Source organism: Cornus florida, unplaced genomic scaffold (genome assembly GCF_030987335.1).
Source record: "Cornus florida cultivar Cherokee Brave unplaced genomic scaffold, ASM3098733v1 CherokeeBrave_3.0.0_Hap2_Chr03, whole genome shotgun sequence".
NCBI lineage: Eukaryota > Viridiplantae > Streptophyta > Magnoliopsida > Cornales > Cornaceae > Cornus > Cornus florida.
This window is the reverse complement of record NW_026775573.1, coordinates 11,620,913-11,693,001: the sequence shown is the minus strand read 5'-3', so window position 1 is coordinate 11,693,001 and position 72,089 is coordinate 11,620,913. Positions and strand designations below refer to the sequence as shown.

At 37.7% G+C, this 72,089-nt stretch overlaps 1 protein-coding gene across 6 annotated transcripts; it reads left to right on the top strand.

Moving 5' to 3' along the window:
- Positions 1 to 14,799: 14,799 nt before the first annotated feature.
- Positions 14,800 to 63,403, top strand: LOC132299470 (disease resistance-like protein CSA1). Of its 6 annotated transcripts, XM_059796109.1 has the most exons (7): positions 14,800 to 14,976; positions 15,050 to 15,145; positions 16,059 to 16,468; positions 16,555 to 16,996; positions 17,072 to 17,615; positions 32,359 to 32,399; positions 63,139 to 63,403. In XM_059796109.1, the coding sequence occupies exons 1-6, from the start codon at positions 14,962 to 14,964 to the stop codon at positions 32,388 to 32,390; spliced, it is 1,539 nt and encodes a 512-aa protein (XP_059652092.1). In that variant the 5' UTR covers positions 14,800 to 14,961; the 3' UTR covers positions 32,391 to 32,399; positions 63,139 to 63,403. The 6 variants fall into 6 exon arrangements, with proteins under 6 accessions (XP_059652092.1, XP_059652093.1, XP_059652091.1 ...); XM_059796110.1 differs by lacking the exon at positions 32,359 to 32,399 and having other exon boundaries at positions 16,101 to 16,468; XM_059796108.1 differs by lacking the exon at positions 32,359 to 32,399.
- Positions 63,404 to 72,089: the final 8,686 nt, after the last annotated feature.

Below are 72,089 nucleotides of genomic sequence, written 5' to 3'. Positions count from 1 at the left end.
ACTTCGTTGGGTCCGCCATCGCTTTCACCTCGAACTCCCATTCTTTTCCCAGTGCCAACCATTCATGTAACTACAATATATAATTAACATCAGCACGTCCTAACAAACCAATAGAGTACAACGAATCCTATTACTTAGGCTCTAAATATTAAGAGATGCAACGCGAAAGTCATAAAATGAAAGACACCCTAGGGACACTTGAACCTAGAGTGCATTGATACCAACTGTGATACCCCTAAATTTCCACGTGTAGGTTTGTCAGACCCACACCCGAAAGTCTGGGGATTTCAAAATAATTTGGCAATAAACGAATACAAAGTATAAAATGAATAAAAGAATAAACAAATAATTAATTCGCCAAAAAGATTCTATTAAATAAATAAATCTTTTCCTTACAGATAAACTCTGTAATTCTCAAATCCTTAAAATACAACTCACGGATCGTGTAAGTCAAGGACTCCTAAACCATAAACTACTAATCCACCGGTTCATACATTAATAAACTAATATCTAACAATAAATGTCAATACTACTTAGAAGTAGATAAGATGAGTAAATGAAAACAAGTCTTAAAGTTGCGTATCCTCAACCTCGAGACTGGAACATCTAATAACCTGAAAAATAAAGCGTGGGTTATACCCACGAGCAAGCTCCTTCTACCAAGCCTCTGAAAATTGATAAATAAAACATCTCTAACCAAACCCATCCTAATTAAAGTTTAAACATTTAATATAAGGTGATACATAACATATATATATAGAAAGATCGAGTTCATTAGCCATATCATTTACGTCCCAAGGCTATGGATAATAATCTAAATTACATTTATATCCAAAACCAATCATCGAATACCATTCCTTGTTAAAAGAATCTCCCTTAAACCACAATTCCATTATAAATGGCTAATTAACCATTAAACAATATATTATTAAAAACAAAGAGTGTATTCCTTAAATCCCAATTAAAAACATCATCAATTGTATACTTGTTTCATACAATTTACATAGCAAATATTTATACTTTGACAACTCATCCATGTCTCCACGAGTATATTTTGTTCATACAAATCACATACAATTATTTTAAATACTTTGGAAACTCATCCATTCCTCCACGAGTATATTTTTAACCATACTACTTCAATGACAACTGTTTATATCTTGGCAACTAATCTATGCCTCCATAAGTATGTTTTTGTCCATACCATATGTTGGGATTTATATGCCCTGGCATAGCAAATTCCTGTTTGGATTAAGTGACATATGTTCCTGACGTTTTTGAAATATTTATGTTTTATACAATTGATGAATTCAATGTATTATATTTCGATTCATTATAGAATTGATAGTGTCCATTTGATTACAAGAGATATTTATATATATGTATGTGATGGCAATCAATGCATGATATATAAATAGTAATCATAAATTGTTCATAGTCAGTAATTATGGATGGACTCATAATTAATTAAGACTTGAACTGGATCCGCGTTAGGTTGAGATATATTGCGAGAGCCGTCGTATGCAATTGCTCCCTATCACCGTCATGGCATTTGACTCTTAAGCATGAGAAAAGTATAAACTCTTTTATTAATTAGTAATTACTTTGATTTGTTCGACGAATTCTTCGGGATCCTTAAACCGACACTTTGGATAGTTATGTAATTAATAGTTAGAAGGATATTTTCAATATTTGCATCATTGCTACTTGTATTTATTTTGTATTGATTATGGTTGATCACAAAGTAAATTCGAAGGCCTTCGTGTGTTTTTAGACAAAATGATTTATTATATATTTATTTATTTAAATTATTATTTTTGTCAAACAAATGTTTTATTGTGATTGAGCCAGAAATAATCAAAGGTACCAAAATAAATATATTAATTAAGTAGTCGGATTGATGGCTTTATTTATCCGATAATTAATTATGCATAAAGGGGTCAAAGTGTAATATTGACTTAGAGGTTATTTATTATTTAATTGGAGTTCAATTAATTTCTTTTAGTGGAGTAGAAATTAATTTATGAATTAATTGAATTGGGTCCATGGACCGGGCCAATTATTAATTCATTGTAGCCAATAAAATAATAGGCCCAATGGATTCTCAATCATAGCCCAACTTGATATTGGAATCATATTAGATTTGAGACATGTAAATTAGAGATTGAGAAGGATTCGTTGTTTCCTTTTCTTTACCTTTATGTTGCCTATAAATATACATGGTCTATGTATATTTTTGGGATGATTTTTAGAAGAAGGAAAAAGGAATTTATTTTCTCTCTCTAGAAAATTAGGGTTTATGTTCTCATCTAATGGAGGCTCCCACAAGTCTAGTTTTCCAAGGTCATTCATGGAGACTTATGAGTGATTCCTAAAGGCAAAACAATTACCAAGAAGATGGAGAACCAAGGAGAAGGCATCTTGCTAAGGGATCTACAATAAGTGAGAACATTCACTTTAGAGGAAAGATTTAAAGGTTTACTCAGACCTTTGATGTAAGTATTCAATCCATTAATTGAATGATACATCATATTTTTATTTTTGCATAAAACTTGTCTATATGTGATGAATCAAGATCTATGAATCAAAATCCCTCAAAAAGTTTTTAAAACTTGCACGTTTCCCAACAGTGGTATCAGAGCATGGTTTGATTCATTACTAGAGATCATGTTTTTATCAAAATTCATCACTCATGGATCCAATTTTGATGTGCATATATATTTATTTATTAATCTATGTTGATGTATGAATTAATATGTTGATATTTATTGATATATGAGGATGTCTGTATAATTGTGAATGAATGATGATGTATGGTTGGGCCATGGATGAAGCTTATAGGTTAAATAAATGTAATTTTATCTTTAAATGAATGTAATTAAGACTTTGATTTAGCCATTTGAAAGTTCAATGATGTAATTTAATTTTTTTGCATTGTATTTCAAATTGTAATTATTTTTAAAGCCATGTAATATTCATCAAAGGATGCTATGAACCTTCAAGAAGGTCTAAGAGGGTTAAATTAGGCTTAAGAAATTTTCTGGGAATTTTTAGAATTTTTCTGGAATTTTTCAAGGCCAAATTTAATTTTCTGGGAATTTTTATTATTTATCGGCGGTTTTCCGACGGCCGGAGTCTTGCCGCTGGCAAGGAATTCGCCGGATTGATGGGGTAACGATCGTGTGCATCGCAATTCATGGTAGGCTCAAGCAGCTCCCTATAGAGGAGCGAGTGGACCACACGCACAGCAACTGAGCACAAGAGTAATGTACCTGGCGCGTGAGGAGCACGCGCCAGGGTCAACACCTTGCTGGCGCGTGAGGAGCACGCGCCAGCCAAGCAAACATTCTTCCACGCGCGTGTGCAGGGCGCGTGGAAGCGCGTCCATGCGCGTGCCACGCGCTGCAGCGCCTTCCATGCGCGTGGCAGTGCGTGGAGGCGCGTGGGGGCGCATACCACGCGCTGCTATACCCCTCAGGTGCGTTTGAGTGCATGCGGGGTCATCCGGGAGCGTCTAATGCATTGAAAAACCTCTTCAGGCACGTACCAACCTCCTGCGGGTGTTTAAAAGCAGACGAAGGACCCTCACGCAATAGTTAGAGCAATTGAATGTTAAAAGCTGATTCCATTGGCCATTTTATTTGCTTTATCTGTTATTTATTTATTTATTTGATGCATGAAATAATTAATTGTTTATAATTATTGTTCATGCATTGGATTCATGATATTTAATTAAATGACTTGATTTATATTAATTAAATTAGGAAAATTAGTTGGATTTGATTACTAATTAATTTGAGGGCACTTATTGGGGAACGAAAAATTTATTTTTGTAAATTATTTTTAAAGTGTGCTTCAAATTAAATATTAGTGAATCATTTAAAGTCCAAATATTTTCTAAATTTAATTAGATTAAAATCAAGACGTTTAGCATGCATTTTATCATGTATTTGAATAAAATGAAAACCCTAATTATGAATGATTAAAAATTGAGTGGGAGCGGGGATTTTTATACATTACCCCATGGCCTTCGTTATTAAAACCATTGTAATTAGATCTTAAAAAATAAAGCCCCACGCATGATTTGAAGAGTCTTAATATTACAAGAATGGTTGTCTCATGAAAATAATAATATTAAATGTTCATTGTAATTAGATCTTTAAAAATAAGGCCCTACGCATGATTTAAAGAGTCTAGATTATAATGACAAGATATTTAATGTTTTATTTTTCATTAGAGCATTAATAACGTTATACACTCAATCTAAAATCAATAGTGTTAGCTCCCCAACGGAGTGGTCTACACTAGGTGATTTTAGAAAGGCTAAACATAATCGGGAATCATTTCATATAGATAGACAAGGCATTGTCTTAAGAGATATGAAGATGATGGGATTTGCCCGCCAATAGTAATAATGAACTTCGCCAACCGAATAAGTTATTGGCGTATTGGTTATCCGATTTTTCATGCAGTGGTTAAGAGACCCACATACTATTTTAATGGAAGTGCTCGCCTAATAGTAAATGAATCTCAATAATAGTAATAATGAACTCCTCCAACATGATAAGTTATTGGCATATTTATTGGTTGATTTATTATGCTACAGAGTTGAGGAACTCGCATTAATTAAAAGGGATTGTTCACCAATAATGATAATGATCTCTTGTTCGATTGAGATTTATTATATTATGTGGTTAACAAACTCATTTTAATTTTAAATATGCATAATAGTATTAATAATTCACCTTGCATATCGTATGAATGCATTTATATTTAGATTAATTATGTCTAATCCATTTTATCTGCTTGCTTACATATTCAATGTAATTGGACCTCATTTATATTGACTGAAAAATGGACTTAGATATTTTATTCACAACGTAAGGGTACAAAATGTATTGAATACTCCTATACCTAATTCATTTACTTTAAGATACTTAATGAGATGTTTTGGTGATATTAGATAGAGCATATGCCTAAGTACTGTGTCAAATTTAAATATCATCAAGATAGCCTGAGAAACTCCAGTTTTGATATCGGATTTTGAAAAATGATTATTTGTTATTTAAAAATTGAACTGGAGGTCAATAGGGCTGACTTGAATGGTAAGTTTCAAATTGACATGATTATTGCCTTGTTACCAAACTGGTTCGGTTTTTAGAGTGAACTAAATAAGGAATCAATTTGAGTTCACACTCGCTGATATTCTTATAGAATTGGTAACAGATGAAGGGATAATCAAAAGTATAGGCATTCCTATTAATCTAACCTAGTCTATACCATCTTCTTCTAGGCCCAAGTGGAAGGGCAAAGTAAAGAAGAAGGATGATAATAGGACTAGGCTAACACAAAACATGGGTATTCAAAAAGGTTAAAGGAAATAAGGCGGTGTATGTTGAGGGCGAAGAAAACTGTTTCTTTTGTCGCTAACTAAGACACTAAAGGATGAACTGTCTAAGCAATGACGTGGCATAGGAAAATGTATATTTAATCATTGAGCCATGTTATGTGGTTGTATCTATTAATTCCTGATGGATAGATTCTGGAGCCACTAAATATGTTTACAATTGTTGCAAGGATTTCAGGAATCCAGAAGCCTCGATAATATGGATATATATTTAAACTTGACCTGATGTCATGGTTGTAGCTAAGTCAGTGGGACTATTACATCTGAAATTAGAGAGTATGAGGATATTAGTATTAGAGAATTATCTTTATGTACAGAAGTTAGACGTAATCTAGTTCATGTTTCACTTGTGGTTTATAAAACTGTATTGTTATTTTGTAAAACTGGTTTTATAAAATTGAATAGATATGCGATTGCTTTTGGTGCATTGAAAGATGGTTAATATACTATAATCACAAGCTCTTAAGATTTGCATGATGTAGAAACTAATGTTGCATCTTCTAGATTGAAGGTTAAGAGAAAATTTGTTATTCCTGACTCATTGTATTTTTAATGTCTATTTTTGGGTTGTTATCAATCAAAATGAAATTCAAAGATTGGTCAAAGAAGGTTTATTACCTAGTGAGGCAGAGGAGTCTAAACCAAACTTGTGAATCCAGTTTTGAAGAATAGATAACTCTAAGGGCTTAATCAGCCAAATGAAATAGACATAAAGGACAATTAGAGTCGGTACACACAGACACGTGTGGTCTTATGAACATCCAAGCAAGATTACTCACGTTTTGGATAAATTTGTCTGATGCGACACGAGTCTTAAACTTTTGGTACATTCTGAAAGTGTCAAGACTGATGTGGAGCACAGATTAGGTAAGCTTATCAAAACAATCCGATCTGATCGTGGAGATGAGTATTTCTTGGGATAGTGCAAAGACTATATGGTCGATGAGGGTATGGTGTACCAGGTTTTCCGCAATTGACGCTAAATGGATTTAGGTGTCAAATAGGAATAACAGAATTCCGCTTAACATAGTTAGATCTATGATCTGTTATGCTATATTATCTCTTTCATTTAAGAGTTTAGCGTTAATGACATCGATGCGTATTATGAACTGCATTCCATCTTAGTCTGTGTCAAGGATACCGTTGAGCTGTATTTTTGACTAAATCTTAGTTTGAATCACATGCACATATGGGGTAGTCTTGCACATGTGCGCTTGATATGGACAAATAAGTTGGAAACAGATCATATGCATGATAGATTTGATAGCTACTCTAAAAGTCACTAGGACAGATTATTTTATGATCTCAAGATAAAAGTTGATTGTTTTCACTCACTGAGAATCATATTATGAATCACATACCTAGTAGCATAATGTTAGAGAATTTGGTATGAGTACCAGATGTACCATATGTGAACACACTTATTATAGAGATTGAGAATAATATATGAATTCCCTATTGATGCGTTAGCATCATCTAGTACATAGATTCTTGCATCGGTACATTGATGTAGTGGGAGGATTATCATCCAATCCGACAGAATCATGTTTTTAGGTGAGACCATTATGGACATCCCTGGTAAACATGAGTTGGACCCAGTAAGCTATACGGAAGCGTGAACCGATATGGATACAAATCGTTTTGGCGAGTTACTATGAAATCAGAGTTGGAATCTATGTATTCTAATAAATTCTGGGATCTTGTAGAATTTTCTAGTAGGGTGATTCCTATGGAAGGCAAGTTAATCTACAAAAAGATACCAGAAGATTTCTTAGTGAATAAATCATGAGTGTACAAGGGAATGTCATTATTTTTCTGATTCTATATATATTGATGACATCCTACTCATTTAGAATGATGTGGAAGTTTTATCATCAATAAAGAGGTAGTTGTTCAATTACTTTTAAATGAAGGATTTTCAAGATGTAAGCTATATTCCTAGGATCAAGCTTTTGCAAGATCAAGTTAAAAGGAAAATAGGCTTATCTTAATAATCCTACATTGATAAAGTTTTGACCAGGTTTGGTATGCATAACTCAAAGAATGAGTTCTTACTTTATTGATATGGATTGCTCTCTCTAGTAAGTAGTTTTCCAAGACTAGTAGAGGAGATTGAGCAAATGAGACTGGAACTATATGCTTTGGCATATGGGAGTCTCATATATGCCATGGTCTATACCGAACAGGACATCCGCTACATTGTAGGGATAGTCAGATGATATCAGTCCAATCCTGGACTTGATAACTGGTCTGTTGTGAAAAATATCATTAAGTACCTAAGGAAAACCAATGATATCATACTTATTTATAGATGTGATGATATGGTCCTAGTCAGGTATGCTAGTTCTGATTTTCAATCAGAAGTAGATACTATGAGGTTCATGACTTAGTGTATGTTCACTTAATGAAAGGGAAATCAGTTGGTAGATTGTTAAGCAAATTTCAACTGCTGACTCAAACCTGCAGGTGGAATATATTGCAGCCTTAAAGGCGGCAAAGGAAGCCTATTGGTTTGATCTCACTGATTTAGAGGTTGTGGAGTATACTAGCCTGCCTATTGAGCTATGTTGTGACAATAGTGCAAAAGTAGTCCAAACCAATGACCCAAGGTTCTATAGAGGAATAAGATACACTGAGAGGAAGTATCATGTTCTACATGATATTGTCCGGCAAGAAAATGTACTTGTAGTTAGAACATTGCATTGGAACCCAACTTTGTTGATCCATTATCAAAGGTGTCATTAATCAATAATTTTGATCATCATCTGGATAACTTTGGAATTAGGTGCAATTTGAATTGACTATGAGGGCAAGTGGGAGCTATTGGGATTTATATGCCCTGGCATAGCAAATTCCTATTTGGATTAAGTGACATATGTTCCTGACGTTTCTGAAATATTTATGTTTTATACAATTGGTGAATTCAATGTATTATATTTCGATTCATTATAGAATTGATAGTGTCCATTTGATTACAAGAGATATTTATATATATGTATGTGATGGCAATCAATGCATGATATATAAATAGTAATCATAAATTGTTCATAGTCAGTAATTATGGATGGACTCATAATTAATTAAGACTTGAACTGGATCTGCGTTAGGTTGAGATATATTGCGAGAGCCGTCGTATGCAATTGTTCCCTATCACCGTCATGGCATTTGACTCTTAAGCATGAGAAAAGTATAAACTCTTTTATTAATTAATAATTACTTTGATTTGTTCGACGGATTCTTCGGGATCCTTAAACCGACACTTTGGATAGTTATGTAATTAATAGTTAGAAGGTTATATTTTCAATATTTGCATCATTGCTACTTGTATTTATTTTGTATTGATTATGGTTGATCACAAAGTAAATTCGAAGGCCTTCGTGTGTTTTTAGACAAAATGATTTATTATATATTTATTTATTTAAATTATTATTTTTGTCAAACAAATGTTTTATTGTGATCGAGCCAGAAATAATCAAAGGTACCAAAATAAATATATTAATTAAGTAGTCGGATTGATGGCTTTATTTATCCGATAATTAATTATGCATAGAGGGGTCAAAGTGTAATATTGACTTAGAGGTTATTTATTATTTAATTGGAGTTCAATTAATTTCTTTTAGTGGAGTAGAAATTAATTTATGAATTAATTGAATTGGGTCCATGGACCGGGCCAATTATTAATTCATTGTAGCCAATAAAATAATAGGCCCAATGGATTCTCAATCATAACCCAACTTGATATTGGAATCATATTAGATTTGAGACATGTAAATTAGAGATTGAGAAGGATTCGTTGTTTTCTTTTCTTTACCTTTATATTGCCTATAAATATACATGGTCTATGTATATTTTTAGGATGATTTTTAGAAGAAGGAAAAAGGAATTTATTTTCTCTCTCTAGAAAATTAGGGTTTATGTTCTCATCTAATGGAGGCTCCCACAAGTCTAATTTTCCAAGGTCATTTGTGGAGGCTTATGAGTGATTCCTAAAGGCAAAATAATTACCAAGAAGATGGAGATCCAAGGAGAAGGCATCTTGCTAAGGGATCTACAATAAGTGAGAACATTCACTTTAGAGGAAAGATTTAAAGGTTTACTCAGACCTTTGATGTAAGTATTCAATCCATTAATTGAATGATACATCATATTTTTATTTTTGCATAAAACTTGTCTCTATGTGATGAATCAAGATCTATGAATCAAAATCTCTCAAAAATTTTTTTAAACTTGCACGTTTCCCAACACCATAGAATTTTCAAATCCTTCATGCATCCGATGTATAATTATATCCATACATTACATAAGGCAATTTGTTTCGGCATTTGGCAACTCATTCATGCCTCTAATTTAACCATATATTGACATCATAATTTAAAACACAACCAATCAAACAATAGGCATCCATGCAGATTATAAGCAGAAATAAATTAAATAAAACCACCTACTATGATTTCCACCCATAATACTACATGTAAGAGTGTGATACATCTCATAATACAACTTATTAGTTGATTAATACATACTTATTCAAATACCAAAATTTTAAACATGGTTACTTTTTTATTTTTAATCAAATCACGAATCCTGTGATTTTAATACAAATATCATGCAATTAAATCATATACACTATTTTCAAAACTTCATAATGTGTTCGGGGCACTTAAAAATCAATTTGAAGTCATTATGAGAAATTCAAACGCAATCAGCTGCCCCTGTGCTAGATCGCTAATCACAGGGCTTGAGCATACTCTTGAGCGCTGTTTAGTGCTCGAGCGTTGTTAACAGCGCTCGAGCACTACGGACAAGGCTTGAGCGTTGTTACCACAGTAATGATTCAGCCTTTGTAACTCGTTTGTTTCGCCTCCAATTCGTGTACTAACAGTCCTATTTTATCCTATGACATCCTAACCCATAATAACGCATCTAATCGTGCATTAATCAAGTAATAACATGTTTTAATTCAATCCAAACATTGACAACAAAACATGTAAATACATATATACATATACATATAACCCATTTCGTTCCATACGTTTAACCCTATGTTTAGGGGAATTAGCATGCCAAATTAATTTACAGATTTTGATACCCATTATGTTAAACTTATGGGTTCTAAGAGGAGAGTTAGAAAAGAACTCACTTAAAGGTTTCGAAAAGAAACCTTCGTCGCAAGCTTCTCCGATCTATTCTGTAACTCCGGCCGCATCCCTTGTCATCGTCGTCCTTCTTCAGCCCGGCTTTGCCCTTGGTTTGTCCTCCTCTTCTCATTCTCTTCTTTTCTTCTTCCCTTCATCCTCGGTTCCATTCTCTCTCTCTCAGCAATCTCTCCCTCGCGGCTGCCTCTCTCCCTTTCTCTCTTTTATTTTTTCTTCCTTCTAAAATAAAACCCTCTCTAATACATGTATACACACACACACACACACACACACACAGCTCTAACCCTAATCCTTATAGAAAACTGACTATTCCAATTATATGTGTAAATAAATCTCCATATGTATTTATAAAATCCCTTTAATTTATAAATAATTGATATTCTTGGTGTAATAATTTTTCACTAATCAGGTGTGATCCGTCTCATCAGTGTAAGAATTAGGAATTCCTCTTCCAACTCGTCCCGGAATGGGCATTATGGCAAAGAACAAAAAGAAAACAACATATATATATATATATATATATATATATATATATATATATATAAAATTCCATGGGCTTAAACAATCCCAAATCCTTTAAGGTTTCCCTATTAGCCCAAGACCAAATCTTTTGGTCCAAACCTTCCAATCCATTTAACTTAAATAATTAAATAAATAAACAATTAAATTAAAAGGCAGAACACATAACCACAATTAAATCACGCAAGCACAAACACATACATAGTCATAACAACAAAGTCATTTCATACAAACAAAATCAACATGCCAATTAATCAAGAAATAACTAAAATACACATTAAATGAAATCGAACCAAATAATCAATCAATAATTTAATCTTTAAAACAAATATATCAATTAAATCAATTTAAAATCATTTAACCTAATTAAATAATTCCTCCAAAATATAGGAGTATTACAGAGCAATTGAGAAAGATTGAGAGAAAATTCTCCATTGTAATTCATTATCTTTTTCATAATGGAATTTGTTCGGTGTGCTCCATAGATATAGCCCTAAGATTTGGGTGAATCATGTATATCTTGTGTTCTTATGTGTGATTGTTTTTATTGTTTATGATTGCTTGCGTTTATACTTCGAACATCGACGCTTTTGCTTTTGCACCACAACAAATGATATCAAAGCATCCGGTTAATTGTGCAGCAACTCAAACATGTTCTACCAAATGGAAGCAAAAACTGTTATTCTAAAGCTCAATATGTTTATGTACATTGCAAACCATGTTTAACACATATCAATTTATTCATTTATCAAATTAGAGAAAACTTGACCGATAAAATGATGCAACTAGAAATGATCAATAGATTTTCATGCGTTTAAATGATGCAATTTCTACTACAGCCACTATATTCAAGAGAAAATAATTAGGTTAATTTTACTGACACCCCCTCAGGTTTGGCCAAATATCACATTAAAATATTTTTCGAAAATTATAATCATTTAAGTCCAATTTTACTTTTCCGCCAAGTACACCGTTACAAAATATTAGCTATCTAAAATGAAAATTTTATCCTTAACTCCCCCGGAACAAAACAATTTTACAACTAATTTTTTAATATATTTTATTAGGGGTGTAACTTGGGCGGGCTAACCCGACCCAACCCGAACCCAGCCGAAACTCGAAAGTTACAAATTGGGCTCAAATCAGGTTGGTCTTAGGACTCGAACCTAACCCGAAACTCAAAAGTTAAAAATAAAAACAGGTTTCCAATTTTTTTTTTTTTTTTTCCAGATCATGTAAACACAAAATAAAAAAAAAATTCCAAATCTCTTTTTTTTTTTTTTTTGCACCTTCCAGATCATAGAAACCCGAAATTTAAAAAAATAAAAATAATAATAAAAATCAAAAATCAAATCAAATCTTTTTTTTTTTTTTTTTTTTTTTTTTGCACCTCACGGAAACACGAAATAAATAATAAAAAAATCCAAATCTCTTTTTTTTTTTTTTTTTTTGGCACCTTCAGATCATGGAAACCCGAAATTAAAAAAAATTCCAAATCTTTTATTTTTTTTTTTCACCTCCCAAGTCGAATGATATTATCAAATGGTTAGAGCATCTCCAACCATTGTGTATATATTTTTGTGTAAATCTGATGTGTCAGAGTAGATTTGCACAAAAAATTTGTACTACTTATTTTTAACGTTGTTGTATACCTTTTGTGTAAAAAAATATTCCCCAATAACAACCAACGACATGTCATACCCAAGGCCCTACATAACTTTTACAAACCTACTTGATTCACTTTACTTTTTCACGATTAAACCTCACTTCCCAATCCTCCTCAATTAGGAAAAAAAATACTAATTTCTCCCTATATTTCACTTTCCCATCCCTCCAAATAGCAAACCTTTCCCGCTGCCACCAGAATTCTATCTTAATAACAAATAATAAAATAAGATTTAAGTATGCAGAAATTACATAATCAAAGGTTTTATATCAACAATTATATAAAAACGTGATTAAAATATATATCTAATTTTTAGCTAGTTAGTATATATATCTCTCATTAGAATAGAATGTAAAAGGATAAAAAATCTAAAAAAACCCTAGAATCTAACAAACAAAAGTGATGATTGCAGAAGATAAGATTAAACAAAAGTGATGAATCAAACTCTGTTTATTAAAAAAAAAAAAAATTAATAAAAGATGGTTCAGCAATTCTACCTTGCTGCCAATTGCAGATTCTTCTCTATAGTGTTCTATAAAAGTGGGAAACAAAGAGACGCAAAGGAATGAGAGAGAAGAAAGAGAATTGTGAGTGGGAAAGGGAGAGGAGAGAAAAATATGCTTACGTGGCTGTGTAAAAGGGCAGTATAAAATACACAACCATTTTACACATTGGTGATGTGGCAGTGTATCTTAATAGATTGCTGGAGATGAAAAAAAATTACAAATCATATGTGGTAGTGTATATTTTACATAAAAGGGTTTTTTAACATACCGCTGGAGATACTCTTAGTATTATATGACAAGTGTGATCATTTTTTGAAAACCCTAGACTCCATATTTGCTCTTGCTATAATAAATTCAGGATTCTAAAGAAACAAAAGTTGGTCTTCGATATATGTGTGTGTGTGGTTGCACGTATTGATGGAAATAGAAAGAGAAAACCTAAATGGAAAGAGTAAAAGAGAGAAATAAGTATGAAGGAATCGCAACAACCTTATCACGTGGAGGTGAAAGAGGAGGAAACAACTTGCAAGTTAATGACCCTTAGTTCTTTTCTCTCTATTCTTACCTTTTGTTCAAAGATTTTTGGTTTGTTCTCCGGTGGCTTGTGTTAGGGTTTCCTCCCATATTTATGTATATAAGTTGTTTTAGGGTTTTTGTTTAGAATAATTTGAAAATAAAAGTTTATTTAATAACAAACAAAAAGAAAAAGTTATTTATTTATTTATATATATTTAAAATAAAATAAGATAAGTTTTATTTTTTTTTATTTTTAAATTAGAGTTGAAAGCGCACACAAAAATTAACAATTGAATATCAGATCCAGAAAAATTAAAAGAGTAGTAATGAATTGAAAATTTAAATTTTTTCAAAAAAAATTGATGTTTTCAAACCGAGATGTAATTTGTATTTTTTTTTTTTAAAAAAATAAGGAAAAATTTTAAATGGGTCAACCCGTTCGGCCCGAAATTATTCGGGTTCAGGTTAGTTGGAGCCCAGATCTGGGTTAACATTGGGCCGACCTAACCCAACACGACTTTGGGTTGAATTCGGGTTGGGACAGGCTCGGTTGGCCTGCCGAACTTGCACCTCTATCTTTTATTACAAAATATTAGCTATGTAAAATGATAATTTTACCCTTAGAACATCTCCAGCAGTCCGTTAAAATTGTTATTTATGTTATACAATCTTTTTACACAGCCACATCAGTATATTTCCTTTCTCCTACTTCTTTCTTATTTTATTAAAGAATCAATTCTATATTAAATAGATTTGTAAAAATTATATGGGGTCCTGGCATGACATGCTGTTAATTATTATTGGAGATTTATTCCTTGAGATTCATGTTGTATTATTTCCATTCTTAAATTTATATTTTTATCCAAAATTTTTAATTGATATTTTGGTCACTTAATATGGCCTCGTGAGATAGTTAGGTCATTTTATACATAAAATAATATTTTTATAAGTCAAGGTGAAAAGGGTTACAATGTTATTTTATATGCAAAAAGTGATTTGAAAGTAATTTTCAAAGTATTTCAAGTGATATTTGTTGATGCGGCAGCTTTCTCTCTTTCTTTCTTTCTTCTTCTTCTTCTTCTTCTTTTTTTTTTTTTTTTAATTCCTCAGAAAATTGAAAGAAAAAAAAATCCATTGCTTGAGACTTAGTTTAGTCTTAAATGGTGGTTGCAAGGAAGCTTCGTTCGAAGTATGGATGCCACCTATGTATGCTTCTCTCCTTTTTTCTCCCTTCTTTTTATACCATTTATGTGTTTACCCTCTTTTAATGCATACATAGGTGGCATCCATACTTCAATCAACAAAACAGTTTCAATATTTCTGTGAAGTGATCAATCATCTAATACTGAAAAGGATATTTCTTCGGCAATTACAGGTAAACCCTTTTTCACCTTTGAAAGACCCATTGCCGATTGTCACATGTTATTTAATTACATGAATCTTTAATTCCAATATGTCATTTACTGGTATGGTCTTTTACCTAGCTCTTTTATCTTTGTTTATATGCATGCTTTGAAAGAAGATCTAAGGTCATGAAAAACTATTAGGATTTATTTTTTATTTTACATAGGATTGATTGTTTAATTGGTGGGAAAATTGAAGATGATGATGCTGATTATGTGAAGGAGTACTGCTTTTGGTAATCAAATAATTGAGACAAAATTTTGTTGAGTTAGGCTAAAATCTTGTGAACCCAATTTAAAACATTTGTATTTGTCTGCACTTTTTGTTACAGGTGATTTCCATTAAAGCTTTGCCTCGTGTATAATTTATTGAACTGCCCCTTTTTTGGGGGTAGCATTTTCCTTATGTAGGAAATATATTGGATTTAATTAATTTTGCTTATTTCAGTACAGAATTAGCTTTGATTCTTTACAAGATGACCACGAATTTTTTTTATTACTTTACATTGCTTGTTTCTTTGTTGGAAAGGAAAAGGATTTCACAATTACAATACTGAATCATTGTGATCTCATCACTTAAGTTGGGCTTCAGAAGAATCTCATTGGCAGATGCCTTTTAACTATCAATGAAAAGAACAATCTGACAAATTCCTTCATTTTTTATGGCAGTTTTTCATATCACTGAATATCCTCAATCTCAATCATTGCCATGGGCTAACCAGTTCCCCTAATTTCTCAAACCTCCCTAATCTTGAGAGATTGATCTTTAAAAATTGCACGAATTTGATTGAAATTCATGAATACATTGGAGAATTAGAGAGACTGATTTTGTTGAATCTAGAAGGTTGCTAAAATCTTAGGAAGCTTACAACTAATTTTGGCCAGCTCAAATCTCTTGAAAAACTCATTATCTCTGGTTGCTCAAAGCTTATTGAGTTGCCTAAGGAGCTGGGCAAGATGGAGTCTTCGAAAATTCTCCTTGCAGACGGAACTGCCATAAGTTGCTCAAAGCTTATCGAGTTGCCTAAGGAGCTGGGCAAGATGGAGTCTTTGAAAATTTTCGTTGCAGACGGAACTGCCATAAGTTGCTCAAAGCTTATCGAGTTGCCTAAGGAGCTGGGCAAAAAGGAGTCTTGGAAAATTCTCCTTGCAGACGGAACTGCCATAAGTTGCTCAAAGCTTATCGAGTTGCCTAAGGAGCTGGGCAAGATGGAGTCTTTGCAAATTCGCCTTGCGGACGGAACTGCCATAAATCTGTCATTCTCTACGACTGAAGAAAGGTTTTCATACTTCTGGTAAGAAAAAAAAAATCAGAATCCACCAGTTTTCCATTGTCTTCTTTACCATGATTGTTATCAAGCTTAAGTCTTGCTTATTGCAGCCTCTCGGATGATGCTATTCTTAGGGATCTTGGCAGGCTATCCTTGTTGAAAGAATTGAATCTAAGTGGAAACCCAATCTCTAGCCTACCAGAGAGCATCAAGAAGGGTCTCAATATGCTCAAGTCACTTAAATTACGGCATTGCAGAAAACTCAGATCACTTCCAGAGCTTCCAATGACTATAAACTACTTGGACTTGCGCAATTGCAGGTCAATGGAAATGGTAGCAAATTTACCAAACATGTTGAGTTCTCTGCTGTTTATCATGCACGGTTGTAGCAAACTAGTTCAAGTTCAGGGAGTGTTCAAGTTAGAACCCATAGGAACCGTTGACGCAGAAATGGTCAACATTTTGGGCCTGTCAATCTTCGAATTGCTGGGAAATGTCAAGGTGAACTTGTACAATAACATGACTTTTACAGAAAGGAAAGTTCGCCTCCAGGTGCTCTCTCTCTCTCTCTTCTTTCTGTATGTGTGTGTGAGAGAGAATTTTGAGATTATGATTTACATGCTGTAGGGACTCTACGAATTTGGAATGTTTAGCACATTTGTTCCAGGGAATGAGGTTCCAGTCACATTTAGCAGTAAGAGCACTGGGTCTTCAATATGTTTTAACGTGCCTTCGATTCCTAATCTCAAGATTCGAGGCTTGAATGTATGTGTTGTCTATGCAAATGCTGGCCGACATTCCAGTTATATGAGAGAAATGTATTGGAATATGTTATATATTACAACGAGCAATGAGACCAAGGAGCTGAAGTGGAAATATAGCCCAACCTTTGTAGGGATTCCGGATGACAACAAATATATGATATGGTTATGCCACTGGAAGCTGGGGAATACGTTGGAAGTTGGCGATGCAGTGAAAGTTTCAGTAGATTCAGGGGATTATTTTAAGATAAAGGAATTTGGAATCGATGTTGTGTATGAGCAGAAAGAGAATGGTATCTCAAACAACGCCTGTGTTTGTTGTCAAGAAGAAGTCAATAATGGAGCACTGTTAGCATATCATTTGAGTGGCGACTTCCTTTGCAATTTTGTCCATCAAAAACGCTTCACAGGTATGGCACTGATTTTTACAACTTGGGAAAACTATCATGGGGTGTAATTAGGGAGACTAATTAAACTGCCACGGTAGTCTAAAGGCTTCATTTCACTAAAATCAACTTGGTCAAAGTAAATATGGATTGGTGCAAAATTACTGTACATGCCAAATGTTTCATTCTGTCCCTTTTGGGCTGTTGTAGAAATTGACCTAAATACCCAACAACAATCGGTCAACCATTGAGAAATGAGCAAACTCTAGATGCTGTAATTTTACTTCCTACCCAGAATTATCTTCAAACCCTATCAATACAAGACTTTATAAAGTTTTCCGTAATCAATATTAACCATAGTTGGCGTTGCTACCAATAAAAATTAAACTAAAATTAGAATGAATCTTGTACGTAATCAAATATTAACATTATAGGCATCTGATGCATGAATATGGTTGGGCAACTTAAGCTGGTAGGCAGTGTCATTAATCTTCTTGACCACTTGGCCTTCTAAAAAAACCACCTGGCAGGGACCAATTTTCTTTGTTCCTCAACTTCTTGTAGATCCGAGGTGGAATGCGATCTCTTGTGAGAACAGACCAAACATAATCTCCCAATTCAAAAATTACTTCTCTTTTCTAACTATCAGGAGCTGCCTTCCATTTAGCATTCATGACTTCAATTTGTTGCTTCACTTTTATATGGATTTCTTGCTTTCATTCAGCCATCTCTCAAGTTAACTTTCTTGGAATTAGGAAATCTAGTCAAACCAAGAACACTATTCGGCTCTGTCTCTAAAAGTTATAAGTAAATTCAATAACTGGTAAAATCAAATATTCAAATCCCAATTCGTGTGATTATCACCCGTTAAATGTCCCAACGAATTCCTCAAACTTCTTATTGGCAACTTCCATATGTTTGAGGATGAAAAGAAGTGCTGAAATAATGTTTCGTGCAAATTTTTTTGATACAGTTCTCCAGAAGTGCCCAACAAAATTAATATATCTACTTGAAATAATAAAACGAGGTACCCCATGCAACCTGTAAATTTTCCTAAGAAAAATTAGCAACACTTGTAGCGTCTATAACCTGTCAAGGTTGCTCGGATGGTAGTTTGTATTTTGGTTTAAGTGGTATTTGTGGTTTGCGAGTGATTGCGGATATCAAGAGTTTACATTGTAGCCACGAGTCCAAAGGGCGCTATTTGGAATGGTTCCTCATTACAAAAAATCTTTTTATTTTTATTTTTTTGAACGTCCATAGTTTTCTTAAAAGGTATAAAATGCACCGTCTTTGAAAATCTATGGACTACAACCATAATAAAATTGCATTGCCTTTGGGTAGGGGGCAACCTAAGAACAAAATTCATGCTAATGAGTAATAGCCACATAAAATCGAGTCGGATGGGCAAAGACATGTAAAACTTGTGGTTTTAGCTGCACGTTTCAATCTTTGGCACACGTGATAACGTTCCACCTACCAACTTACATCCGTCTTTTAAGTTAGGATAACATGACTTCTTTCTAATCATCTCCAAACTCTTGTATCTCTCAAAACGTCTATCTGCTCTATTATAATCTTTTTGCACAAAGAACAATCTCGAATGCAAAACCTCTTAACTTTTGAAGAGAAAACTGTTATGCAAGAAATAATCCGACACCTGTCCATATTTGACTTCCTCCAAATTAAAGCTATTGGAGAATAATTATAAGGAGTGATTTAAGCCTCTTGAGTTTGTTTACAATAACCACCTCTATTTATAGGTGAATTGGGGAAGCTTTGTAATCAAATCACTCCTTTACAGAATGTTAATGTTGTTATTCTTGGGCATTAAGTTGTTACCATATTTATATTTGACTTTCTGTGTAATTCCTTGATTACAAAGCTTCCCCAATTCACCTATAAATTGAGGTGGTTATTGTAAACAAACTCAAGAGAGAATGTAATGAAAGAGATGTAGCCCTTTGGGCTTTGTGTGTCGTGGACGTAAGCCCCAATGGCTGAACAACGTTATATTCTTGTGTTCTTCATGTTTTAATTTCTCTCTTCAACTTTTATTTTTCTTTCAACAAAAGCGAAGTAAGGGTTCTCTGCATATAGGTCCCGAAAAGAATTAAATGGCTTAATATGCATACATATGTCTATAAGTAAAAAAGATTAATTAATCAATGCATTAGCTACATGGTATCAGCTTTATGCTTCAAAGTAAAATTAAATTATTGCAAATAATATAGCCATTTAGCATGCCTTAGGCTTAAATTATGTTGGTTGCTAAGGCATTTAAATGCTTCATGATCTCAAGCAATATGAAGTCCTTATATGCAAGGTATTGCCACTAGGGATGGCAAAATGACCTGGCTCGGCAGGATTCCACCCCGCCCCTAATATTATGGGTATAGGGTGTAAATGGGAAAGTGGCAGCTATGGGTGTAACGATTACCACATATATATACATACATATATATATATATGTGTGTGTGTGTGTGCAAAGATCTAGGCTGAATTGTTAGGAAATTAATTAGGGAGGATTTTTTAGAAATTATCCATAATTAGATAGTTGACTTTTTTAAATTTTACATAAGTAGTTCTTATATTATAGGAATTATGATCTATATATATTTTTTCGTTAGATAGAATTTGTTGGAAATCATACCTATAAGTTGACGTGATGATTGTGGCAGATTTATTAAGTCTTCATTATAGGCTAAAGTTTAGGCTTTTGTTTAGGGATTTGATTTTTATTCTGATTTGATTTTTATTCTCTTTCCATATTTGTAATTTTCCTCTTTTATATAATAAAAGTCAAAATCAGCCTCTCAAATTGAGTACGCTAATCTTACCAAGTTACTTTTTGGTATCAGAGCCACCTCCGGAGATGACGGCATAAGCCTCATCTCCGGCGGTGGTCCAAGGTTCAACCACCACGCCATCTCAAGGCGTCATTTTTCAGATTTCTCTTTCGTCGTTTGATTTTGTTGGAGCTCTCTGTTTTGGCCAAGAGAATATTGCATGGCCTTTTTCATGGCGTTGTTCCGGTATTTCCAGCTTTGTTTAAGATCTTTTTCATCTCTCGGATGGATCGCTCCGGTGTAGGGAAGCTCTCCTCCTAGGTTAAGACCATCTCCAATGCAAAATGCCATTTTTGCATGCCAAATCTATATTTTGAGAGGAGCTATAGTGTCAAAATGCCATATTTTAGCAATTCTGCCCCAATTGTGCATTTCATCCAAAATGCTATTTTTTGACACAACAATCATTATTTTTCAACTACCATTCCCAACTACAATTTTCAGCAACCATTTTTTTTTTTTTTGTGAGTGTTTGTATTTTATTTAGCTTATTTGCCTTATTAAAAATAAATAAATAAATAAAAACACTGACATCTATATATATATATATATATATATATATATATATACATACAAGCACAACAGACATATATACACACACTTATATATACACATGTGATGACCTTGTGGGCGGGGGTGCCGTGGGCGGGTGCGAGAGACACTGTCAGGCTACCACACTGGCGAGCTACGGGTGCACAGTCCCACATCGCCTGAGTAGAGGAAAGGTGAAGTGCTTATATGTAAGTGTGTCACCTCCAATTGGTATGAAGCCTTTTGGGGTGAAGCCTAAGAACAAAACCGTGCGGGCTCAGGCCCAAAGCGGACAATATCATACCATATGGTGAAGTGGGTCGTTACAACACACAACAGACATATACATATATATACACAAGCACAACTGACATATATATATACACAAGCACAACTGACATAAATATATACACAAGCCCAACACCAAATTGGCAACCCATGCGAGAGAGAAGAGAGAAGGAAGAGAGCAATAGCATATTTGGCAATAGCTATATGTTGTGTTATATTTGGCACAATATTTAGCAAAGTTATATTTTGGCAACCCATTTGGCATGCCATTGAACCCATATGCTATAATTTGAAAATAGCAGCCCAAATAGCAGCCCATTGGAGTTGCTCTAAGACCCCCTTTTTTTTTTTGGGGTATCCCCTTAGCATTTAACATGTGCTAAGGGTCTCTCCGTGCTGTTTGTGCCTTGTTTAGGCTGCCGGTGTATTCGGTAGTATTGTTCTTTGCCTTGTTGGGCTGCCGGTCTTTTCGGTAGCATGGTGTTCGCCGTTTCCATATCTCTAACAATATTTATTGCCTTATTTGTGCTGTCGGTGTGTTTGGTAGCATTGCAATCTTATTATGGAAAGGATACGATTGTTTTACATCTTGATATAGTCAAGCTGAGCCCTACAGCTTGAGGGGGAGTGTTGTAAATCATATCTATAAGTTGACTCGATGATTGTGGCAAATTTATTGGGTTTTCATTATATGCTAATGTTTAGGCTTTTGTTTAGGGATTTGATTTTTATTCTGATTTGATTTTTATTCTCTTTCCATATTTGTAATTTTCCTCTTCTATATAATGATAGTCAGGCTCTCAAATTGAGTACGCCAATCTTACCAAGTTACTTTTTGGTATCAGAGCCATCTATGATATAATTCAATTGAATTTGTAATACACTTCTACATATATAGGCCTATAAAGTAACATATTTGATATGAAAAGAGAATATCAGAATTTATTCTTTTTCACCTTTGTGTTCATGGTATCAGAATCGCCCTCACTAGGACAGTAAATTATTCTATTGTTCTGCTGATTATCCAATAAAATCATCAAACTTTCATCGTTAATTCTGGTCGTTTATACCTGAATTATAGAAGATTTATTCTTCTATTTCTCTTAGTCGTTTCTGGATGATTTCTTTGGTTAAATCTGCAATGTCTGGAATCTTAACTGAGGAAGTTTCAGTCGAATGTTCAAATGCTCGGAAATCCCAGATCACTTCATCCGATTCAGGTGACAACCCAATCCTAAATTACCACTCATTAGCTGAATGGACAAAATTTTTTACGGTGGTCTCAATCCATAAAGTTGTTCGTCCAAGGGCGGGGGAAGATTGGTTATTTAACTGGTGCAAAGCAGGCCCAAAGGAAGATGATTCAGCATATGCCGTTTGGGATGCAGAAAATTCCATAATTATGTCATGGTTAGTGAACTCCATGGAATCGGAGATAGGCTAGACATTTATGTATCTCTCTATTGCCAAAGAATTATAGGACGCAGTGAGTGGGACATACTCAGACTTGGGCAATTCCGCACAAGTCTATGAAATTAAATAAGGATCCGAGAAATATGACAAGGAGATCAAACTGTTACAAAGTATTACAACATATTACAAGGTTTGTGGCAAAAACTTTACCTCTTTTATGATTTTGAATGGAAGTGTGCAGGTGATAGTGCCCAATTCAAGAAAATAGTTGAGAAGGACTGTGTATTTGAATTTTTAGCTGGACTCAATGTTGAGTTAGACGAAGTGAGAGGATGCGTTCTAGGCAAAGAGCCACTGCCTACCACTAGAGAAGTCTTCTCGGAAGGTAGGAGGGAAGAAAGCTGCAGGTTGGTGATGATGGGAAAGAAATCCTCTAGCACTAATAGTGAGAACTCTACACTCGATGTAACAACCACTGAAATGGCAGCATTTGCAGGTAATCCAAACCCAACAAATCACCCACAGCGGAAGATTGAAGAGAAAACCAAGGTCTGGTGTGATTTCTGTAACAAACCAAGGCACACGCGAGAAACATGCTGGAAACTACATGGAAACAAGCAAATTGGAAGGGAGGCAGATTTGGAGACAAGAGTGGGCGTGGAATGCAGGCTACTATCGAAAACGAGACATCTCCATTCAGTAAGGAGTAGCTTGAGCATCTCTCCAAACTGCTGAATCAAATCCAAAAAGGTTACTCTCTAAGTGCTCTCACTAGTTCTTTAAATCCGGCACACTGGATCATCGATTCTGGTGCGTCTGATCATAGGACTAGTTTATCAAATTTGTTTAGTACATATTTTTCAAGTTCTGGTCACTTAAAAATTCGTATTGCTTAGTTTGTCTCCAGTTTCAGGAAAAGGTTCTATAGTTGTCTAAGAAAACCTTGTTTTAAAATATGTCCTTTATGTGCCTAACCTTTCATGTAATCTTTTATTAGTTAGTAAACTCACCAAGGATTGTAATTCTGTTGTCAAATTTCTTGATTCTCATTGTGAATTTCAGTACCTATATTCGAGGAAGATGATTGGCAGTGCTAGGATGGTTGACGGACTCTATTATTTTGATAATGAAATCTTCAAGAGTGGACAAGCTCAAGCTACAAGTAGTAGTGAAATTTCTATTTCTGTTAAAAGTCAAATAATGTTATGGCACTTTAGGTTAGGCCATCTTAGTTTCTCTTACTTAAAACATTTGTTTCCATCCCTGTTCAAAAATTTAAATCCTTGGTTATTTCAATGTGAATCTTGTCAATTATCAAAGCATCATCGTGTTTCTTATCCTTCTCATTTATATTGAGCATCCAAACCATTTTATTTGATTCATAGTGATGTGTGGGGGCCTTCTCGTGTTACTAATGTGACTCGAACTAGGTGGTTCATCACTTTCATTGATGACCATACTAGAGTGTTTTTGGTATATCTTTTGAGAGACAAATCTGAGGTTACGAGTGTGTTTAAAGAGTTCTATGCCATGATTGAAAACCAGTTTCAAACCCGGATTCAAGTATTTAGAACCGACAATTGAAAAGAATTCTTTAACTCTATTCTTGATGATTTTTTGAAAGAAAAGGGTATTTTCTATCAGTCCACTTGCTTTGATACCCCATAGCAAAACGGGATAGCTAAGAGAAAAAACCGCCATTTACTTGAGGTTGCTAGGGCAATAATGTTCACTATGGGGGTTCCTAAATATCTATGGGGTGAGGTTGTTCTTACAGCTTCATACTTGATCAACAGAATGCCGACTAGGGTGTTGAAATTTGAGACGCCCCTAAACAACATGCTGGCAGTTTTTCCCCATATTAGGATCTTCTCCTCATTACCTCTTAAAAGTGTTTGGATGCAATGCTTTTGTACATGTTCATACATGGGACTATTTAAAACTTGATCCTAGGGCTGAAAGTGCGTGTTTGTTGGGTACTCTCCTAAACAGAAAGGGTATAAATGTTATAACCTCACCTCTAAAAAATTCTTTGTGAGTATGGATGTGACCTTTTTGAGGCTCAACCCTATTTCACCAAAAATACTCTTCAGGGGGTGAATAATGAGAGGGAAGACCATTTTTGGGAAGTGTTGGGCTTTTTACCATTGCCGAGTGTTTCACCAAACTCTACCTTACCTACTGAACCCACTATTTCAACCTCTTCGAAGCCTATTGAGTCAAACATTATAGACTACACTTCAGGGGGAGAACCACTTCAAATCCAACCTCAATCTGAGCTCTGTGTTTACTCTCGAAGAAGGAAGGATCAAAATAAAGAGCACCAGCCTACTACCTGCCAAGAAAATTCTCTGGATAAAGGCAACTTGAATGAAACAGGTATTTCTGTCTCTAATTCATCTTTAATTCCTGTACCATGCATTCTATTGATATTCCTATTGCACTTAGGAAGGGTACTCGCTCTTGTACCATGCATTATATTGCTAAATATGTGTCCTACCATAGATTGTCTCCAAATTATATAGCTTTTACCACTAATTTCTATAGTGTTTCAATTCCTAGAACTATACAGGAGGCCTTGAATCATACTGAGTGGAAGGCAGCAGTTATGGAAGAGATGAGGGCTCTTGATAAGAACAAAACTTGGGAGATTGTTGAGTTACCGGGAGAAGAAGACCGTAGGCTGCAAATGGGTGTTCACGGTCAAATATAAGGCTGATGGTAATATTGAGAGATACAAGGCGAGACTCGTAGCTTAAGGCTTCACCCAAACATATGGAATAGATTACCAAGAAACCTTTGCCCCGGTGGCAAAGGTAAATTCCATACGGGTGCTGTTGTCTCTTGCTGCAAGCTTGAGTTGGGCATTGCAGCATTTAGATGTTGTTTTAATTCATAAGAGAGAGACGGAGAGAGAGAGAGAGAGAGAGAGAGTATTCTGTATCAATATACTGTGTATTACCCTTAAGCCAAATGAGGCTTATATAAAGGAAAAGAGTTATAACCTAATTACACAATGTTACTTAATTACACAATAATCCTAATTACTATGGGTAATTACATAATGACCCAACATAAATATATATATACATAAACATTTTAACACTCCCCCTCAAGCTGGAGAATATATATCAAATAATCCCAGCTTAGAATAGATATTCCTTAACCGGTTATGACCCAGTGCTTTGGTTAACATATCAGCTAGTTAATCTTCAGACTTCACAAATGGAGTAGAGATGCTCCCACTTAATATTTTTTCTCGAATGAAGTGACAATCAACCTCAATATGTTTGGTCCTCTCACGAAACACAGGATTTGATGCAATGTGAACAACTGCTTGATTATCACAGAACAATGGAGTAGGAGCTTCAACTGTCAACCCAAGTTCTTTTAGAAAATGTTGTATCCATGTTAACTCACTAGTGGTATGAGCCATTGCCCTTTACTCAGCTTCAGCACTAGATCGAGCTACCACTGCTTACTTTTTACTTTTCCATGTATTGAGATTTCCTCCTACAAATGTACAATAGCCTATACTAGATCTCCTGTCTGAAGGAGAACCAGCCCAGTCAGCATCTGTAAAACCTTCCACCCTGAGATGACCATTTGATTTGTATAGTAACCCAAAACCTGGAGCTTGCTTGAGATATCGGATAATCCGAAGAACAACAATCAAATGTGGCATTCTAGGAACTCCCATGAACTGACTTACAATACTAATTGCGTATGAAATATCAGGTCGAGTGATAGTGAGATAAATTAATTTCCCAACAAGGCGACAAAATCTGCCCGGGTCATTAAATATACCACCCTCATCAGACATAAGTTTTGTATTTGAATCCATAGGAGCATCAACCAAACGACCACCAAACATACCCCGTTTCTTCTAGCAAGTTCAACACATATTTTCGTTGAGATAAACTTATACCCTCCTTGGATCTAGCAACTTCAATACCCAATAAGTACCTAAGTTTACCCAAGTCTTTAGTGTGGAATTGATTTTGTAGAAACAACTTCAACTTGGCAATGCCTTCAGAATCATCACCTGTGATCACAATATCATCTACATACACCACAAGAAAAATGAAGCCAGCTTTAGTGCACAGGTGAAATACCAAATGATCGGTCTGGCATCTGTTAAGACCAAATTCTAATGCCGCCTCAGAGAATTTTCCAAACCAAGCCTGTGGAGATTGTTTCAATCCATACAGGGCCTTTTTAAGGCGATAAACTGTGTGACGATACTCCCCCTGAGCAACAAACCCAGGTGGTTGCTCCATATAAACTTTTTCAACCAAGTCACCATGTAAGAAGGCATTTTTGACATCCAATTGAAACAACGGCCAGTTACAATTGGCAGCAATGGAAATAAGAACTCGAATAGAAGAAATCTTAGCAACAGGGGAAAAAGTCTCATCATAATCAACACCATAAGTCTGATTGTACCCCTTTGCCACTAGACAAGCCTTCAACCGTTCAATAGACCCATTGTGAAGGTATTTAACTGTGTAAACCCACTTATAACCAACCGTTTTGGAGCCCGGAGGTAAGGGAACAAGATCCCATGTTCGATTACGGTGAAGGGTATCCATTTCATCTACCATGGCTTGTCGCCAACCCAAATCAGAGAGAGCATCCTGCAAAGTCTTGGGAACAAAAGTAGCAGACACTTTGGATAAAAATCAAGATAAAGAGGATGAAATATGACGGTAGGAGACAAAGTTAGAAATTGGATGTGCAGTAACACACGACCGAATACCTTTACGGAGAGCAATAGGCAAATCATCATGTAAAGGCGTCGGATCCGAAGACTCTGAAGGAGATGGAGGGAGCGAAGTAGGCGGTCGAGGTCGTCGAGTATAAACCTGCAATGGGACAACGGAGCGAGGAGGTGCGGATTCAGGAAACAGGGAGGGAACCGTTGGCATAGGTGGCTCAGAAGTAATATTGAGAGGAGTAGTAGAATCTATGGGAGAGACTTAGAAAATGAGACATTAGCACTAGTAAAATAGCATTGAAAATGAGGACTGTAACAACGATAGCCCTTTTGAGTGCAAGAATACCCAAGAAAAACACACTTAGTGGCACGAGGGTTTAGTTTATCAAGACTGGGTCCAAGGTTATGGAGATAACACACACATCCAAAGACCTGCGGAGTAAGATTAAACGATAGATTAAACGATGCGGAGTCGGAAAATAGAACAGAATGAGGAGATTTACCTTTTAACACTGACGAGGGCATCTGATTAATAAAATGACATGCCGTAATAACAGCATCACTCCAAAACCGTTTGGGAACATGCATAAGAAATAAAAAGGTATGACAGACTTCTAGGAGATGACAATTTTTACGTTCAGCTACTCCGTTTTGTTGCGGAGTATAAGTACAAGATGATTGATGAATGATGCCTTTAGCATGAAAATAAGTCTCAAAAGGGTTCGAGAAATATTCTTTGGCATTGTTAGAACGTAAAACTTTAATGGAACACCCAAATTGAGTTTTTATTTCTTTGCGAAATATTTGGAAAATAGAGAACAACTTAGAACGATTTTTCATTAAAAACAACCAAGTCATCCGAGAATGATCATCCACAAAAGTCACAAAATAACAAAATCCATTAATAGAAATATGTTTTATTGGTCCTCATACATCTGAATGAACTAACTGAAAAGGACTAGCAACATGATTATTAGCTCTTGGTTTGAAAGATACATGACAATGCTTACTAAGCTGACATGTTTCACAAGACATGGACTCAATACGACTAAGATCGGGGACTTGACGCTGCAAAACTGATAATGATGGATGGTCGAGACGATAGTGCCACTGGAAAGAAGACAAAGATGATTGAAGAGCCGTGGGAGATGGTGCACGATTGAAGTAATGCAAGCCACCTACTTCATGTCCCGTACCAATCCTCTTCTTCGTCTTGAGATCCTGAAAAAGACAACATGTGGGATAAAATGTAATGGAGTAGTAAGTTTACTAGTGGACAACAAATTAAAAGGGAATTGAGGAACATATAACACAGAGGAAAGGGACATAGAAGAGGTAAGATGAATAGTTCCCAAACCCAAAACTTTAGTTGATGATCCATTAGCAAGAGTAACACTTTGAGAGGAAGGAACAGACTGAAAATCAGATAAGAGATGAGAACTACCAGTCATGTGATCGGATGCGCCAGAGTCAAGAATCCAGGGACTCTGACTAGAGGACAAAAGACATGCAGGGGCACTACCTGATTGGGCAAAGGAACCCATGGAAGATGAGGTGGAAGGCCGTTGTTGAGACAAAAACTGAGTATACTCATCGCAGGGAATCGTGACCATAGCAGTCTCAATAGCCACATGTGGAGCAGTGGGTGTGGTAGAGAAAGAAGAATCCCCGTCATTAGAAGTCACTTGATGTGCATAGGAAGAAGGTGGCGGTTTCCCATGAAGATCCCAATAGTAATTGACAGTGTGATTAGTAAGACCGCAGTGAGTGCAAAGTTTTGAGTCTCTGCCTCTGCCACGACCACGACCATAGCCATGACCACGAGTAAAATGACCACCACCACCACGAGAAGACGGAAAGCCACCCCGGTTCACAACTAGGCATAACATTCACTGCTAGGAGGAGTAGTGACACTACTTGAAGCACCCCCTGAAGCGCCACTAGATAAAGTAGCATGCTGGAGTCTGGATAACATATCAGGAAGAGAGGGAATTGCAGGGCTACCCAAAATCTGTGCTTGAACAGGTTCATACTCTTGTGACAATCCTGTGAGAACCCGAACAATATTAAAATCCTCACGTTGTTGTTGCATGCTTTTCACATCGGAGGTGATGGGTTGATACAAGTTCATTTCTTCACAAAGTCCCATTGCCCGTGAGAGGTATTCTTCTAAACTGTAAGTCCCTTGCTGGAGATAAAAAAATTGTCTACACCTCATAAATTCTGGTTATATTATCGGTACCTGAATATAACTGTTGGAGTCGGGTCTATATCTCCTTGGCAGTGTCCAGATATAACAAGTTGGAGCTAACATGGGGTTCAATACAATTCAGTTCAGCATTAAGGAGATGATCTAAGCATCCCTTTGTTCCCATGAACTGAAATCAGCATCACTGTCTTTAGGTTTATCCTTAACCAAATGAGTGCCAAAGCCTTTTCAGGAAAATGGCTACTAACTTGGCCCATAAAATGTAATTTTTGCCATTAAGCTTGACTGAAGTCATGGGAGGATTGTAGAAGATAATAGGTTTGAACTGGCATCAATGGAGAAGATAACAAAAAAAACGAAATTGAAAAAAAATTTGTAGAATCTGTATTCTTGCCAGATCTACAGTCGGGTTAGATCTGGGCGGTCGGGTCGGATCTGGGGAATCAGGTCGGACCTGGGCGAACTGGGCTGGATTAAAACTAGGTCTCTGCTATTCCGATTTTAGTAAACCAGGGTTGGAATAGCATAACCGCGTAGCCAAACACGGCTGTTCTTCTTCACAACCCCACCGACAGGCGCTGGCAAGCATGCAGCGGCGACGGCAACCCAATCACAAGCAGTGGCCGACTCAATAATCAGCGACACCACACCGAATCAGAACCTTTGCAACTTCCGACCAAGAGAAAAGACGAATCGATGAAGCCTCACCTCTGCAAATAACGACAGTGGATGTCAGCAAGCTTGTTGACAACCAAAGCGGCAACAACACGAGCAGCCAAAGGGACTTCAGATTTGATGACGACGAATGAGGCTCAAGATCTGAGGACGACGACGATGAATGAGGCTCTCAACCTGTTGGCGACCAAAACTTCCGGCAAAGACACCAACAACAGACTCGCGATTCCGATCGCGATTCCAATCTCATACAAGAACAACACAATTGTCGTTTCCCACACCCATGAATTCATATAGCTCTGGTACCATGTTCTAATTCATGAGAGAGAGAGACACAGAGAGAGTGAGTATTCTGTATCAATATATTGTGTATTACCCTTAAGCCAAATGAGGCTTATATAAAGGAAAAGAGTTATAACCTAATTGCACAATGTTACTTAATTACACAATAATCCTAACTACTATGGGTAATTACATGACCCAACATAAAAATATATATACATAAACATTATAACAGATGTAAAGAATGTGTTCTTAAATGGTGTGAGCTAGTGGAAAAAGTGTTTATGAATCTACCACCAGGATTTGAAAATGATTATGGAGCTGGAAAGGGGTGTAAATTGAAGAAATCGCTATATGGTTTGAAACAATCAATCACCCAGAGCATGGTTTGATCGATTCACTAAAGCTATCAAGGGTTATGGATATCATCAAAGTCAGGCTGATCACACTCTGTTATACAAACATTCAAGTGATGGTAAGATAGCCATACTTATTGTTTATGTGGATGACATAATCTTGACCGGAGATAATAAAAGAAAATCGGAGGATTTGAAGTATTTTCTTGCAAAGGAATTTGAGATAAAAGATCTTGGAGCGTTGAAATACTTCCTAGGAATGGAATTTGCCAGATCCAAGAGAGGGATATTTGTCTCTTAAAGGAAGTATGTGTTGGATTTACTTATGGAGACAGGTTTACTTGGCTGCAAACTGGTGGAAACACCTATGGACCCCAATTTAAAGTTGCAGACATTGAGTGCAGAAAAAGTGGTGAACCGAGAGCAATTCCAAAGGCTGGTTGGAAGACTCATTTATCTTTCACACACTAGGCCAGATATTGCCTTTGCAGTGAGTGTAGTGAGTCAATTTATGCACTCAACAGGAGAAAAACAGTTTGAGGCAGTCTACCGGATTCTCAAATACCTAAAGGGACCACCTGGAAGAGTTTTGTTGTTTGAAAACCATGGCCATCTAAGGATTGAAGCCTATATCGATGTTGATTGGCCAAGTAGTGTGACGGATAGAAGGTCTACTTCATTTTACTGTACTTGTGTTGGTGGCAACTTGGTTACTTGGAGGAGCAAGAAGCAACCCGTTGTAGCAAGAAGTAGTGCAGAAGCTGAGTTCAGAGTAGTTTTTGTGAACTTTTGTGGCTGAAAAGATTACTTGAAGATCTTAAAATCTCTACTTACCAAAAAAAAAAAATAAAGGATCTTAAAATCTCAAGTCCGATGCCTATGAAGCTTTAATGTGATAATAAAGCTGCAATCAACATAACTCACAATCTTGTCCAACATGATAGGACTAAGCATTTTGAAGTTGATTGACATTTTATTAAGGAGAAATTGGAAGAAGGTGTGATATGTATGCCCTATATTCCTACAGGAGAACAGGTAGCAGATATCCTCACTAAAGGATTACCGAAGGGGAAATTTGACAATCTTACATGCAAGTTGGGAATGCAAGATATTTTTCGAGCCAGCTTGAGGGGGAGTGTGGAAAGATCTAGGCTAAATTGTCAGGAAATTAGTTAGGGAGAATTTTTAGGAATTATCCATAGTTAGATGACTTTTTTACATTTTACATAAGTAGTTCTTATATTATAGGAATTATGATCTGTATATATCTTTTTCTTAGATAGAATTTGTAAGACACTTCTATATATATAGGCCTGTAAACTAACATATGTGATATGAAAAGAGAATATCACAATTTATTCTTTTTCACCTTTGTGTTCAATATATATATATATGGGCTTTGTTTATTAAGAACAATCAGTAATTGAGAAATTATTGTCTCTGGCAGAAGAGTTAAGAGAGAGAGAGGAAGGATTCTAGCGTAATCAGGCAAGTTAACGCTATCTCCTTCTGTATAAATCTGTTGATCTTGAAATTGTATTCAAACTGTTGGAGTTAGAGAGTGTTTACTGTTTTACTTGTTTACTTTGAGGCATTATTATAATTTTCTTATCTCAATATATATATATATATATATATAAGTGAGGTGGTGTAGAAACCCTACAACAATGATATTACGTTCTCTAATTTATGTTCTTCTCCTCCTCCTTCCACGTATTCAAACTGTTGGAGTTAAAGAGTGTTTACTGTTTTACTTGTTTACTTTGGGGCATTATTGTAATTTTCTTATCTCAATATATATATATAAGTGAGGTGGTGTAGAAACCCTACAACCATTATATTACGTTCTCTAATTTCTGTTCTTCTCCTCCTCCTTCCACTTCTCCTCTCTAACCCTCGAAACAAATTACACTCACATTCTCTAACTTGGTATCAAAGCAGCGTATCAAAGCAATAACTTATCTTTGTCAAGTTGCAGAACATCGGAAGGGGTTGATGTCAGCAACCAATGCTGACGTCATTGATGTGTGTTTTCTTCAATTATAAACCACTCGCAATAGAACGAATCCTTATAGGAATCCTTATAGGATAGGGCTATGTTGAGGGTATCGAACCTCAAGGATTGTGGTGGATTATTAAGTATAAAATTAATCATAATTTAATTCAAGAGGATGATTTTGTTGTTTTCTACTTCTAAATTGCAATAAAACTGAAAATAAACTAAATTATCAAGGGTTTAGATCGAAGTGAGAAAAACTTAGAGATTGACTTCACCACTAGCCTCATAACATGGTCAATTGCTTCAATTATGGGGAAGTACAAACTTATGTATATTCGTGAATTAAGTGGCGACAAACACACTTTAATTCAATTAAGAAGGCATATATGAATAAATACTAAACCATAACTCATCTTCGGTTGGCACGAATTGTCTACCTAACTACTCTAATCTAGGGTGCAGTACAACTCGTCTTCCCTAGGCATGAATTATCAAAACATTCATTCATACATATTCAATTAAGCACCATTGCATTGCATGATCACTGCTTAAACCGTTAAGAGAAGCCCTTAGCCGCCAATCTCTCACAATAAAAATAGTTTGAATTTATTAAAACAAAATTAATTCTAAGACAAGAGATCAATTTCATTTAATCAAAAACCAATTATTTTCATTAAAACCTAATTGCTTAGTACAACTAAATCAATTGCTCAAAACCATACAATCAATATACATATAAAAATCCCCAAAGTTAAGAACAATCAATTCATGCTAATCGGACTAGGGTTACATCAATTCCCTAAGGAATGCTTTAGCTACTCACAGAGAGGAAGGATGTCATCATTGTTGGTGTAGAAACCTTCTCCATGGACCGCCAATTGGAATCTTCAATCTTCAAAACCCTAAAAGCCGCCACAAGATAGGAGAACCAAGAGAGAGAAGAGAGAGCCCCTCAATGTGTCTTCTCATCTTCTTTTATAGTGGAGAACAAGTCCTAATCCCCTTTGGATGGGTTTTGGAGTCATCTGGGCCCGTTTGGAACAAAAAAGGAGTGTTTCCCGCTTGTTTTTTAAGTTCTAGGATGACAGAGCTTGAGCATTGTTGAACAGGGCTCAAGCACCGTCTCAATACTTACTTTTCATGCTTAGTTTTTTATGCTATTTTGACCTATTTGGAGTATGAATCTCAAAATTGCTATTAGACACAAAAACGACGGGCTTCAAGCCTTCTTTCCATAGCTACTGAGTTTGCCCAATTTCGAGTTTCTAGTAAAAAGTTATGCCCAAAATACTAAAGCACATCCAGAAATTTTCATCAGTGCTCGAGCACTAATTCCCAAATTTCCACAAATCTTGCTCGTTTGAGTCCCGAATTGATCCAGAAGGCTCCGAACATGTCTCTAGCATCGGGAACATTGTAACTAAATGGAATTGACCGTCTCTTTGGGTAAAAACCTATGAAAAGCAAGCAAACAAAAATAAACATAAGAACTAGATAAAAGTATCACTAAGGCATTAACATACGCACGTTTAAAGGCTCGAATATGCAATATTCATTGCCTATCACACCCCCAAACTTACATATTGTTGTCCCTTAACAATACAGAAATAAACAAAAATCAAAATAAAATAAAACAAAACATAAAGTCCGCTTTCATGGGAATCACGACTGCATTTAGCGTATGCAACAAGCCTTTAAACCCCTAGGTTTCCCCTAGTGGATAAGTTGTAGTCTCGTGAGGGTTTCCAGAGATGGTACCCACAAACATCCAAAATTCATACCTAAATTGCACTTAAGCTCATTCATCACCTGTTTAGCATAGCACAACATCCCAATAATGATTAAACAGAAAATTACAAGAAGTATGCAGTTATGACTATCCTGAGACAATTTCAAACTTTCAGCATCATGCACAACAATGATGGTACTCACATAAAGTTCAAATCCACATATCATCATAAATTATTTGTTCATCGGAGTAGGTCCTCTCTCTCTCTGATGAGTAGGTCCTTTGTTCATATCTTTTATCTCTCTCTCACTCTCTATGATGAGTAGGTCCTTTGTTCATTGAAGTCATCTACTCCGATGAACACCCTTTCTCCCCTTCTTTTCTTCCTTTGTTCTTCTTTGTTTCTTTTTTTCTTTTTATTATGCGTTCTTTCTTGGAGGTTGCTAGATTGCCTCGTCTGTTTCAGGGCGGTTCTGCGAGATCTGCTAATATGTACAGAGGGCCTTCAATTTTTTTGGATGATGACTCGGTTGGAAGGAGAAGAGAGGACATGCGGTCATGTCTGGTGGGGAAGCTCGATAAGGAAGTGGGAGATAGGGCTCAGATTGTTGCTTGGGCGTCTCGTGCTTGGAAGGTCTCTTAGGATGTGGTGGTTTCACCTCTGCCGGACTCTTTGCTCCTCTTTCGACTCCTCTCTTCGGCGAAGGTAGCTCGAGTGCTTAAGGAGGGACGTCGTGACTGGGGAAAGGCCACTCTTCGAGTGGACTCTTGGAGTTTCAGGGTCGGATACTCTGAGGTTTTGAAAGAGAAAGGGCTGAAGAAAGTGATGTTGTACAGTCTCCCTCACCTCTGGAGTCATGCTCTCTTTGTGACGACAGGGGATTTGTGTGGAGGTTTTATTTGGGTGGATGCAGATGAAGCCCTTGATGCTGAAAAGGTTCGTATCACTGTTTCTGACAGTCGTGCTTGTCCACTGTTCATTTTCATTCATGATGACCGCTTCTGCTATAAAGTGGCTGTTTGGGAGGAGACGCATCTAGAACTTGTTCCGACGACGGACAGTTTGGAAGGAGGAGATGGCTCACACTTGCTGAAGGAGGTGGAATGGTTGAGATGGGTTTCTATGGGTAATAAGGGGATGTCTGATTTTCAGAGATGGAAGAAGTGGAGGGATGAGCTTTGGGTCCGTAACACGGCGTACTTCAGACGGATCTTCACTCAGCGAAGGAGAGAAGGTTCTTCTTCACAGGATTTTGGCCGGCAAGCAGGTCACCTAGATTTCAGAGGGGTGGAGGTTTCAGCAACTATGGCCGTCATTCGTTTTTGTAGAGATGGGATCGGAAAAGTTAGCAGCGTGGTAACCACGTGCATCCAGCGCGTGGGTGGGGAAGGAAAGGTGACCAGACACGTGGTTGGCGTAGAGGTTATGACCGTTCATTGAGGGATACAGCTGTATCCAATTTGTTTTCAAATTCTTGGGTAAGAAAGGATAAGAAGGCCTCTTGTGATGTTGGGCTGTGAATGGGGCCATGGTTGTTTGTGATCTTGACCCATCTTCTTATGGGCCGAGTTTTGGGCCTATGTTTCTTGGCTTTCATGACCCATCATCTTGTGGACAGGATAGAGGTGTGGTGGCCCACTCAAAGGATGTTGGGTGCTCTGATGATGTTTCTGCTGGCATAGGCTGTGGGTTTTTGGCTTGGCCGGGTTCTAATCGTGCTTGCTCTGGGCTTGCTGTGGGTAATAGGTTTGGGCCTTTGGCTTCTTCAGATGATGGCCTTATTTCTCAGCTGCCTGTTTCGCCCATTCACAGAGTTGGACGGAGAGGAAGGATTCCTTCGAAGGGCACCGTCTGAGAGCCAAGAAGAAAATCCTCCTTCGTGCAATATGAAGAAGGACGCGTAAGGAGAAGCAGAAATGGGTGCCATGTTTGAAATCCGACTCTGTTCCGAGTAAGTCCATCTCTCTGTCGGGGCTTTCTCATCTTTTTCCTTCTTTTTCTCCTCCTCTTCCCTCTTGTGGGGTGTTGAGGAAGTGCTCGGGGATGACCTTTGTTTCCAAAAATCTGTCTCCGGTTTTTTTAGGATGATACGGAGCTTGGGTTGGAATAGTTGCATGGCGGATGTCAGGTTAATAGGTTGGTTTCCTCTCGGTCTTTTGATAGGAAGTGTGAGAGTGTCACTGTCTATGTGGGGCGTGATGTGCGGATTAATCTTGATGATGTTGCTGCTACTGTTTTGTTGAATGAGCTACAGGTTCACTTGGCTTTGAAAGGGTTTCAAGGTGAGCCAAGGGGTTCTCTGTCTGATGAGGATTTTGGGACTCCGCTGGCTGGTAGCTCACTTTCCTCTTCTGTCCTAGAGGATTGGGAGGGTGTTTCGTGTTCTTCTCTTAATGGGGATTTGGGTTTGGTTCAGTGGAATGGATTTGAGTCGGATAATGATTTGTTTGTTCCTTTGGCTGTAGTAAGACGGGAGGGGGAGTCTGTGGATGTTGTTGTTCCTGTTAAGGGAGTGGAAGGTTTGGACGAGAAATGGGTGTGGGAGAAGGGTGTAGAGGTGGGTTCTCTTCTGGGAGTGTCTTTCGAGGGTAGAATGGAGGAGGTGACAAGTATGTTCCTTGATGTTCTTTATTCTCAGCAGTTGGAAAGAATGGGAAGTAGGGGAAGTTTTTAGGTCGGGGTGAATGAGAGGGAGATGTAGAGCCCCACGGCTTTTGTCACTTATGAAAGGAGGAAAAGGGTCCACGGAGAAGGATAGTGGTGTAATGTTACCGATTTTCCCTATTTTCTATTTCTGGAATTTATTTGATTTTTTTGGATTATTTTAATCCTTACCTCGTTTTGCGTGCCACGCGGGCCCCAAGGGGCGTTTTGGTAATTTTCTTGAGTCGAGGGTTTTAGAAGTGTAATTTCAATCATTTTAAGTCAATTAGAAGTGACGGTATCATTTTTAGAATCTTTCAGGTGTTAGGATGATTTCCGGACTCGGGAATTTCTCCCGGTTTTGTCATTTTAAGAAAGGGGCATAATGGACTTTTCTCACATATAGGTATACATCTATATCTATATATTAGAGGTTGATATTTATGGGGAAAATGAGGCAATGTATGGTTTCAAGGAGGGCAAGATTGTAACTTTGCATAAAATTAGAGATCAACCACAAGTTGACACATGGCAATCCAATGACCATAATTTGAGATTTTTATCAAGCCATCACTTTCCTCCTCCCCCATTTTCGTGCATCACTCTCTCTCTCTCTAGCACTTCTCTATTTCTCTCTATATTCGTACACAAGCACACATTATTATCATCTAAATAAAAGGCTTTGAATTGGAGAGTTTAAGGTGGATTTTGAAGGAGAGGAAGAAAGGAGGTTGGAGAGCTTGGCATGAGCTTCAAATTGAGGCTAATATTGCTAGGGTTTGGAGAATTTCAAAATTTGGGGCTTATCTTCCATTTGAGGTAGAGCTTGTCTAATTGTCAAATTCCTTAGTTGTGGTAGCTAATTGGATGTTTTTCCCCCTCTCTAACTTGTCAATTTGAAGTTAAAATGCATGATTTAATTTTAGGGTTTTTGGTTTGTACATGAATTTGTGATTTGAGGTGTTTTAAGTGATTGGGTGTTTATCTTGTGTTTAAATTGCAAGTGACATGTTGTTGAGCTTCTATAAAATGATCTATTTATTTCACCTCATGTGGTTGTTGCGATGTTTTTGATATGTATATGCTACAGAATACTTGGATGTTGTAATATGCAAAAAGTGTCAAATTATCTTGTTGAGGCCCTAGAAATATCAATCGTATTATGAAGGCATGATAATAATTACGTAATTGAATTTGGACATTTCCATATGCATGGCATAATGTTGTTCTTGGGTATGAGGGTGGTGTGGATGTAGTGGAGGGGCATGTGAGGGCATGGATGTGGTGGATGGGTGCATTGAGCATTTTATACAATTCATTGCATATGGAACGATGGTTATGGAAATTGGAAGTGTTGCATGTGAACCCTTGTATGATCCCCGACTCGTTTTCCTCTTCATTGTTTGTAAGGCATGTAATTACTTACCTTGCTTGAGGAGATGCCACTTAGGCATTCTCTATTGAGCCTTGCGCTCACTCCTCTACTTATTACTAATTTTTAGGACATGGAAAATAAATAGCGGATGACAATCCACCCTTGCCTTAGCTCGGAGTAGAAAAATGTTTCTTTTTGCTATCTTTTGTATTTGGGCCTAATTTTGTAAAAGTGACGACTTAAAATGTATTATTTTGTAGCATGTGATGTATTTATGTCTATTTTGTGTATGGCCATTGGGAAAATGTAATTAAGTTTTAATCACACTAAATCCTTTAGTGTATTTTTGTGTAACGTGTTGTAAATTACGTTATCAATGTGGTTGTTATTATTCTATTAGGTGTTGGAATGTATTTTAATATGTACGTGAGTGTAGTGGTGTGGGTGGTTGGCTTCCAAAGTTGGTGTATCTCGGTTTTCTTCAGACAGTGGTATTTTGGGTGAGGATAACCTAACCGGTCGACGTGAAATCCCATACGTCGACCGGTATCTTGGCAGTGGACTTTTCTACTGTTCACGTCTCTAACCAGTCGACGTGAACTTCCCCACACGTCGACTGATATCTCGGCAGTGGGTTTTCCACTGTTCATAACCCAAACCAGTTGACGTATAATGTATATACGCTAACCGGTTCCTGTTCCATATATATTTTTCATTTAGTTTCCCTAATTACTCTTTAGCACCTAATTAACGTTGTGAGTATTTACTTTATGACCCAAATAAAATACAATAATTATATTTTAACCATAGAAAAGACTATATTGCCTCGGACCTTATCTAATTTATTATGAGATACGAGTAAATGACTATTATGCCCTTTGAGTCTCAAACCATTTGAATTGTGGCAAATTACCATCCTGTCCTTTTTGGACTTTAATATACAAATTGAGCGTGAAAGGACCGTATTACCCTTGGACGATTTTGGGTCAGGCAAGGACCCGTTTAATGATCCGGATCCAGTGGATTTGGGTCGTTACAAGTGGGAGGAGGAGAGAGACTGTAAACTCATTTGTTTCCCTATGAAGCTACGAATTTTATCATGGAATGTCCGGGGTCTCAATAACTCGGTTAGGAGAAAAGTGGTGAAGCCGGTTATTCGTAAAGGGGGAGGTTATGTAGCGTGTTTGCAAGAAACCAAGATTGAATTGATGACGGACATGATTGTGCGAAGCCTATCGGGTGGGAGATTTGTGGAGTGGTTTGCTTTGGATGTGAATGGCTCTTAGTGCGGCATTCTTTTGACGTGGGATAACAGATGGGTGTCTAAGGTGGACTCTCAGGTTGGGAGATTCTTTGTTTCGTGCATGCTCTCTTTGGTGGAGGATGGTTTTCGTTGGGTCTTTTCTGGTGTTTATTGGCCTATGGAGGACAGTGTGCGCCATTTGCTTTGGGAGGAGCTGGGAGATGTTCGAAGGCGATGGTCGCTGCCATGGTGAGTTAGAGGGGATTTCAATGTTGTTCGCTCTCCTTTTGAGAGGTTGACAGGGGGTAGGTGGACGCCAAACATGGAGTCCTTTTCGGCGTTAATTGATGTTTCTAGGCTGTTTGATTTGCCCTTGGTTGGAGGACCTTTTACTTGGTCTAGTGGTCACTCTCCTCCTATTCTCTCTCCACTTGACAGATTCCTTGTGTTAGGTGATTGGGAGGAGAAGTTTTTTGATGTTGTTCAGGCTACTTTGGCTCGCCCTTTATCTAACCATGTTTCGTTGATGTTGGATTGTGGTGGGTTACGCAATAGAAGATCCCCTTTCAAATTCAAAAATATGTGGCTTCGTGCTGAGGGATTTCTAGAGAGAGTCCAATCCTGGTGCGAGGGGTATGAAGTGGTTGGCACTCCAAGTCATTCTCTCGCAGGTAAGCTGCGTCTTTTGAAGGAAGATATTAAGATTTGGAACAAAGAGGTCTTCGGGAATCTTGTTTGGAGGAAGAATCGGGTCTTTTCTGAGATTGTCGATATTGACCGGATGGAGGGTCAGGGCAACCTGGTGGATTCCTTGAGGATTAGGAGGGTGGAGTGTCAGGCGGAGTATGCTGAGATTGCTATCATGGAGGAGATTTTGTGGAGGCAAAAGTCTAGAGCTTTGTGGCTTAAGGAGGGCGACAATAACACGAAGTTTTTCCATAGACTTGCCAATACTGATAGAAGGGGCAATCATATTGGGAGGATTCGGGTGGATGGGGAGGTGTTATGTTAGGAGGAGGAGGTTTGCAAGGGTATTGCTGAGTCTACTCGAGGTTGTTCACAGAATCTGCTGGATGGAGACCCTTGCTTGAAGCGCTTCATTTTGACTCTATTTCTAGTGAGGAATGCTCTGTTCTGGAGGAGCCTTTTTCTGAAGAGGAAGTTTTGGTTGCTTTGAAGAGTTGAAACGGGGATAAAACCCCAGGTCCAGAAGGATTTTCCATGAGATTCCTTTTGGAGTGCTGGGAGGTGGTTTGAGGGGAGGTGATGGGCACTTTTCATGCTTTCCATGCTCAGGGCTCTTTTGAGAAGAGCTTGAATGCCATTTTCATTGCTCTCATTCCGAAAAAGGGAGGGGCGCTGGACATTAGGGAGTTTCGCCCTATTAGTTTGGTGGGGTGCATTTACAAGTTGATTGCTAAGGTCTTGGCTTCTAGGTTGAGGAAGGTTTTGGATGGCGTCATTTCTGACTCTCAAAATGCTATTGTGGGAGGCCGTCAGATTTTGGATTCAGTTCTTATTGCTAGTGAGTGTGTGGACTCCAGATTGAGTAGTGGGGTTCCGGGTGTTTTGTACAAGTTGGACATTGAGAAGGCTTACGACCATGTGAGTTGGAGCTTCCTCCTTTACTTGATGGAGAGGATGGGGTTTGGAGTGCGATGGAAGAGATGGATTCATTTTTGTATATCCAGTGCTCGCTTCTCTATCCTTGTTAATGGAGCTCCGACAGGGTTTTTCACTAGTTCGAGGGGATTGAGACGGGGATCCGCTCTGTCCCTTCTTGTTCCTATTTGTGATGGAGGCCCTTAGTAGATTGATGAGGAGGGCTGTTGAGTTGGGTTTTCTGAGAGGTTTTCGGGTGGCAGTGGTGCTGCTAGTCAGTTGGAGATCTCCCACTTGATATTTGCGAATGATACTTTAGTGCTTTGTGATGCGAATGTGTCCCAGTTAAGATATTTGAGATGTGTTTTGGTCTGGTTCCAAGTTGTCTCTGGGCTTAAGGTGAATGTTGGAAAGAGTGTTTTGGTGCCGATTAGGGAGGTCCCTGAGATCGAGATGTTTGCTCAGATTCTTGGATGTCGGACCGGCTCTTTTCCCATTTCTTACTTAGGTTTGCCTCTGGGAGCTTCTTTGAGGTTGTGGATATATTTGAGAAGAGGGACGTGGGTTGGAAGAAGCAGTACCTTTCCAAGGGTGGTTGCGTTACTCTGATAAAGAGCACCCTTTTATTCCTTCCCACTTATTTTATCTCTCTATTTCAGATCCCTTCTTCTGTGGCTGAGAGGATTGAGAGATTGCAGCGAAATTTTCTGTGGGGGGGAAGAGGAGAAGAGTTCAAGTTTCATCTGGTTCGTTGGGAGCAAGTGTGCAGGCCAATTCGGAGTGGAGGGTTAGGGTTCAGGAGATTGATGCCTTTCAATAAGGTTCTCCTTGGGAAATGGCTGTGGAGGTTTAGGGTGGAGAGGCGTTGGCTTTGGAGGAGGGTTGTTACGAGTAGGTATGGGGAGAGCAGTCGAGGGTGGAGCTCTCTTGAGGTGCGTAGTCCAAGGGGGGTGGGGGTTTGGAAATTCATTCGGAAGGGGTTCAGGAGATTGGTGCCTTTCAATAAGGTTCTCCTTGGGAAATGGCTGTGGAGGTTTAGGGTGGAGAGGCATTGGCTTTTGAGGAGGGTTGTTACAGTGGAGGGTGGAGCTCTCTTGAGGTGCGTAGTCCAAGAAGGGTGGGGGTTTGGAAATTCATTCGGAAGTGGTAGGGTGAATTCTCTAAACGTATTCGTTTTCGAATCAAGGATAGTAGGAGGATCAGGGAGGATATTTGGTGTGGGGATCTTCCTCTTGCTCTCGCTTTCCCACGGCTCTTCAGGATTGCTTCGGATAGGCAGGCCACGGTGGTCAACTGTTATCATCTTGATAACGGGAGACTATCTTAGGATGTTCGGTTCAGGTGATTCTTTCAGGATTGGGAGATTGAGGATGTCACTCATTTTTTGGAGGAGTTATATCGCTAGGTGATTATGGCTGGGGATTCTGATAGTTGGATTTGGGCTTCTAACTCTCAGGGTTGTTTCGATGTTCGGTCCTTTTTCAGGTGTCTTACGATAGAGACTGGAGGCCCTTTCCCTTGGAAGTCTGTTTGGCGTTCCAAGGCTCCCCTCAAGGTGGCCTTTTTTGCTTGGATCTCTGTTTTGGGTAAGATTTTAACCAAGGATAATTTGAGGAGGAGGAATCAGGTGGTAGTCAATCGTTGTTACTTGTGCCTTCGTAATGAGGAGACAGTGGATCACCTTCTTTTACATTGCAGCATGGCCAAGGAATGTTTGGATTTGATGCTTGGTTTGTTTGGGATTCTTTAGGTTATGCCTAGATCCTCTAGAGGGTTGGTTGAGGCTTAGAGAGGTTGTTCAGTGGGGGCTCATATTCAAGATGCTTGGAGGGCTACGCCTTTGTGTGTTTGGTGGTGTATTTGGCTTGAGAGGAATCAGAGATATTTCGAAGGAAAGGAGATGCATATTTCTATGCTTAAGTTCTCTATTATTTTCACTCTTTTTTGATGAGTTTCAGAGAGAGGTTATAGATTTGTAAAGGAGATTGTTAATTTTTTTTGGCCTCTTTGAATGCTTAGAGGCCCTTTTTGGCCTTGTGTGTTTCTCTTAGGATTCGTTCTCCTTTTGAGTGCTTTTTATAAAATTTTACTTATCAAAAAAAAAAAAAAAATCCATATATCAAATAATTTTGAACTCTAGCATCCCTATAAAAGTGAACTTACATCCATCTGTGTTGGTTACCATCCATACTTATATACATTCCATAATATTCCTAAATTCATTGGTAATTCTTCAAATTTTGATTCCCAAGGCATAAATAACAATTCTAACATGTGTATGCATTTTTTTTCTTCTATTTTTTTTTTTTTTCAATTTTCATTTTTTTTTTTTCATTTTAAATTTTTAATTTCCCTTTTTCAACAAGAGTTTTGTGTAATGTTCGGATCCCTTAAGCTCTAGAAAACCCATGTAGCAAGCTTTCGGTAATGACTCCCAAACTGGCCAATTTTAGGGCATTAGGTGTGAAGACACTCCAAAGGACTTAATTACTTGAGTTAACTAGGCTATGAATCCAAACTAACTCTACAACTTTCTTTTTTCTAAGTTCTCCACCTTTTGAAGTGAATCCTTAATGCTTAAAGAGGCAAGAGTCCCAATTACTCAGTGGAAAATACTCTAATTTTTGCATACAAACCTATTAATATGCCATAGTTCTCAAATTTTCAAAATTTATCAACTCATCTCAGTCAGTTACAAAGCATAACAAGATACCAAGTTCATACCCTATAAAATAGATACAAGTGTGCTCATGTGAAAGTGAAGTACTCTAAAAATCGGAAATCAAGAGAATATGGAAACACCAATAATATAGACCACTATATGAAAACGTAATGTCAAAAATTTTCAAATTTTCCGAAATTAGCAACGATTCCACATACAAGAAGTATTAATCCATTAAAAATCGACTTGGGACACCAAATTAGCTTCATAAACATAAAATCATTGCTAAAACCACATGCTCTCAACTCTATCATTTTAGCTTAGAAATTGCAAAATTTTCAAATAGTGAAGAATTAATCAACAACTTGCAATCATATTGCCCTACCCCCAAACTTAAACTGCACATTGTCCTCAATGTGCAATGAGAACAAAAGTAGAAGAAGGGTTAGAACAATATTATCATAGAAGTGATGAATGCCAAAATCAAACCGTTCAAAGTATAGGCAATTGTCAAGCAAGGTGGTACCCTCAAACTTGAATGCAGAAACCTGTCAGTGAAAAAAACTAGAGACCACCACGTGAGAGTGAACAAGTCCCAAATTGGTATGAAATAATAAACACACTCTCACACTATCGCATACATATAGAGTAAAGAGTCGTGATAAATAAAATAGAAAATAACTAAAAACTAAAAATAAATAAATAAATAATAATTTTTTTTTAGACCTATGAAATCTACAATTACAAACAAGACACAATGTACCCCATGGGTGCTAAGTTTGACGTCTCTAGCAAGACATAATACCACTCTCGGCCCGTATATAACAACTTGACTACCTTCTTCATCTCTTGCACCTAAATTCCTGCACTTGAAAGAAATAAATTAAATCAAGAGAAAATTAGATACAAGTCTTAAACTAAAGAATCAAACTAGAACTAAACTCTAACTTAACAATAACCGTTACACAGTCCTCGGCAACATTGCCAAAATTTGATGTGTGTTTTCTTCAATGACAAACCACTCGCAATAGAACGAATCCTTGTAGGATAGGGCTACGTCGAGAGTGTCGAACCTTAAGGACTGTGGTGCATTGTTAAGTATAAAATTAATCATAATTTAATTCAAGAGAATATGATTTTGTTGTTTTCTACATCTAAATTGCAATAAAACTGAAAATAAACTAAATTATCAAAGGTTTAGATCAAAGTGAGAAGAACTTAGAATTGACTTCACCACTAGCCTCATAACATGGTTAATTGCTTCAACTATGGGAAAATTCAAACTTATGTCTATTTGTGAATCAAGTGGCTACAAACACACTTTAATTCATTTAAGAAGGCATATATGAATAAATACTAAACCATAACTCATCTTCGGTTGGCACGAATTGTCTACCAACTACTATAATCTAGGGTGCAGTACAACTCATCTTCCCTAGGCATGAATTATCAAAACATTCATTCATATATATTCAATTAAGCACCATTGCATTGTATGATCACTGCTTAAACCGTTAAGAGAAGCCCTTAGCCGCCAATCTCTCACAATAATAGTTTGAATTTGATTAAAACAAAATTAATTCTAAGACAAGAGATTAATTTAATCAAAAACCAATTATTTTCATTAAAACCCAATTGCTTAGTACAACTAAGTCAATTCCTCAAAATCATGCAATCACTATACATATAAAAATCCCTAAAGTTAAAAACAATCAAACCATACTACTTGGACTAGGGTTACATCAATTCCCTAAGGAATGCTTTAGCTATTCACGGAGAGGAAGGATGTCATCATTGTTGGTGTAGAAGTCATCTCCATGGACCGGCAATTGGAATCTTCAATCTTTAAAACCCTAAAAGCCGCCACAAGGTAGGAGAACCAAGAGAGAGCCCCTCAATGTGTCTTCTCATCTTCTTTTATACTGGAGAACAAGTCCTAATCCCCTTTGGATGGGTTTTACAGCTTCTGGAGTCATCTGGCCCGCCTGGAACCAAAAAGGAGTGTTTCCCGCATGTTTTTTAAGTTCTAGGATGACAGGGCTCAAGCACTGTCTCAACACTTACTTTTCATGCTTAGTTTGTAATGCTATTTTGACCTATTTAGAGTACGAATCTCGAAATCACTATTAGACACAAAAACGACGGGCTTCGAGTCTTCTTTCCTTAGCCACTGAGTATACCCAATTTCGAGTTTTGAGTTAAAAGTTATGCCCAAAATACTAAAATAGGTCCAGAATTTTTCATCAGTGCTCAAGCACTAATTCCCAAATTTTCACAAATCTAGCTCATTTGAATCCCAAATTGATCCGGAAGGCCACGAACATGTCTCTAAGCATCGGGAACATCGTAACTACATGGAATTGACCGTCTCTTTGGGTAAAAACTTACGAAAAGCAAACAAACAAAAATAAACATAAGAACCGGATAAAAGTATCACTAAAGCATTAACATACGCAATTTTAAGGGCTCGAATATGTAATATTCATCGTTTATCAGTCATCTAACACATGTTGACGTCGGAATATTTTTGGGTCAAAATTTGTACAGCTTGGATCGCCTGATTTTTCTGGGATTTATGGTGGTATTTGTGATTCGAGTTGAGGCTGTTTGAGTTCATTTTTCATTTTTCGTTTAACTTCTTCCAAGTTTCAGCCCTTTTGCTTTCGATCTGGATTTTGGAGCCTGGTTAGTTGTTTTTGTTGGTTGAGATTCATCACATATGTTGCGTTTGGACTGGGAAAGAACTTGATTGCTGGTTGTTTATTGATTTGCTGCATCTGGGACAACTTTTTTGGATCTAAGGAGTTCGTTTGACGTGTTTTCTATAATTTGGGACTGTTTTTTTTGGAACTCTCTGCCTTCTAAATTGTTTATCGATGCTTGGGCTGCCAGAATTTGTACTTAAACTTTCCTCGAGATGCATCTTAACATTGCCAACCAGGTTTTGCACTCTATTTGGAATTTCTGACCCATTTTGAATCTGTTCCAGCACTTAGATCACCTATTGCTTCTGTTTCTTTTTTGCCTCCTATTCTTATATTCTGGTCTTAAATTTCCTTTTGAATATGTTCTTTCTTTTATTTTGATCCAAACTTTGCCATGATTGAGAATAAACCACAACCACCACTCAAGGATGATGATATGCCTAAGTCGATTACTTCGACAATCTGGAAATCTCTCACAGAATCGTTCTCGCAACAAAGCAATGTTTCTCGGGTTTATGAGTTGTATGAGCAGATTTTCATTACCAAGCAATCTGGAAAACCATTATCTGAGTACTACAGCACCCTTAAAAATTTGTGGGATCAATTATTGCAACATCGACCGTTTACTACTGACTTACAGCAACAGAAGCGTCACTGGGAGGAGTTTATGATTGCTTCATTGCTCTCCGGTTTAGACTCTAATCTTCGTGGCTTTAAAGATCATATTCTTGCTAGTGAACGTGGACTTTTTGGGTTATTCTCTTTTTTCGGTTTTTGTACAGCTCTTGGGACGCGTTCCCCTTTTGAACGCTTTCTAATACATTTTTACTTATAAAAAAATATATATATTCTTGCTAGTGAAAAGTTACCTACGGCTGCCAATGCGTTCTCGATTATTGAGGTCCTCTTTGGGACAAAGCTCCGCTGTAACTTCCATAGAGTCTTCTGCCTTAGTTTCTAGCAGTGGGGGTCGTGGTACTGTGTTTGGTGGTTCTTGTGGTGGTCGTGGCAATTGTGTTTTTCGTGGTGGTTCTCATGGTGGTGGTCGTTTTAGTGAACGCAGAGATAAGAAATGTGATCATTGTGGTGGTACGAATCATACTGAACCTTATTGCTGGGTAAACTATGGTAAGCCAGATTATGTTCATCAGGCTTTTGATGGTACTTCACAGTCACAGCCTTGCAGTAATTCTGGACATGTAGCTTCTGATTCTGGTTCTCGCGATGCACTCACCACTCAATTTAGCGAGCTTATTCAAATGTTGCAAACTACTCGTCCACCCACTTCCGCTGCTACCTTTGCCAATTCAGGTAATATTGCATGTGTTAATGACCCAAGTCATCTCCGTCTTGGGTCATTGACTCTTGTGCGAGTTCACATATGTCTGGTATATCATCTCCCTTTTCTGATTTGAAATCTATTAACCACCACATTGTTTTAGCTGATGGCTCCTCATCCCATCCTTGGGAAAGATGTTCTTCACCCTACCAATTCATTATCCCTATCTTCCAGTTTCTATGTTCCTAATTTCCCTTTTACTTTGCTTTTTTGTAAGTTAATTGACTAAAGCATTACATTGTTCCATAACCTTTTCTCCCACATCATGTGTTTTTAAGGACCTCAGGATGAAGAAGATGATTGGTTCGGGACATGAGAAGGACGGGCTTTATTATCTGGATCCTGGTGAACCTCCATCTGTAATGTCATCAACCTTGAGTGCTACGGTCTCACTTCTTCAGTGGCATTTTCATTTGGGTCATCCGTCCTTGGCCAAGTTGAGATTAGCTATTCCTACCTTGAGTCGTGTGTCTGTTTTAGAATGTGAGGCTTGTCAGTTGGGCAAGCGTCACCTTAGTTCTTTTCCGCGTCGTAGTCATAGTTGTCAAACTGAGTCATTTGATGTAGTCCACATGGACATATGGGGTCCTTCTAGAAGGCTTGAATGATATGAATTACTCATTCACAGCTCTAGTATTTATAGATAAAAAGAGCACATGCTCATATTACAAGAAATGAAACTAAATCAAATCACAACATATTCTATAGCATGGTTAAATCTCTGCTATTATGGTTAGTAATTCTATAAATCGTGGTATCATATATGCTAACACTCCCCCTCAAGTTGGTGCGTGGATATCTGAAACGCCTAACTTGGACAATGCATTCTCAAACACAATCTTGCTGACGCCCTTTGTAAGAATGTTTGCAAGCTGCTGAGAGCTTATGACAAATGGAGTGCAAATTTGACCAGAGATGATCTTCTCTCGAATAAAGTGACGGTCCACCTCTATATGCTTACTCATGTCATGCTAAACGGGATTTGTTGCTATGTTAATGGCAGACTTGTTGTCGCAGTAGAGTGAGAATGGAAGCGACATTGGAAGACACAAGTCTGTCATCAAGGTTTTCAGCCATAGCAACTCACATACCTTAAGAGCCATAGCCCTATTCTCTGCCTCTGCACTAGATTGACGGACAACATCCTGTTTCTCACTGCGTCAATTAACCAAGTTACCACCTATAGTGGTACAATAACCTGAAGTTGACCTCCTATCTGAAATTCGTCTTGCATAATCAGCATCTGTCCAAGCCTCAACACGTAAGTGGCCATGATTGGCAAACAAAATACCACGGCCTGGACACCCTTTTAAGTAGCGAAGGATCCGAATAGCTGCATCAAGGTGAGAGGCACGAGGAGAGTGCATGAATTGACTCACGACATTCACGACATAAGCAATGTCAGGTCTAGTCATGGATAAATAGATGAGATTCCCCACAAGTCGTTAATACTGACGAACATCTGACAATAACTCCCCCTCAGAATCAGCTAACCTCAATTGGAGTATCAGCAGGACGAGCGCCAAGCTGACCAGAAGCAGAAAGCAAGTCAAGAACATATTTGCGTTGAGAGATGAAAATGCCAGCCTTGGAGCGAGCCACCTCAATGCCCAAGAAGTACCGTAAGGGACCGAGATCCTTAATCTCAAAACTGACGGCCAAGATAACTCTTAACCTCAGCAATTCCGATAGTATCATGGCCGGTAAGAGCAATATCATCGACATACATAATGAGAGCAATTGTCTTACCGCCTGAATGACGTAAAAAAGGTATCATCGGCTGCACTTTGATGGAAACCAAACTTGAGCATAGCAGTGCCAAAGTGACCAAGCTTGAGGAGACTGCTTGAGGCCATACAGAGAACGACGAAGACGGCATACCATATCAGAATGAACAGGAGAACGAAAGCCCGAAAGAGGAACCATGTACACCTCCTCCTGCAAATCACCATTGAAAAAGGCATTCTTGACATGTAACTAAAATAGAGGCCAAGATTGAATCGCAGCAACGGAAAATAATACACGGGTGGTATTCATTTTGGCAATAGGGGCAAAAGTCTCTTGATAATCTATGCCATAAGTCTGAGCATAACCCTTGGCAACCAATCGGGCCTTGTAACGAGCAATTGACCCATCTGGATTATGCTTAACTGTAAACACCCAACGATAACCCACAGCCTTTCGTCCAATAGGAAGCGGAACCATTTCCCAAGTCTGATTTTTCTCAAGTGCTTGTAGTTCTTCTGTCATAGCATCATGCCATTAAGGTGGTGCTAATGCATCTGCAACACTAGAAGGAAGAGCAACCGAGGCAACAGAAACAAGAAAACTCCGATAGGAGGGTGAGAGAGCATAATTAGAAACAAAATTAGAAATAGGGTATGTACAGAAATGTTTACCCTTTCGAAGAGCAATGGGGCGATCATTAGGCGAAACAATAGCTTGAGAAGGCAGAGCTGGTGCCAAAGGAACAGGGCAGTCGATTGTGGGAGTAGAAGCTTGTACCTGTTGTCTCAAACTATAAACCTGTGAAAAAGGAACAATTCCCCTTGCTGGAGTGGTATCATGAGGAGGAATCATAGAAGACGAAACAAGTAACGGTAGAGGAGTTAAAGACGGAAGAAGGTGATCATTCATTATATTCAATGGGAACCATTCACTTTGAGAACCAACTGAACCACTATAGTATGGTGGTGTATGCTCAAAGAAAGAAACATCCATGGATATAAACTGCCGACGACTAGGAGGATGGTAACACCTATAACCTTTTTTAGAGTGAGAATAGCCCAAAAAACACACTTTTCAAAGCCTTGGGGTCAAGCTTTGTACGAGTCTGCCCCAACTGCTGAACAAAGCACACACACCCGAAGACTCGCGGAGAAATAAAAAAAAGAGATGAATTGGGATGTAAGATTGAGAGTGGGGCTGCAAAGTTAAGAACCCTAGGGGGAGTCCTATTAATGATGTAAACAGTTGTAAGAATTGCATCTCCCCAAAATGACTGGGGAACTTTCATGCCAATGCAAATTGCTCTGGCTAAGTTAAGGATGTGGCGATTCTTTCTCTCAGAATGACCATTCTGTTGAGGAGTTTTAACATTAGCCATCTGATGCTTAATCCCAAATTCTGTACATAACTGTTGTACCTCCCCATAAGTGTACTCCGTACCCTGGTCAGATCTGAATTTTTTAATGGTACAGCAATATTGAGTCTGAACTATTGTTATAAATTTTTGAAAAATGGTGTATACCTCATTTTTGGTTTTCATAAGATAAACCCATGTAACACGACTATGATCATCAATGAACAACACGAAATATCGAAATTCAAGACTAGAAGTAACTGAGCAAGGACCCCACACATCTGAATGAACAAGATCAAAAGGTGTTAAAGCAGATTTATTACTACTAGCAGGATAATTGGAACGAACATGTTTAGCCATATGACATGTCTTACAGGATAAATCTGACATTGCCACGTTACAAAATAAGGAAAGAAATAATTGTTTTAAATAACTGAAAGAAATATGTCCTAAACGCATGTGCCAACGCATAAGCTCAGCTTTATTAGATGAAACTGTTCATTATCAAGAGAGACAGAGAGAAGGAGAGAGAGAACTTGAACTCTATATTTCAAACATACGCACTTACAAACCTAATAAGCCTATATAGGCTTATATATGTTGGGCCATTATGTAATTACATTATCTTAGTAGGGCCCTTGTGTTATTAAGGTGATTTGTATATATATATATATAACATTCTAACACTCCCCTTCAAGCTGGAGAATATATATCAAATAATCCCAGCTTGGAACAGATAGTTCTTAACCGGTTATGACCTAATGCTTTGGTAAACATATCAGTTAATTGATCTTCAGACTTCACGAATGGAGTAGAGATGCTCCCACGCAATATCTTTTCTCGAATGAAGTGACAATCAACTTCAATATGTTTGGTCCTCTCATGAAACACAGGATTTGAGGCAATGTGAACTACTGCTTGATTATCACAGAACAATGGAGTAGGAGCTTCAACTGTCACCCCAAGTTCTTTTAGAAAATGTTGTATCCAGGTCAACTCACTAGTAGTATGGGCCATTACCCTATACTCAGCTTTAGCACTAGATCGAGCTACCACCGTTTGCTTTTTACTTCGCCATGTAACAAGATTTCCTCCTACAAATGTGCAGTAGCCTATAGTAGATCTCCTATCTGAAGGAGAACTAGCCCAGTCAACATCTGTAAAACCTTCCACCCTGAGATGACCATTTGATTTATATAGTAACCCAACACTTGGAGGTTGCTTGAGATATCGGATAATCCGAAGAACAGCAATCCAATGTGGCATTCTAGGAGCTCCCATGAATTGACTTACAACACTAACTGCATATGAAATATCAGGTCGAGTAATAGTGAGATAAATTAATTTCCCAACAAGACTACGAAATCTGCCCGGATCATTAAATAGATCACCCTCATCAGACACAAGTTTTGTATTCGAATCCATAGGAGCATTAACCTGGCGACCACCCAACATACCTGTTTCTTCTAATAAATCCAACACATATTTTCGTTAGGATAAACTTATACCCTTTTTGGATCTAGCAACTTCAATACCCAAGAAATACCTAAGTTTACCCAAGTCTTTAGTGTGGAATCGATATTGCAGAAACAACTTCAACTTAGCAATGCCTTCAGAATCATCACCTGTGATCACAATATCATCTACATATACCACAAGAAAGATGAAGCCAGCTTTAGTGCGTTAGTGAAATACCGAATGGTCGGTCTGACATCTGTTAAGACCAAATTTTAATGTCGTCTCAGAGAATTTTCCAAACCAAGCCCGTGGAGATTGTTTCAATCCATAGAGGGCCTTTTTAAGACGACAAACAGTGTGAAGATACTCCCCCTGAGCAACAAACCCAGGTGGTTGCTCCATATAAACCTCTTCTGCTAAGTCACCATGCAAAAAAGCATTTTTAACATCTAACTGAAACAGAGGCCAATATCTATTAGCAGCAAGAGAAATCAAAACACGAATAGAAGAAATCTTAGCAACAGGGGCAAGCGTCTCATCATAGTCAAAACCATAAGTCTAGGTATAACCTTTGGCAACAAGACGAGCTTTTACACGTTCAACGGACCCATCTGGAAGATACTTCACAGTGTATACCCAGCGACAACCAACCGGTTTGACACCTGGAGGTAATGGAACAAGATTCCACGTGCCATTCTGATGCAAAGCATCCATTTCATCTTACATTGCTTTCCTCTAGCCCGAATCAGACAAAGCATCCTGCACAGTCTTAGGAACAAATGTAGTAGACAATTGAGAGGAAAAACATAAGAAGGATGGCGATAAGGAATTATAAGAGACATAATGAGCAATGGGATGATTAGTGACACACGAGCGAGTACCTTTACAAAGTGCAATAGGCAAGGAATCAGATACAGTGGACGGTGTTGGATCCAAAGACTCTGAAGACGATGGGGGAGGCACGACAGCAGATGGCTTTGGTCTTCGAGTGTACACCTGTAACGGGGCAGACAAAGGAGATCTAGGTTGAAGAGAAAGTGAGGGAAGTGGAACCGCAGGAAGAGGCGACTCAGGAGTAATATCAAGAATTGAATCACTATCTGAAAAATATGGGACAGACTAACAAAAAGTCACATCCGCGCTAATAAAGTACCGTTGAGAAACAGGACTATAGCAGCGATAACCTTTATGAGAACGAGAGTATCCAAGAAATACACACTTTGTGGCACGTGGGTCAAGTTTATCAAAACCAGGACCAAGATTGTGGACATAACATACACATCCAAAAACTCTAGGAGTAAGAGAAAACAACGGAGAATCAGGAAATAAAATAGAAAGTGGAGATTTGCCATCTAATACAGATGACGGCATACGGTTAATAAGATGACAGGCAGTAAGAACAACATCACCCCAAAACTGTTTAGGCATGTGCATATGAAACAAAAGAGCACAGGTTATTTCTAACATGTGTCGATTCTTACGTTCTACAACTCCATTTTGTTAAGGAGTATAAACATATGAATTTTGATGAATAATTCCTTTATCACTAAGATCTGTATCAAAGGGGGTTGAAGAATATTCCTTAGCATTATCAGAACGTAAAATACGAATTGGACAGCCAAACTGAGTTTTGATTTCTTTTCGAAATTTTTGAAAAATTAAAAATAACTTAGAACAATCTTTCATCAGAAACAACCAAGTCAGGCGAGAATAATCATCCACAAATGTCACAAAATAATGAAATTTATTGATTGAAGAATGCTTTATTGGACCCCATACATCTGAATGAACCAAATGAAAAGGACTAGAGACATGATTATTAACCCTAGACTTGAAAGACACGCGATTATGCTTACTAAGTTGACAAATTTCACATGACAAGAATTTCAAATTACTAAGACTAGGAACTTGACGCTGCAAAACTTGAAGTGACAGGTGACCAAGACGACAGTGCCACTGGAATGGAGACAGGGAAGACTGAAGAGCCACAGGATAAGGTGCCACATCAAAGTAATATAAGCCACCAGCTTCATACCCTGTACCAATCGTCTTCTTCGTCTTGAGATCCTGAAACACACAAAAAGTAGGATAAAATGTAATAGAGCACTGAAGAGATGTAGTAAGCTTACTGGCAGACATTAAATTAAAGGGAAACTGAGGAACATATAAAACAGATGAGAGAGACAAGGAATCACTGAGTTGAGTTGTCCCCAAACCTGAAACCTTAGCGGAGGAACCGCTAGCAAGGGTAACTCTTTGAGAAGGAGGTACAGAATTAAAATCAGATAGAAGAGAAGAACATTCAGTCATATGATCGGATGCTCCAGTGTCTATGATCCAAGGACTGCGAATGGAAGACAATAGACGTGTGTGCAGTACCTGACTCGGCAAAGGTAGCCGTGGAAGATGAATTAGATGCTTGTTTATAAGACAAAAACTGAGTCTACTCGTTACGTGGGACAGGGACCGTATCTGATTCAGCTACATTATGAGATCCAGAAGCAACATCAGTCGGAGAGGAGGAAACTTGATTTGCATAACTAGATGGTTTGCCATGAAGGTCCCAACAAAAATTCACAGTATGATTAGAAAGGCCACAATGACTACATTTTCGTGATTCCCTACCATGGCCACGTCCTCCCCGTGAATCACGACTGCCACGTGTGGAGCGTCCCCCACGACCTCCACGGAAAGCAGTATTTTCACCCTTGGAAACGATTAATGCTGAACGCTCACTACTCTGCCCAGTATTCAAAGTTGAGGTATCACTGACAAGTGTAGCGCGCTGAAGTCTAGAAAACACATCAGCAAGAGATGGAAGTGTGCGATTGCCCATAATTTGTGAACGAAAAGACTCATAAGCTGATGACATACTAGTAAGAAAACGGACAACATTAAAGTCCGCACGTTGTTGCATACTTCGAAAATCAGCAGTAATGGGTTGATACATATTCAGCTCCTCACAAACTCCTATAACTTTGGAATAATACTCTTCTATACTGTGATTACCTTGTTCAAGAGTGAAATACTGCTTACAGAGCTCATAAAACACGAGTAATATTACCTGTCCCAGAATACAGTTGCTGCAATCTGTCCCATATCTCCTTGGCAGTATCCAAATAAAGTAAAGTGGTACTGATTTGGGGTTCAATACTGTTTATCATCACAGAGATGATCTGAGCATCTTCCTTTTCCCGTGCATCAAAAGAAGCATCAGTTTCCTTGAGTTTCTCTTTAGTCAGATGAGTACCAAGGCCTCTACCTTTGAGAAAAGTTTTAACAGATTTACCCCACAATATGTAATTCTTCCCATTGAGTTTAATAGAAATCATGGGAGAATGAAGACCATATATGGGAGAAAACAAATCTGAACTGGATGCCATGTTGTACCCAGCAAAATAGAGAAGAAAAAGAAGCAGAATTGGTATTCTGGCCGAACCTGGTAAACGGGCCGGATCTGGCAAATGGGCCGAATCTGGGCAAACGGACCGGATCTGGTCAAACGGGTTGGATCTGGTCAAGCGGGTCAGATCTGGGCTATCTAGAGTTGGAATAGCTACTCCAGGTTTAGTAAACCAGGATTGGAATAGCATAACCGTGTAGCCAAACAAGGGTCTTCTTCTTCACACCTTCACAAACGCCGGTGAACAAAGTAGCAGAGACAATGGCGACCCAGTCACAAGCAACGGCCGAATCAAGAGGCAGCTACCTCTGTAACTTCCGGCCAAAAAAAACCTATTCGACGAACCTCTCCTCTGTAAATCAAGACGGCAGATCTGATGACGAGCTCGCTAACAACCAAAAAAGAAGCTGCCGGCAACGACGACGACGAACGAAGCAGATCTAACGACGACGAATGACGATGCAGATCTGATGACGTTGAACGAGGAGCTGCTGGCGACGAACGAAGAAAGTAGGAACACCAACATCACAATCGCGATTCCGATCGCGATTCCAATCTTAAATCACACAATTACAGACCCTCACACCCATGAATTCATAACGCTCTGATACCATGTTCGTTATCATGAGAGACAGAGAGAAGGAGAGAGAGAACTTGAACTCTATATTTCATACATACACACTTACAAACCTAATAAGCCTATATAGGCTTATATAAGGGACACAAATCACCTTAATAACACAAGGGCCCTACTAACATAATGTAATTACATAATGGCCCAATATATATATTTATAACATTCTAACAACAATATTAGAAAATGAAGCTGATTGTGCTTAAGGTGACAAATGAGCATTTAAAAGGTATAGACCGTCCACTTCACGCCCACTGCCAATCGTCCGTTTCGACACCAAATACTGAAAAAAACAATGAGAGGGAAAGAACGTTACACTACAATTTAATTGTTTGGTAATTCTACTAACAAAAATAAGATTTGTACTCAACTGTGGAACATGAAGTGTATCTGAGAAAGTTAATGAAGGAGTAACTGATATGTGACCCTTCCCAGCTATGGAAGATGGAGAGCCATCGGCAAGGCGTACCTTGCGATGGCCAGAGTAGATACTATACGATTGGAAGAGTGAGGACATACCAGTCATATTGTCTAAAGCACCAGAATCAATGATCCATGGTGTCGAAGATGTAGATACGCTATGTGCAGACACAATAGTACCTGAGTGGACGCTATGTGCAGACACAATAGTACCTGAGTGGGCATAAGTGAAGGTTGGCTGAGATGATGCCTCCATTTGGTTGAAGATTGCTTGAACTTGTCCAAATCAGCTTGAGTCAAGGTAACTGTGGCAGAAGATGTAGAGGCAGAGTTGTCAGGAGTTGACAACGAGACTGGTTGTGTAACAGAATGTGCAGAGGATCGAGGCTATTGTTTCTGTTGCGGTGGGCATCCATGTAGAGCATAACAACGAGATTTGATATGACCAATTTTTCTGCAATGGTCACACCGTCTGCGTTGTCGTCCTATAGGAGGACCGGTGGTAGAGCTCTGAACTGACTGGAAAGGTGCAGTTCTTTAAAGGTTGGGAACCCGAACTGCCATAACAGAACGTAAACAACACCTAATGGATGAGTCCGAAGGCTCTCATTTGACAACACATAGGAGTATGCATTCTCAAGAGTAGAGAATGAAGATAAGCCCAATAAATGAACACGAGCATACTCAAGCTCGTCGTTTAACCCGACAAGAAACTGAAACACTTGATTCTTCTCCACAATCCCTGCATCATCTGGATCCTTTCAAGAGTAGAAGGAATCATAATATGACATTTCCTCCCAAATAGCACGAAGCTTGGCGATGTAACCTGAAACTGTAAAGTCACCTGAGAAATCCTGGTGATATCTCGCCCTGCTGGAAAGTTCGTGCATTATTCTGCCTTTGAGAATAAGTGCGTTGAACTGAATCCCAAATCTGTTTAGCAGTTTTCATAAACATATAGCCAACAACTATGTTTGGTTGTATCTAATTGACTAGCCAAGACATAACCATAGCGTTATCTACAAACCACTGTGGATATGCCTTCTCTGGCTCGGCTGGCTCTTTTTCAGAACTAGTAATATAGCCAATCTTGCCTTTGCCACCAATGAACATCTTGGCAGACTGTACCCAAATCAAATAGTTGGAACCATCCAACTTCACTCTGGTGATTTGAAGTCCTGGATTTTCTGATGAGTTGGTGGGAAAAATGGCACCACCACCCACATAACTTGAGCCAAGAGAATTAACAATGTCTCCACAGACCATTCCCCTTCATACATATGTTTAAACAATGTAGATGAAAGAATCAACAATGTCTTCTCAGACCATAAAAAAGAAACAATTGTCTTTTTAAACCATTTTTGAATAGGTTGTGCCAAACTCGCAACGCCTTCACATACCTGACACCTCCCGAATAGACGATGTCACCTTAGACCATTCCCGAATGGGTGGTGCCGAACTCGCAATGCCCTCATTGCTGATGATGATTCTTCTCGCATGACATGGTTATTTTTAATGAAATAGAGGTCGGAGTTACCTCATTTTGTTGCCAAGTTTTATAATGAAATTCTTACTCAGTTTGGTAAACGCATTAACGTTATTCGTTCTGATAATGCCTTGGAGTATATACAATCTTCCATGAATTCATTTTGTGTTGATCGAGGTATCATTCATTAGACTAGTTGTGTCCACACCTCTCAACAGAATGGTGTTGCTGAACGTAAGCATCACCATCTATTGGATGTGGCTCGTACCTTGTTATTCAATATGTAGGTACCCAAGCATTTTTGGACTGATGCCGTTCTAACTGCTTGTCACCTTATTAATCGTATGCCATCCGTTGTTGTGAACAATCAAAGTCTTTTCTCTCTGTTATATCCTGATGCCTCTCCTCTTTCGCTCACAACTCGTGTATTTGGTTGTGTGGCATTTGTTCATATATTGGACCCTGGGCATGACAAACTGTCCCCTCGTGCTCGTAAGTATGTGTTTCTTGGATACTTACACACTCAGAAAGGATACCGTTGTTATAGTCTTGAATCTCGGCGATACCTTGTTAGTGTTGATGTTACATTCTTTGAGTCTACTACATTCATTTCATCGTCTGGCCAGAATTTCTCTTTGGATCTCATATCTCCTTGTGAGGGGGAGCCTTCCTTCTTTCTCCTATGCTGCTGATGCCATTACCTCCACCTTCTAATTCTCCATTGTAGGTTTATCAACGATCTAGATCTCGGCCGATTGTTTCTTATAGTCCACATACGACATCTTCTCCACTAGAGGTTCCTGTTCCTCCACCCTCCACTTCTGATGATATACCAATTGCATTACGTCGAGGTACACGTACTTGTACTCAACATCCCATTGCTAATTTTGTGTCCTATCATCGTCTTTCCTTTACCTTGCAATCTTTTGCTTTTACGTTGTCCTCTATTTCTATTCCCTCATCTTATCAGCAGGCTTTGTCTATGTCTAGATGGAAACATGTTATGGATGAGGAAATGAGTGTTCTTCACAAGAATTAAACGTGGGAGCTTACTGCTCATCCTTCTGGGAAACGAACTGTTGGGTGTCATTGGGTTTACACTATAAAGTATCATCCTGATGGTTCTGTTAAGCGTCTTAAGGCGCGTTTGGTTGCCAAAGGATACAGCCAAACCTATGGGGTTGATTACTCAGAGACCTTTTCTCCTGTAGCCCGTCTTAATTCTGTTTGTGCTCTTCTCTCTGTGGCAGTCTGTTGTTTTTGGCATTGATATAAAGAATGTATTCTTCATGGCGATCTACAGGAGGAATTTTATATGGATCAGCCACCTGGTTATGTTGTTGCTACAACTGAGCACCTAGTTTGTCGCTTGTGTAAGGCTTTATATGGTCTGAAGCAGTCTCCTCATGCCTGGTTCGATTTAGCACTGTAGTGATTGATTATGGTTTTAAGCTCTCCACTTCTGATCATGCTGTGTTTATTCGTCATTCTTCTAAGGGCACCATTGTCTATGTTGATGATATTATCATCTGTGGGAGTGATTACACGGGAATTGCAGAGTTGAAATGTCATTTGGGTCAACAATTCCATACTAAAGACCTAGGTGCACTTCACTATTTCCTTGGGATTGAGGTTGCTCGTTCCCATCAAGGCATCTCACTATCTCAATGGAAATATATTCTTGATCTTCTTTCCGAGACTGGCCTCTTAGGTACTCAGCATGCTGATACTCCTATGGACTCTACAGTTAGACTTGATGGTGAGCAGGGGAAGGTGTTTACTGATGTTGGACGATATCGTCGTCTTGTTGGGAAATTAATTTATCTCACTGTTACTCGCCCCGATATTACTTATGTTGTTGGAGTGGTTAGTCAATATATGCATGCTCCTCGTCAACCTCACTTCGAGGTGGTTTGTCGTATTTTGCGTTATTTAAAGGGTGCGCCTGGTAATGGGCTGTTGTATAAGCCTTCTTCCTCCTTATCTGTGATGGGTTTTAGTGATACAGACTGGGCTGGAAATATCTCTGACAGGCGCTCTACATCTGCTTATTGCATGTTTGTTGGCAGTAATCTTGTTACTTGGCGGAGTAAAAAGCAAACCGTTGTTGCTCGTTCTAGTGTTGAGACTGAGTATCGTGCTATGGCTCACACCGCTTTTGAGATATTGTGGGTTCGCTCTCTTCTTCAAGAGATGGGTATTAGTGTTCCTTCTCCTATGTCGATGCATTGTGATAATCAAGCCGCTATCTTCATTGCTAGCAATCCTGTTTTTCACAAGCGTACCAAGCATATAGAGGTTGATTGTCATTTTATTCGCAATATGCTGATGCGGAAACAGATTGTTACTCCTTATATTTGCTGAAACAATCAGCCAGGTGATATTCTTACAAAACCGTTAGCTCGTGGTGCCTTTCAGCGATTGTGTTCGAGCTGGGCATGTTTAATATGTATGCTCCAGCTTGAGGGGGAGTGTTGGAGTTAGAGAGTGTTTACTGTTTTACTTGTTTACTTTGGGGCATTATTGTAATTTTCTTATCTCAATATATATATATATATATATACAAGTGAGGTGATGACAACCATCATATTATGTTCTCTAGTTTTTGTTCTCCTCCTCCTCCTCCTCCTCCCACTTCTGCTCTCTAACCCTAGAAACAAATTACCCTCACAAGCTCTAACTTAGCGAATCTGGCTAGGACTTTAATTCTTTTATTTGGTAGATGATTTATTCATATAAATTATCTTTTAGATATTGGAGTTGTTACTGTAATCACATGTAGAAATTTTGAATTTGAATATATATAATATACATATATGTAGATACGTATCCACATGGTATGTAGACAATGGAATTACGTGAGCTTTGTATATGAAGCTTGGAGTTGTTGGCTATCATGTATCAGACAACCAAAGGCTGGCATGGCTATTAAGATTTTAGATCAGAGGCAGCGACTTTCTTTATTCTTATATGTATGAAATATTTGGAACGATGAAACAATGGAGTTGGTTACTGTACGAAGGCCCTAATACATGCTTGTTTAGTTGTTTGTATAGAACTAAATTTGTGCACTTATTACTACAAATTGTCTTTAAAATCTGATGCATAGGAATTGGCCATGAAACCAATTTCATATGTATACATAACCGGACATATGTTCTAGGAGCCTGGATGGTTCCTGAAGATACGGTCGTTCCTCCCAACATTACAAGAAAATGGAGCTATAGTAGCCAAATCTTGGCGGCAGTCATAAATTCCGCACCACTAAAACCATCCTTACACCAGCCACCACGTGTTATTTTTCCTTCCACTTATTTGTCCTCTCACAGACAGCTCACCCTCAGTGTCCAAACCTCTCATTCTGTGTCATCCTCTCTCTCTCTCTCTCTCTCTCTCTCTCTCGTCTGCAACCTATGTGTATATTGAGTTGGGGCTCATCTTTGTTTGATTTTGACTTCAGTAATCGATTCTCTCTTTCTTTCTCCCATTTTTAGTAGTTGGGGCTCATCTTTATTCGATTTAGAGTCATTCTTTCGTTTAAGACCACAACTCTGTTTGATTGAGCTGTGATCGATTAGATGATCGAGTTCTGGAGTAGGTGATCGATCAAGATGTAGTTCTGGATTAGATGAGAGACAGAGGAGCAATGAGGCGAGAAATGTCATTACGGATGTTCTCATTGCTACTCCTAAATTACTGATTGGCTAGGCTGGTTGGTGATTCGTTCACTCGCTCGTCCATCGGGAATTAGTCCCTTCCTTTATTATAGATAACAGGATTCTACTGATTGATGTGACCAAGGAAAGAAGGATCGGTAGGACGACCTAAAAGAAAGAGCTCCAGTGACCATAGGTGCATGAAACAGCCTTCTCTGGTAGCGACTCTTTGCCATAGTATAGCAAAATATTTTCATTGAGTTTCCTAAATATCTATTGACAACCAAACAAAGAAACAGAGAAAGCTCAAGCCAGACCTACTATGCCCGAGCCGCATCCCCAGCACACTTCATATACAGAAACATGTTTTGAGTAGCTATCAGGAAAAGTAGTGACACTGAACTCTGTTTCTCTCACTACTAAATGCAATTGAATTTTTTTGCATGTTGCAATGAACATATACAGAAAATTTTCTTGCAGTTGTTTCTCTCTCTGTGTTTCTCTGTTTTGCTCTCAGTTTCATATTGTAAGACATCAATAGTTACATTTTTTTATTTTGTTATAGCATATAGTTGATAATTAGGTCTCTTCTTAATATTTATAGTTTATTATTCATCCTGCGAGTATTCTAATTATATGCTGTTATCAATATTATCAATGGCCTACGAACGCCACAGTGCATGAATTATTGTCGACTTGGTTTTTTCAACAATATTTTGTATTGCAAGACTTGAATAGTTTCAATGGCATTGGATAGCTCTTGTTCACTAAAATTACTTGTCATCAACAGATTTTGATGCAACCAGTGGCGCCAAAGCAATGGATATAACAGAAATTGAAGAATAGAATACAGTTTTAGCATTGGGGAAAAGACTTGCACCAAGGATTCTGGGGAAAAGACTAGGACCAAGCAGTGAAAGCATGTCATATTCTTGTGAATTCAAATTGATGTATTCTTAATTCATTTTATTATAATTATTGTGTATTTATATTATATTGATGTATTATTCACTAATGTACTCTAAATTTGTAATAATAAAATTTGATGTTGTGTTCTTAATGTCTTAAAATATTATTGCTAATTCCTCATGCACGCTGCCGTGTGTCATTTAAGTTTTATTTGTTCGCCACATAACAGTAGTGCTCCGGTGAGCAGTTGTGCACGAATATAACAAGAGCCTAGGATATGATTTAAGGGCTAATTGGGTAATTGCATTACTTTAAGAAAATGCTATTGTTTCCATTACCATTAATCATCATTGAAGTGTTTTTTTTTTTTTTTTAACCATTGAAGTGAAATGACAAAATTGAATAGTTTATTAAAGTGCAAAAAAAATATAAATAAATAAATCTGTTGTTGATGTTCTCATAGCGTTCTAATCAACATAGCGTTCTATTCAAGCCGTTCGTGGTATAATATTGTACTGGTTTCAAAAATTTTGTCTGTTTTTTTAATTTTTTTTTTCAAATTAGACATTTACTTGATTAAACAAATGCATTAATTACGAAGTATTTATTCATCTTTTAATTTAAAATTTACTTTTATTAATATGACAAAAAATATATTAAACACCCATATAAAAAGTTAAATTCCCCAAATAAGAGCCACTTTTTATATAAATCTAATAATCAAACAGATCGTAAAGAAGAACTAAAAGGACTCGTATTGTAGCAATCAAATGAAAATTGTTATCAGAAGGAATAGTCATTCTAGTCACTAAGAGTGTGTTTGGATGGGATGACTTAGAGGGATAGGGAAAGAAATGACACGACATGATATGATATGGTTTAAGTGTGTTTGGATAATTTAAAATGAAAAAAAAAAAAGGGCAGGGAGGGATAGGGAGGGTTCCTTCCTTATCCATCATTTCCTATCACTCAAAAAATAAGAAGATAAAGAAAGAAAAGATAGTGTTTAAGTAATATTTTTATAATTTTGAAATTATCCTCAATAATTAAAATATATATATTATTCCATTCACACCCATTTTATTGAAAATGATATGGTAGTAATTTGGTTGTTGTTATTTCTCTTCTTTTTTCCAATCTAACATATCTAAACAAAAATACTATTACTTCTATGAATCCTAACAAAGCCTAAAGTAAAAGGGGGTGGGTGAAATAATAAAGAGATTATTGTTATCTTTCTTTTCTTTTCTCTTCTCTTCTATCTATCCAAACATATAAAGAGATTATTGTTATTTTTTTTCTCTCCTATGTATCCAAACAAACTCTAATGCTGCGTTTGGTGTACAGGAATAGAATGTCCATTCCAACTATTCCTTTGTTTAGTATGCAATTAAAAGTCGGAATGGCCATTCCATTGCAATGAAAATCCATTTCTGGGAATGAAAATCCATTCTACAACTAAACTTATTGAATAGCCATTCCATTCCCAAGTATTTTTTTTTAAAAAAATTAACTTCTCAAAAAACCCTCACGTTCCAAGTTCAAAAATCATCACCATCTTCTACCACAACCACCTCCACCTTTCACCACCACCAACACTACCACCGCATTCCACCATCGCCACCGACTTTCACCACCACCCACCGCTTTCCACCACTGCCTTCCTTTACCCCAACCATCGCTGCCGCTACCGCCTTTTACCACCGCTACCGCCACTGCCACCGCCACCACCACTACCGCCTTCCACTGCCACCACCTTCCACCACCGTCACCGCCATCACCTTTCACAACCTTCCGCCACCGTCACTGCCTTTCACCATAGCCACCGCCTTCCACCAGCACTACCGCCACCGCCTTTCACCACTGCTACCGTCTTACACCACCACCGCCGCCTTCTACCACCATTGTTGTTGCCGCCGCCGCCACCACCGCCTTTCTCTACCACTCCTTACCGTCTTTCACCACCTTCCACAGCCACCGCCTTTCACCACCGCTACTGTCTTGCACCACCACTGCTGCCGCCTTCCACCACCACCGCCATCGCCTTCCACCGTCTTCCACCACCACCACCACCGCCATCGCCTTCACCACTGCCTTTCATCACCACCACCGCTACCGCCTTCCACCACCGCCACCACCTCCACCCCCACTGCCTTCCACCATCACCACTTACACCACTATCTCCTTCTACCACCAACAACACAATTGCCACCACCTTCCACCATTACCACCTTCGTCGCTTTCCAACTAGGGCTGCAAATGAACCGAGCCGAGCCGAGCTTTGGGTTGCTCGGGCTCGGCTCGTTATCTTCCTAGAGGTGTTCGAGCTAGGCTCGGGCTTGGTCGAGTTTGGCCTAACTAGGTTTGGGCTCGGCTCGGGATCGGTTGCATACCTAACCATCATTGATTCAAGAAATCACGACCTCTTCCATGAAATTCGATCCCCATCTCGGGCCAAAAAGAAATCAGACCTTGAATCAATGAAATCTTATCTCCATCACCAAAAAGAAAGAAATCCATTCGCACTTCAAGAAAGAAAAAAAATTAGAAAAATAGAAAAAAAATTCAAAATGAAATCAAACCTTCTAAAGTTTTATCCCTGATCTACACTATTATTCCACTACTCGACCAGTCGACCTTAAGATGCATTAGAGAGAGATAAGCTTTGTGTCGCATGATGGGGATTGCCGGCAAGATCATTCGGAAATGAAGAAAACGTGTTGTTGTACACTTCTGCTTCTAAGGCATTTTTATCTCTTTGTAGCTTTAGCAAATCAATGGCTGAGATGGATTCTATATTAATGGCTGATATTCAATCTTATTTGGATTATGGGCTAACTAATTACAAGACTCTGGGCTTTATTGACGAAATGGTGTGAATTGGACTAATGGACTATAAACATTTTAAAATACAGAATATGGGCTCAACATTTTAAATGTAGAATAATATTAAAAATTGGCCTTTAACTTAACGAGCTTGTTCACGAGCCTAATGAGCTGAGCTCAGGGTTGCTCAAGCTCGGCTCATTTATTAAACGAGCCTGAAAATTGAGTTCGAGATTGACTCATTTACTAAACAAACGAGCCCGAGCTGAGCTTTTAACTAGCCGAGCCCGAGCTGTTCATGAATGGTTCGGTTAATTTGCAGCCCTACTTCCAAAACCGTTACCTACACCACTATTATTTTCCACCTCCACCACCGCCACTACCACTATTTATTTTTTAAAAATTATAGAAGAATGTTATTTTGTTAATTTAATTTATTTTTTCCTAACAGTGATATTTTGGAGAACTCAATTTGAAATTTATTCTATTCTAAATTTAAAATTAATCCAACCAAATACTAGAATGGTTATTATCATTTCATTTATACACATTTTATATTTACAACGAAACAATAGAATGAGAATGACTATTTCATTCTATTCCCACTTGCATTCTATTTCATTTCTGCATACCAAACATAGCATAAAATAAATGGCTGGATGCCTTAAGCCTGGTAAAAGTTGAATTCCTTGATTGATTCATCAAGACTGAATTTGCATGGCTAAAAAAAAACAATTTCTTACTGACTCTATAGTCCATATGTGGCTCCTACGTGTCAATTACAATGAGACCCACTTAACCAATAAAAATCAATGCGATCTATTCAGAAATCTATGTGGCATCGTTATCCCACCGAGATTAGATGTCCATATTCAACTGTCAAACTCAATTCTTTACCCGAATTTACCAACTATAGAAAATCAAATCTTCCATAATCACAAACTACCGATTGTTTTTGTCATATGAATGACCCTTATTACTATTTATTTATTTTATTTTTTTATCAAATCCATATACATATACACATACACATACACATACACTGACACAGACATTCCTTTAGAAACATTAGACTGGGGGCAATTGCCCCCAGCATACATGGACCTACATAGGTATTGGGGGGCAATTGCCCCCTTTAGTAATTTGTTTTCTTCAATTGTATATTCTTAAAAAATTACTATTACCCTCTTAAAATTATTTTTAAAAAAAATTAGTATTGCCCCGTTCGTCCCTTAGCGGTAGTGATACAAGCTTGGGATAACAACATAGACTAAAAGATAAATTAAAAATTTTCAATTTGGCCCCCACAATATATCCTAAATCTGTCCTTAAGTGCCAGTGATATAGGCTTGGGGATAACAATATAGACTAGAAGTTAAATGTGAAAGTGCAGGAAAGAAGAGAGTATATGAAATATATGATAAACAAAACCTTAATCATTCTCTGGGTATGCATTTGAAATTATAAAATAGAGAATTTGCTTTATGGGCAGTTACGGTTTTTTTTTTTATTTATAAAAAAAACATACTATTTCTTCAATCTTAAATTTAAAAGAATTAGAGATGAAACCAAAATCAGAAGTGTGAGAAAAACAAGGAAGAAAAAAAGAAAGGAGTGACCGGAGAGGGTTGGTTGGTTGTAGTAAAATATTTACGAAAGAAAATTTTAAAACCTAAAATGTAACAATCTTCGTCAAGTTATTTTACACGTTTGTCTCAATAGACTCAACCTAGATCTTTGTTAAATACAAAAAAAAAAAAAAAAAAAAAAAAAAAATACATTTTACTTGAAAATAAAAATATTTTACAGATTTTTTCAAAAAAATTTATTATTTATTTTTCGTGCCATGTGGGCTACGAGGGTCGTTTAAGTCATTTTCTTGACTCGGGACTTTTATAAATGCATTTTTAATTATTTTAAGCCTATTAGAATTGATGGAATCATTTTTAGAATTTTTTGAAGTCGGGACGACTTTCGAACTTGGGAACTTTTCTCGGTTTTTCTCGTTCTAATTGAGGGGCATTGTTGGCATTTCACACAGATATACATATATGTATATCTATACATTGAGGAAGATATTTTGGGGACATGAATGGAGTATGGAATGTTAAGTAATGGCACAATGGTAACTTAGGCAAAGTGGGAATCAACCATTGGTTGATAAGTGGCACAAGGAGGACTACACTTGGGTTTGGAAGACTTAACCAACCTCTTTCTTCCTCATCATTCCCTATCTCTCTCTAAATCCTTCTTCTTCTCTCTATATCTATATGCATACATATGTCCACTTTGTTTAAAGCTTAGATTTAAAGGGTTTTGAGTGAGAATTTACTAATGGCCTGCTCTGCATCATGAGAGGGGTGGGGATTCCAGTGTTACTCTGTTGTAGAGAGAGAAAGAGTTGTTTATCTATTTTGTAAAGGGTAAACTGGTCTTTTGTTATTTTTTGCATCAGCAGCTAAGTTAGTGGGGTTAAATGGCAAAAACAAAATTAGTTCAGGGGATTTTTTGTAAGGGTTTTCTCGCAACAACCCAATAGTTTAGGGGGTTAATTTCATTTTACCCTATTTCTTACCACAAACATACAAATAATTAAATAAATAAAGGGCAAATTTCACGAAACCCCTAATACTATCAGTTTTTTATTAAATACCCCAACCTACTTTAGAAAACCCCCAACACTATGAAAATTGATCACATTGCACCATGTTTGTGGTTAAATGACGAAACTACCCTTCTGATATACCAAATCAATTAAACAAGCCAAAATTAATATTTTGCCAATTACTAAAATAGCCTTGGTGACATTTAAGCCACCAAAACACAAAACGACAGCGTTTTGTTTGTATATATATTGGCACTAAACACAGTCATTTTGATAAAACCCATTTCACGAAATTCTTTATTTGGTTGGTATATATTATATGTATATGTATATGTATAATGAAGAATCTGAAGGGGTGATCAGAAGGATGGGAAGGGGTTGTTGACAAACACTTACGATCAGAGGAATTGGAAGGGACTAGGTTTTGAGGGTGTGATTGTGTGCTTTTCCTTATTCAATCTCTTCCGACCCAGCACCCCTCCCCTGCGTTGCCGGATTGAACACCCCATCAATGTCCTGTATAATCTTAGTTATGAAACCTTGAACCAACATGGTCATATTAGCGTCAGCTTCTACCTTCTCCGCCGGCTCCATCAGATCTATAACCACAATGGGTTGCATCGGTGCTGTCGACGAGTTTGCTTCCATCCTCTGAAACACAATCACCAGCATCTGAATTAGAGACGTGGTGCGGTCGCTTACAAACAAGTTAAAATGTGTTAAAGAATGGCCAAATTTAAATTTGTAAAATGTCACTACTACCTCTAACTATTAAATATAGCTAGGGTGAGTAGGGATAGTCCTAAGGGATTGAAAGCATACTTTGCTTGGAAACAATGTGTATTAGTAGGTCGAGTGATCAAAAGGTGGTTTGATTGGTTAATTATACTACAATTTTAAATTAAATGAAAATAATGTAGAACAATTGAATTAAGTAAAGTATAGAGGAATAAGAGAGAGAGGTCTTGGGACTTAGAGGTCACCACTAAGCATTACCTTCCTAGACATTCAATGTATAACCAATACTAGTGTGTGTAATTGATTGAATTAACAAGCATGGATGGCTAATTAAGTATACATTGTCTAGAGGAACTAATGAATAGCACAACATATCAAATTAAGCCATTGTCATTTCTTTAAGTTCACTATCAAAACACATCAACAAGCTAGAGAAATATAATACTTGCATTCATAAGCATTGAACATCAAACAACAAGCATGAATTGTCCTCCCATCTAAGAAAGTAAGGCAACTACATTACAACTAAGCTAGGGACATGAAAATCAAACTAATTAAACTAAGGAAGAGGCACAATCCATCAAGAAATGAGTATGAACCATCAAACAAGCTACAAGAGTATTCCATTTAAGCACCATGCCTTGACCATCACTAGATTCATGATATTAACACACATAGACATGCATCAATATAGCAAAATCTAGAGATAAACACATGAACATCTATTTTAGCATACATAGACATATGAATATAATGAAATGATCAATTGGAAGTATTAAACTACAAAAATCAAGATAGAAACAAGATTTATATATATCAAAGGCCAAGACAAGTATTACAACACAAATCTCCTCAAAATACAAAGTATTAAGGTCTAGGAAGCATGCTTAGGGCTAACTCTAGCCCCAAGAAAATGTTTAGCCACTCATTGATGTAGTCAACTAACCCTCAAGGGACATCTCCATAGTAGGAATGATCTTCTTCTCCTTAATGGAAACCCTAGATAAGTGGAAGAACTCCCAAATGGTGTGTATCTCTCTAATCTTTAGACTCCTCCAACCTCCTTTTTTTTTATTGTGTATGATTCTCTATGATTGTCTATGTGTAAAATGGCTCAAAATCCTTATATAGGTAGCTTAAGTGTCACACTCAATGGTTAAACCTCGTGCACTAGGGCCCTTTCAATGATTGCACCACGAGCCATCTTTTAATGAGCTGGAACTCTATTTTTCTCAAACTTGAGGGGGTTTGATCGATCGAAGTTTGGTGAGATCTATCAAAGTATAACCAGATCGATCTAAGAATGGCCAGATCGATCAAACCTTGGCGGAGCCTTTTTGGAATAATGACAAATCTGAGATATTTTTGGGATATTTTGGGAAAAAGACAAAAGTGGTAAGTGGGGATAAGATCAAAGAAGTTCGATCGATCGAAAGGATGTTGGATCGATCGAATATGGGAATTCTTGAGGATAAGGACAAGGGGTTTGATCCATTTTAATAAGGCTGGATTGATCACTATGAGATCGATCGAATATTGGTCTAATCAATCAAAGGTTGTTGTTTTCCACCACTTTACTTCCACTTTGCTCTTTTCTTCCATTCAGCTTGAGATTGCTTCTTTTATGCTCTAATTTGGCTTAATTAACTTATTTTGGGGATAAGTGCCTGAAAAAGGCAATAACATGAAATTAGTCTAAAACGGGAAAATAAGATAGACAAAGGTCCTATAATACTCGAGCTTAAGGGGTTTAAATGCGTACTTTTCAGTGCTTATCACACCCCCAAACTTAAATATTGCTAGTCCCTAGCAATGAACTACGAAGTAAAGGAATGAAATGAACAACTATACAACTAGGAATCTAGAAAGGAAATAAATGGATAACGCCACTTTCGTAGGGAACACGATTGCATTTAGCACATGCAACAAGCCTTTTAAACCCCTAAGTTACCCTAGTGGACGAGTGAAGTCTCGTGAGAGTTTCTAGAAATGATACCCATAAATATTAAGCTCATTCTCACAAAAGAGGCACCAATATTGCAAATAAGCATTGGGAGATAATTACCTCAAGTATGCAATTTTTCAACCATTTCCAAGCAATCTCCCAAAATTTCAACATCAAGCAAGTAAATATGGTCCTCCACACATCAAGAAAATGATCATTAAAATTAAAACAATACTAGAATCCTTTTTGAGTGGACCGACATCAAATATGTTGCTATCTAAGCCAACTAAAGAAATGATCACATCCTTACCCTCAAACTAGCACACAAATCTAGTACCGATCATCAAGACAAAAAGTGGACCTTTTATTAAAGCTTATTTAACTAGGTGCACTTATTCTTTTCATTCAATTTTTTTTTTTTCTAATCCTAGAGGATCAAAGATGGAAGCATAGTGCAATGTAGTGATCTATTAAGCTTTCTAGCGATCCATGAAGTCGAGCGTTAGGTCAATGATTCCCAAACCAGATGGCTTTAGGGCATTAGGTGTTCAATTAGGTTATAAATCAAAATAACCTTCATCTAATCATTTTCCACTTCTCGCCTTTTGGGAGAAGTCCTCACTTTTTACTACTTTTGTAACTTTTTTTTTTTTTTTTTGAAAGATAAGTTATTAACCTAGAGTTTGGGCCCTCCACCTTTCGGCGTGAGAAATTCAGT

What these genes read in the sequence shown, in the direction of transcription:
- LOC132299470 (XM_059796108.1), top strand. An exon ending in GAAAGGTTTTCATACTTCTG is followed by an intron (nt 16,469 to 16,554) that starts GTAAGAAAAAAA and finishes TGCTTATTGCAG; the next exon opens with CCTCTCGGATGATGCTATTC. An exon ending in CCATCAAAAACGCTTCACAG is followed by an intron (nt 17,616 to 63,138) that starts GTATGGCACTGA and finishes TGTCATCAACAG; the next exon opens with ATTTTGATGCAACCAGTGGC.